The sequence below is a fragment of the Aphidius gifuensis genome, linkage group LG2 (assembly GCF_014905175.1).
Source record: "Aphidius gifuensis isolate YNYX2018 linkage group LG2, ASM1490517v1, whole genome shotgun sequence".
NCBI classification, from domain to species: Eukaryota; Metazoa; Arthropoda; class Insecta; order Hymenoptera; family Braconidae; genus Aphidius; species Aphidius gifuensis.
The window spans coordinates 12,416,407-12,478,844 of NC_057789.1; the positions used below are offsets into that span (position 1 = coordinate 12,416,407).

General features: G+C 29.7%; 1 protein-coding gene and 1 pseudogene across 1 annotated transcript; both read left to right on the top strand.

Moving 5' to 3' along the window:
* Nucleotides 1-25,695: 25,695 nt before the first annotated feature.
* LOC122850387 lies at nt 25,696-27,589 on the top strand (annotated as a pseudogene).
* Nucleotides 27,590-47,661: 20,072 nt separating this feature from the next.
* LOC122850388 lies at nt 47,662-60,457 on the top strand. The gene is made up of 5 exons (XM_044149544.1): nt 47,662-47,711; nt 49,920-50,143; nt 50,253-50,558; nt 55,486-56,800; nt 60,445-60,457. The coding sequence occupies exons 1-5, from the start codon at nt 47,662-47,664 to the stop codon at nt 60,455-60,457; spliced, it is 1,908 nt and encodes a 635-aa protein (XP_044005479.1).
* Nucleotides 60,458-62,438: the final 1,981 nt, after the last annotated feature.

The window sequence follows — 62,438 nt, forward strand, 5'->3', positions numbered from 1 at the left end:
TACTGTAAAATCAGTGCTACGTTTGTGTCTGAAATTTGACATAAGTTAATCTTCAACCACATACAATCAACTTGTATAACCACATTGTACCACATCTATATAAAATATATATATATATATTTATATATTTTTGTGCATCTTTACTGGCGATAAAATAACCAAGCCAAGGTACACGCCTAAAATTGTTATTTACTTACCAAAATAACCTCAATTGTTTATTTGTATATATTGGGTAAAACCTGGTGGAGCATACTCTCATAGCTGCCTAAGAACTAAATTTATTATCATATATATAATTCATCAACTAAAGAAATAAGTAATTCATAGACATTATTGATAAATGCATGTCAACAACTTTTCAATGTCCATTGATTAATTACACGCACTAGTCTAAATGTGTCAGTAAGCATTTACAGTACATTCTCTTTATAAGAAATTTTTTATAAGCCAGTCTCGGCGAAACTCATGACACTTGCGCCCCCACCATGCTACTCACTTCCGAGAATAAAAATTTAGTTTCGTTCTCCATTTATAAGCAAGTCTCGGCGAAGCCTAAAAAATCAAGATATATGTAAATAAATGAACAATTTACTCATTAATTTATTAACGAATATGATTATTATTAATAATTTTTTTTTGTTTTTATTGATTTATACATATCATTCATTTAAATACATATTTTATAATTTTAGTCAGTCACATATATGTTCATAACTAAATAAGTATGTATCAAAAATTGTAATACTTTTTTGTTAAATATTGAGTTTTTTTTTAAATTTTATTTTAAACTTTTTAATGAATATAATGAAAGTTAAATTAATATATAAATATTATTATTAATATTTGTATTATCATTTGTACTTTTTTTTTTAGGGAATTTTAATTTCCTATTGTTTTCGCTTTTCAGCTGGACCCCCCCCCTATATTCTAAGTCCCTTAATTAATTTAAATACGATAAATTTGGTAAATATAAAGAAAAATCACTGAATATAAAAGAAAATACAGAAAAATACGATAAATATGAGAAATTTTAAAAGGAAAATCACTGAATATAAAGAAAAACACGATAAATATGGGAAAATATCACGTAAATATGAAGGAAAATATACGAAAATTTCATAGGAAGATTACTAAATATAAAGTAAAATACGATATAAATGAAAAATTTAAAGGAAAAATCACTGAATATAAAGAAAAACACGATAAATATGGGAACATATAAATTATTTATGAGAAATTTTAAAGAAAAAATCATTGAATATAAAGAAAAATACGATAAAAATGGGAAAATATCTAGTAAATACCAGTAAATATAAAGAAAAATACATAAAAATACGATAAATATTGGCAAATATCACATAAATATCAGTAAATATGAAAGAAAATATACGAAAATTTCATGGGAAGATCACTAAATATAAAGAAAAATACGATAAATATAAGAATTTTTAAAAGGAAAAATCACTGAACATAAAGAAAAACACGATAAATATGGGAACATATAAATTACTTCCCTCCCCTTTCCTCCCACTCTCCTACCCCTTCACCCTCCCTTCCCTGAAAATATTTATTTAAAAAAAAAAAAGAATAAAAGATGACCAAAATAAAAAATATATATTTCAGATTGAATTAAATATGTGGAATGAAGAGGCAGAAAGTTTTGAGGGAAAAAAGGGTGACGTGATACGCTGAAAGAATTGAAAATTAATGAATATAAAAAGATTAAAAACTTAACAACGACTTTGACAACGACAAAAACACTAAATTCTAATTCAACAGAGGAAAAAAGTAGTAAAAAGAAATAAAATATAATATGGAAATTTATAAATAGATTCTAAACATTCACAGAGTAAAATCATGGTACAACAAAATAAATAAAAACAAAGAATTTAAAAAGGTAGAAGAAAGCGATTCCGGAAATGAAGATGGCCCATTAGAAGGAACAAGCAAAATGAACGAAAATTAAATAAACTTTACGCATTGTAACAATAAAAATAAATATTTCTATTCACGAATCATTTTTATTCATCACCTCAATTTTCAATAGACTAAAAATTGAAATTAAAATTCCCCCCGAGGGGAAGGCACAGTTGCTTCAGCAACTGTAATATTGATTTTTTGTACTTGTAACATTTTTGGTTATAATACTAATTACACATATTACTTTTTTCTCAAATACATATTAATATTTTTTTAGAATTTTGTTTTAAACGTTTTAATATTATTTTATTAAATAAGTATAATGTTTTAATAATATTTTATTAAGATAAGTGTAATGAAAGTTCAATTAATATATAAATATTATTATTTTTACTTTTTTTTTTTTTTTTTTTTTTTGTATGTATCTCTAACATTTTTAATTGAAATACTAATTATAACACTTTTTTTCCAAGTACATATTAATATTTTCCTCATTTTTAAAATTAATATTATTAAAATATTCTTATTAATATTAATACTTGTATCACATATTAGTACTTTTTTGAATATTTTTATTAATATTAATACTTGTATTATTTGTACTTTTTTAAATATTTTTATTAATATTAATATTTAATATTAATACTTGCACCTTTTTTAATATTTTTACTTTTTTTCATTCATAAAGTACCTTTAATGTATCTGAAAATATACCACTAATAAATGAATCTCATTCATTTATTTCAGATGTTGTTGATTTCTTATTTGGTGTAGAAGGTTGTTGATTATCACTTTCATCCATTTGCATCATGATTTCATCTAATGTATATACAGAACCTTTAAAGTTTGAATCTGTTGATTCAAACCACTTAAAAATATCATGATTGTCAACTGATTGGTAATCATTTAGTTGATGGAAAAGATTCAAAAAATTATCAGTAGGAGCCAATGCACATTGAGTAGATACTCCTTTGTGTTGAAGCATCTATTAATTCAACTGGCCAAATTTTTCGCCAGTATTTGTATATTGTTGAACAAGGTATTCTGTCCCAAGATTCAACAACCCACTTAATTGCTTGACTAATATGGACAGTTTTTAAATGTTCAATAACACTTTGTAGCGAGATGGTAATACATGATGGTGCATCACCTATTATGATGCGTGTGTGTGTGAGAGTTGATGCGTTACAGAGACGGAGAGATTGGAGTAAGGGAAGGAGGAGAAATGAGAGAGAGTGGAGTTTCTACGGAGAGTGTGTGCTCCGTTCACTTGGGTCTTTGTTGGCAAGCAAGACGTTTGCAAATCTTAAGTTGGCCAAGCCAACTCAATAAAATTCAAGTATTCAATTATATTTCAATAAATATCAAACTGCTTATTTCACCAATTGATTGTTATAAAATAACAATGAATTAACAATAAAATAACAATCAATATCAAATTGTTAATAATTGGAAATAATATATTTACAAAATCACGCCGCCATTACACAAAAATAAAACTTGTTGCATCAGCATTGAAGAATAGAACTAATTCAACATCAATAATTTCCATTACTGGCCATCACTCAACATCAATATTGGACATTTACTTGGTCTGATCAACCAAGTCTTCCAAGGCCAGCAAATCATCATTAATATCATCAAACCAGCACCAAGAGCTTCAATCATCATTCAGGTCGTAGTTGTATGGGTATGTGTGTGCTTTTTTTTTTTTTTTTGCCGATGAATCCAATACTGCGGCTGAGCCTATGGCTCCTAGCCTCCGTAACATACTTTTTAAAATTTTTATAAACTATCCATTAGTAGAAGATGTTCCTCTGTGAGGTTTCTTGTGTTATGTACCTTATAGTTATAGGGTGCTTCATGAGTTTATGCATCAAGATAAATAAAAAAAGTTATTGTTAAAAAATTTTACAGAAAATCTCCTATAGTGTAAAATTCTCAGAGACCCTCCGAGAAACAACATTAAGGATAAAGTTAATTACTAATATCAAATGTATAAAACAACAACAGTAAAAAAACCTCAAAGAACTTCTGAGTAACGGCTTTATATAAGAAATTAAAAATAAATATAACGTATTTATCATGTATATAATAAAAAATCTGAGTAATTATTCCAATGAGTATGTACTTGCATAATTATATGTAAAGTTTTATCTCGTAATAAATTTGAATTTGTAAATAAATTCAAGTAATAATAAAATTTATTATCGAAACACAATTGAAACACTTGTCGCGAAAAAAAAAATTGCATATGCTTAATTTACAATATTAATTAGTATTATAATTAGTAATAATAATGTGCAAACTGTATCAATTGAAATATTTCAAACGAAATCTTAAAATTATTCAGCACAATATCAAATAACAAATTTGAAAAAAAAGCAAATTCTATTTTTATTATTAATACATATGTTAGAATAATAATAATAATAATTATTATTATTATTATTATTAAACTGTATAGAGCGTACGGAAAAAACTCTTAGAATGTAAGTTTTCTTTACCGATCGAGTAGATTTATTTTACCGATCGAATTATAGGGCTCTAGTATCGGCACTGGGGACCTATAGATTGAGCGCGCGGCACCCCGAGATAAGGCAGAATCGTCACGTCGCCTTAAACTAAATTTATGATAATGTTCGTTGACTGACCTCATTTTAGCTATTTTGTTTGTTAGAACTTGCAGTTTTTAGGTTGGCTATTATTGTAGTTCTCTCCAAATGGTCGGCTATTGTTATTTTCGTATTCAGGACATTATCACCAATCGATTGGGCCTATTTCTAATCGTTATTCGATGAGGTAAGAAAAAAGAAGTGAAAAAATTTAATTGTTTATTTCATTTCTTTTACTTTATCATTGATTCTGGCCGTTTTTACGAAGATCTTATCCTAAATTTTCTACCAATATAGTAAAATTTTCTTAGCTTTTCAAAAAAAAAATATTTAAAAAAAAATCAATGTATGACCAAGCCCACGAAAATAGCATTTTATATTTTGAATTTTAATTTTGAAGTTTTTTTAAAACTCAACTTTTCAGACCAAAACTTAGCAAAAGTTTCGGCGCTTTTGGCTTCGGCTAGATAGTTTTTATTATTTTTTTTCTTTTAAATTTTATAGGTTGTAAAAATATTTTTGTTTCTCATTTTTTTTTTTTTTTTTTTTTTCTTTTCTTATTAATCTTCAAGTCTTTGCAATTCGATATTTGTACGATAGAAAAAAAAATTTTTAAAATATTACATAAACATTATCAAAATTATTACGGAATATGAAGCCGTTGCTTTCGACAAAAATAGTTTATCATGCTATGGTTCCTCAAATTTTAAAAAACAATATTTTTTGTTTTAATTGTTTATTATTTTTTTAAGCGTTGGAGAGTGCGGCAAAGTTGTAAGTGATATTTGACCGCAAATCTTTACGATTTTTTCATATATCACAAACCAGCCGGTGGTCGACAAGTTCAAACCAATTTTTTTTTTTCTTGATAAATTGCTTTGTTATTTGAATTGGAAATTTAATCTTTACAATAATGTCTGATAAGGTCAAACTAACAAAAAAAAAAGACGTTTGGATGAAAGTAATCCAACTGAGAGTGAGACACCAAGTGATGTACCTCAGAGTGAAAAAAGCAAGAAACATTCTAAATATTCTCAATTCTTTGATTTTGTTGTGCGTGATAATGGAAAAAAAACTCAATGTCTTGTATGTGAAAAGTCAAAAATTAATAAATTCGTTTCGCACAAAGATGGAAGTACATCATGCGTTACAAAACATTTGAAATCAGCACATCCCATGATTTGGCAGAAAGAATTCAATGAGACAAAAAAAAAAAAGAATGAATTACCACCTGGTCAGAAAATATTTTTCCAGACAAAGATAATATTTTTTTTTTTTTTTTGTGTATGGAAAAAAGTGGATCGAGACAATGATTAGAAATGAGTAATCAAGTGTAGTATTGGACTGGCTTTTTTATTTAAAAAATTGAAGGATTGAAATAAAAAAAAATGTCAATGAAGTATAAAATCATTATTGAAAATAACAAAAATATATTTGAAAAATTATCGGAAAAAACAAAAATATGTTTTAAAAATTATTAAAAAACAATTCAAAATCATATTAATATTTAATTTAATTGATTGTTATTTTTTTTAATTTTTATTATTTTTGTTTATTACTACAATGCAATACAATGCTTCTCGATAGGGAAAAATAACAGACCAGGCTCAATGTTCCTCTCATTAGTTGGTTGGCAAAAAAAATTGCCATTCAATTTCTATGACGATGACATTATACGAAAGCTTTTCCGGTCTTGGAATAGAGAAAAGTACGTCGTAGAAAAAAAACTTAAGCCATGTTTGTTGCTGAATTCATAAACCGACAAGAAAAAAAATGAAACAATTATACAAAATAATAAATCGAAATTTTCTTTTAGAATGGATGGTTGTACTAGTTCAAATGGAAAGTCGTACTATAGTATAACATGTCATTTTATTGATGACAATTGAAAATCAAATTCTTTTGCTTTAGATTTTCTTCCTTCTAAAGGAAAGCATAAATGTATTGACATGGCACAAATATTTTTAAAATGCTTAAAAGAGTATAAACCCCGAGACAAAGTAGGGGAAACAACACTTGATAATGCATCAGCAAATATTAAGTTGATGAGTGAATTGGTGACGTTGGTGGAAGATTTTGGTGTATGTCCCATGTGTTAAATGGTGATAATGACAAAACAAAGCTTGACGGACTTTGATCCGAACTGGGACGGTACCAGCAATTTTGAAGTTTAGACGAAGCCAGTACGGAACTTGTCTTAGTTCGGTATCATTCCGAGACGTGTCCAGCCCTAGCAGAAAACGATTTCCTCTATGATAAACATGCCTACATATTTCTACAAGACATAGAGAACGTGGACAAGAAAATGGATCCCACAGAGTATCATAAATTTACCTTGGATGTCATGTTCACTATACGTAGAAGTGACAAAGTGGTATATGGGTAGATATGACGATCGAGCAAACGCTGAATCGATTTTTGGTACTGACATTGTACATGGCCGTGGTGTTACTTTTGAAGTAATTACTAAATATTGAAATAGTATGCCATCAGCATATAAAGTGATGAAAGGGTTAGAAGAATTCACTGGCATTAACAGCCGCAGAAGTGAACAACATAAAGATTTAAAGAATTCTCGTATTATTTAAGACCAAGAAGACGTTGAGAAATTTTTTTTATTGGTTAAAAACACACCAGCAACGAGACTTGTTAATGTCTCCATCAACCAGAGTAATAGAAACACCAGACATAGATTGCTATGAGGATGTAGCTGAAGGTAAGGCAGCGATGAAAATAACGGTTGACCAAAATGCTAAAACAGTAGAATTATCTTGAATGGATAGTGTTAAGAATTTACATGAAGCTGTATAATTGTTACATACACAAGAAGAAATGGTGAATGTCGATTATTTAGCTTTGAAAAAGTATCTTCGTTTCTTTAATCAAACAACGAAGCCTTTTTCAAATGATGTATCTTGTGACTCAATAATTGTTTTAGATCAAGGGTTTTTATTACACAAAGTAGTTGGGTCACATAGACTAACGTATAGAAAAATTTTTATTAATTATTTAAATTATTTAAAAAAAACTTATGCACATCATTTTGAAAAAAAAAAATTTATAAGTTGTTTTTGACGGTTATAATAACGAGTCTCTGTGTTAAAAATCTTACGAAAGATATAGACGACAAAAAAATGTAGCTGTTGGCGTTAATTTTGAGTATGATACTCTAGCTACATTTACACAGAAATGTTTTTTATCTAATATTTGCAACAAACAAAAGTTTGTTAGAATGTTAGTGCAGTATTGGAAGGATTACGTTCATGTATTTCAAGCTTAAAAACATGCTGATACGCCGATAGTATAGCCAGCGTTACATATTAGAAAAATAACATTATTACCCATAACAGTCATGGAAGTAATGATGAAGATAAAATAATTCTTTACTAAACTTGCACTTTTCTCTTTTCTTTTGGGGTTTAGTTTAGTTGTCTTACTAATCATGTACTTATAATAAAAAATAATTTTTTCTTAATAAAAATTTAATTTATATTATTTTCAATACTTTTTAAGACACTAACAAAATATAATAATTTTTATTGATAAAAAAAGACGCCAAATGTGGCCTACCCATGCCTCAAGACTTGGCTAAATCTTTGGACTTAAGAACATTGTAGTCAGCATCGTTTCCCTCCGTGGCCGAGTGGTCATAAGCGTTCACTCTACTACATCTAATTTAAACTTCGCCGGTTTGAACCCTGTCAGATGCGTAATCTTAGAAATAAGGAAAACCTTTTCGCTACAAGTCTCTCTCTCTTTTCTCTGTAGTAACAGACAAAATTGTGCGTCAAGTCAATATCAACTATAAAACAATTTTTTTAAAATTTTTTGGATCAAGTACTCCCATGAAAGTATTGTAATTTGTCAATAAATATGACTTTGTATCTATCCCACAAATCTTGGAACAACTACCAAAAATTTTTTGGAATTTCACAATGCAAAAAGATATAGTAATTTTCCCATAAAAATATTGTAATTTAACCAAATATATTGTAAAGTACAAGTTTATATTTTTACAAGCAGGGTTGGTAAAATTACAAACCATATAAAGAATATACCATTACAATATGACATTGTAATTTTACCGAAGACTAGAGGAAAAAAAATTCCCAAGATTTTTGGGTAAAACCACAGTTGAAATTTTTAACAGTGTACATGCTTAAATATCAAGAGTCACAGGTTCTTGCACAAATTTTCACTCAGCCAAATGCTAAAAAAATGTACGTACAATCCGCTGCAAAGAAACAAATTGGTAATCCCTATATCAAAGAAAAACTATTTGCTGATGGCAAATGGGCTAAAGAATAGATATGACTAAATATTAATTTTGAATAAATTAATTTGACCAAAGAAATTAACCTTCGGTCACATCCATTCCTTAGCCTATTTGCCACCAGTAACAAATTTTTTTCAATAAATTATAACTATCAACGAATAGAATAAGAAATGAATGTGCCTAAATGTTAAATTCTTTGGTCAAATTATTTTATTAATAATTAATATTTAGTCATATCCATTCCTTAGCCTATTTGCCATTAGTAAACCATTTTTTTTTTTAATAAATAGAAGCTATCAACAAATGACTAAGAAATAAATGTGACTAAATGTTAATTTCTTTCGCCAAATTAATTCATTCAAAATTTATATTTATATTCAGTCACATCCATTCCTTAGCCATTTTTTGATAGCTTTTATCTGTTTGGAAGCCACCCCTATTTTTTAATATTAGATGCAAGCCTAATTAAACAGGCTGGTTTAATTATTTTAGATATTGGAGCCAATTTTGAACTTAATTGTTGAATAGCTAGTTCTTTCAGCACGAATAACCCTTGCTCTTCTTGAAATATTCAAAAGTCGAGAAATGCAGACATTTTGTTTTGTTTATTTTAATTTTAACTTAAACTTGTAATATATCTTGTTCACTGTAGGCTCCGGAACTAACTGAAGATATTTTTCAAGGCTTGACTTCCAACAAATTTCAATTTTAAATTAAACATTTTTTTTTCATTTCATTGAATAATTTAAAAGTTACAACATCTTTTTCATTTTGAGATGTTGCAACATTGCATATTCGCTAGTTGCCAATATCGAAATTGTTGCGTTCATCTAAATTAAAGCCAATTCCAGGAGGCCCTGATCTAGATCTATCAGCAGCCCTAACCAAATAACGACAAAATAAATGGATGCTCAATTTATAACTGACTCAAAAACCTAAAAATCAGTTGCTTCTATAATAGAAAAAAAAAAGTTGGGTTAATAAATAAAAACAATTATCATAAATAAATTTTCCATTTCGCCACGAATTTTCGAATTTTCCAGTATCACTCACTTTCTACTTCCAACATTTGTGTTGAATTTTTTTTTATTTTCTTGAATATCGTGCATTTAATTTCTATCATACTTGCACGACCAATCTTTTTAGTTTGAGGCGGTAGAACAATTTCAGATATCTTTGTATCATCTGTTAATGACAAGTTTGCAAAACTACTGTCAATAATATTGGTGATTGATTCTTTTGCATGAACAACAATGTTTTTTGTCCATTCTCTTTCAATATTTTTTAATCTATTTAATTCATAATCAATATTTTCATTATTCAATTGTCTTATTTTATCATTTAAATTTTCTATTATATTTTTGAGAGATTTTTTTATTTTAGCTTCAGTTACTATGTTCTCTTTTTCATGATCATTTTCTTTTTGAATATTATCATTGATATTTTTTAGTAGTAAATAACGAGTCTTTAATTTTTCACCAACACAGTAATAAGCCATAAAAAATATTGTTTTTAATGTCCAGTGTAAATCTGACAGCTTTTCTTTTCGACTCATTTTGCTGATTGATGGACCATGATGTAATTCAACCTTTGGTTCACTTGGTATATTATTTTGTTTTGCTTCTATTTCAAAATTACACCAACGTGTACATAAGCTTTTCGTAAACACTGGTAACTTGAACAGACTACGAACAGCTAAGATATGCCTGCAGATTAATAATTGTGCAGTCCATTTGGAACAAGTACAAATTAATTTTGTCACAAAAATAGTTGCATCTTTTGTTACCACTTTACATTTCTTAATGGAACTATCAACAACTTGCAATTTTACTGAGCTATAATTTTCAATATCGTACTTAACTTTTTCGAATGCAAATGGTGTAAGAGATTTTTTAAACATACCGAGAACACTGTCACTGGGTAATGGCTTTGCATCAATTTTCATAATTAAATTGGCTCTTTTAAATCGTTGGTGATCCTTGCGATACTTTAAGCATTTTTAACCATTAAGGATTCTATAACTTAGAAATATTTAACTCACCTCTATTGTTGCATAAATTACCTAGGTTGACCACTCTATTCATGCCATATGTTGTCCACTCAAGTCTTATAGGGTGCCAATTAATATTAAAATAATCTAAAACTTTTTTATTACCTTCAGCAACTTTACAGAATTTTTTATACAGCTCGTCGTATTTACTTTCTGTGGTACAATCACTCATTTTATTTAAAATTTCTAAACATTCATCAACCACCATCCATGAAATTTTCATTTTTCTAGTGCTGATGTTTGTCTTGAAAGTTTTCTTTGTATGAAATTTGCACAACAGTGTAGTAGTATGTGGAAAAACTTCATTGATAACTGAACGCTCAACAAGATCTTTATCAGTCATAAAACTTTTAATATTTTGACAAACTTCTTCACCATGACTTTCTTTGAAAACACTAAATAACCATTTTAGAGTTACAATTGTTCCATTAGCAAGGATTCCGATGCCAACGAATCGAGTTTCACTATAGTTATCTGCAATAGCAAACAATTGTAAAACAAACTACGTTCGAACGAATTATAAGTGCGATCAGTGGAAATACCTTCTGGAGAATTTTTTATATAAAGTTTTTCATAAATTTATTAAAAAAGTTGTATTTAACTTGACTGGACTGCTGATTATAGGCAATCGAATATATACCTGTCTTACTTGAAGCACAAAGTTTTTATTAGTTTAATAAGTTTACGTATATATCGACAAATGTAAAAAATACTTACTTTGCTCTTGAGTAAGAAATTCAAGTGCCACTTTTAAAGTATCATCATCTGCATTTCGTAATTTTTTAATAATATTATTCAGATCTTTTCGATATACATGTATATGTTTTTTCGTTGTTTTTTGTAATTTTTGTCTTATTCCACGTTTCCTACATCCCATACGGTATTACTCTTGAACCATGTTTTGTTCAGTATTGTTCAACTTTCTATTTTTACATAAATTCTCACTATATTCCTAAAAACAAAAATCACAGATATTGGTTGTAGCAATCCGATAAATTAGTTATGAATCATTTTTTACAAAAATTAGTATATATGGGGCATTCTGAGTCAAATCAGCTGGTTATCTGCCTGACCCTCTCGGATTGAGTTGAAAATTTTTTTATACATTGTTTTTGGCTTTTTATGCAGCCTGAATTTTTTCGGAAATTTTATGACGTATTTTAGCCGGTAAAGTAGAGTGTTTTAATGTTAATTCTCTTCTTTCATAAAAAAAGCCCCAATTTAGATATAGAAATTTTTCCATAAAATATAGATTATTCACGTGTGTTGATTAAAATTAGAATGAGACGTTTATGTTTTTTTCAATTTTTTTCAAAAATTTTGAAAAAAAAATTAAATTTTAAATACAAAAAAATAAAACAAAATTAAAACATATCTTGGTAAAATTTCATTTTCGGCATATTTTAAAACTTAAAAGTGGAAAATTTCACGAACATTTCGTTAAAAATTGAAATTTTCCACTTTTAAGTTTTAAAATATGCCGAAAATGAAATTTTACTAAGATATGTTTTAATTTTGTTTTATTTTTTTGTATTTGTAATTTTTTTTTTTAAAAAAAATTTTATGAAAAAAAAAAAAATTGAAAAAAAAAAAAAAAGCATATAAACGTCTCGGCCCACTCTAATTTTTAATCGAACACACGTGGATTGAGTATTGAAAGTTTTTAATTTTCAACGGGTAACGCGGGCAACACGCCCCAACAAACGTTACCAGGTCTTTTTTTCTGATTGAAATTATCAGGCCTCAACTATCGTGTCAAAATTTTTACGACCACTTTCATCAATACCCCGATGGTCAACATGATAGTGCATTGGACTTCCACGTAAGAGGCCCTGGATCGATCCCGCGTCGCGTCCCTAGTTTTTCGTTCAATTCTTATTGTTCAATGGAATTGTGTGAATAAAAAAATAACAATGTTGTAATTAATAAATTAACAATTATAATAGAATAATAATAATAATTTATTTGTATTTTTCTTGAATTGCTTTTGGCAGCATGTGTCAAGCCCGAGACACAAGCCTTGGCACAAGGCTTGTCATCATGCTGTGACATAGGCACATTTCAAGCATTCAACAACCTTGCACAAGCTTGACAGCATGTAAGCCTTTTTCAAAAATGAATTGACGAATAGGAGACGTCGGAGTTAACTTGATGAAATTTCGAAAAATAAGAAGCCCTGTGCTCTAGAGGTCAAGGCGTTTGCCCAGAAAGCAAAAGACCGTTCGATTCCCGGTGGGAGAACTTCTTCGTTTTTCTAAGTTTCTGGTTTTCATAAAGCATAAAACTTATAATAATAAAAAGTATTATTTTCATAAATAAAAAAATAATATGTTGCATGACTTTAAAGATAGAGATCCAGCGTAAGTTGAGAGACTACGAGTGTAAACAGAGTTTATGGATGATAGGGTGAAAATTATATGTTCCACGTTTCAATTTTAACGAAATGTTCGTGAAATTTTCCACTTTTAAGTTTTAAAATATGCCGAAAATGAAATTTTACCAGATATGTTTTAATTTTGTTTTATTTGTTATTTTTGTATTTGTATTTAATTTTTTTCAAAAATTTTAAAAAAAAATTGAAAAAAAGTATATAAACGTCTCGGCCCATTCTAATTTTTAATCGAACACACGTGGATTGAAGTATTATTTTAATGGAAAAATTTCATGTATTTAAATTCAGCTTTTTTATGAAAAGAAGAGAATTAACATTAAAACACTCTACTTTACCGGCTAAAATACGTCATAAAATTTCCGAAAAAATTCAGGCTGCATAAAAAGCCAAAAACAATGTATAAAAAAATTTTCAACTCAATCCGAGAGGGTCAGACAGATGACCAGCTGAATTGACTCAGAATGCCCCATATATATGTATATATATGTGGCATTCTTAACCAAGTCACGGGGTTTGCGGCCTGACCCTCAGCGATTTTGCTCATTTTTTAATATGTTGTAGATTTTTGCCTTAGAAAAAAACTTTTTTGTGAGGGTGCCACCATAGAATTTCAAGATATCTAAAAATAGTACCAATTTTTTTTAGCTGAATTTTTGATCATAGATTCGAAAACGAAAAACAAGTATTTTCAGGGCTTTTTAATAGAGTGGACACTCAATGGGAAGTAATTTTTTTTTCGATTTTCAAAATTTCAATTTAAAAAAAAAAGTTTTTCTTCTTATTTTTTTTTTTTTTTTTTTAAATTTAAAAAAAAAGAAAACGAAATTTACTCTTATGAAATTTTCAATTTCTCTTTTGTTTTTGAGAAAAACTATATAGTTTGTTTTTTTACTTTCTATGTGTTAAGTGGTTTTTCGGTTTCTCTTAGTCTAGGCTGGTACCAAGCCTGTGTCAATCGTTAATTCCAAGCGTTACACAAGGTTCAGAATTCCAAGCTTGTGTCAAGCCTGTATTCACAGTCATTGCACAATACTTGTTAGTCCAAGCTTGACACAAGACTGTCCTCTTTATATTCCCGGCTTCACACGAGCCTTGTAACACAGCCTTGTGTCAAGCTGCTGCCCATTGTTTCACTAAGCCCAACACGAGACTTGACTTATGCATATATTTAACTCCAAAAAAAAGTATAGTAATTAGATATATAGATTTTATATAATTTTACGGAGGCTAGGAGCCATAGGCTCAGCCGCAGTATTGGATTTATCAACAAAAAAAAAAACGTCTATAACTTTCGAACCACTGAACTTAGAAAGTTCGTTCGTAGCTCAAAAGAAGCGCCTCGAAAAACTCTTCGAAAACCATCATAAAATTTTTTCCTGTGACTAAAAGTTTTAGAAAAAAAAATGGAAAAATCGATTTTTGGAAAATGTTTGTTCTTTGTTCTGAATTAAATGCCATCTAAACTATGAATCTGAGAGCATAAGTTACGAGGGTTGATATGATCTTTAGATATTTCTCTATCATGTTTTATTTCTTAAAAATGGATAAGCATTCAAATAAAAAAAAGACAGACGTTTATACAAAAAATTTTTCAATGGTGCAAAAAATGGCGCCAGCAATAACTTATAAAAAAAATCAAAATAGAGACTTCGTTTTAGGCTCAAAAAATGCGTCTACAAAAACTCTAGAGCCCGCATTATGGACTTTTTCCGCCATGAGCGATAGTTTTCGAACCAAAAAAAAAAAACCTTGAAATTAAAAAAAAAAAAAAAGACATTTTTTTTTTTTTTCTCAAAAAGTATGCAACATAGAGCAGAAATTTTTCGAGAAGCACTAGATCTTTCGAAAGAGCTACTTTTGAGCCTAATACAAAGTCTCTATGATGATAATAACTCCAAATATAGTGGTCCGAAAAAAACACGAAAAACGGCGCCAACAATAACTCGTTAAAAAATCAAAAAAGAGACTTCCTGTTAGGCTTAAAAAATGCGTTTTTGAAAACTCTATCGCCCGCATCATGGACTTTTTCTGCTCCGAACAATAGTTTTTGAACCAAAAACAAAAAAACTTAAAATTTAAAAAAAAAAAAAAGACATTTTTTTTTTTTCTTAAAAAGTATGCATCATAGAACAAAAATTTTTCAAAAAGCACTAGATCTTTTGATGACGCTTCTTTTAAGCCTAATACGAAGTCTCCATGTTGATAATAACTCCAAATATGGCGGTCCGAAAAAATGACAAAATGGCGCCATCAATAACTCGTAAAAGAATACGTTTTAGGCTTAAAAAATGCGTTTTTGCAAACTCTATCGCCCGCAGCATGGACTTTTTCTACTCTGAACAATAGTTTTTGTAGCAGAAAATAAAAACCTTGAAATTTGAAAAAAAAAAAAAGATATATAAAAGATATATAATAAAAGATATATATACGACCAATGGCTGAAAAAAATATGTGACTGACCTGTTAATTTCTTTGGCTACATTAATTGCTCAGAAACTAACAGGTAAAACACACCGATTCCTTAGCCATTCGTCAGCAGTAATAACTTTCAATTGAGCCTAATACAATGTTTCTATCTTCAGTATCTTGAAAGTTATAGCATTTTTAATCAATTTTTTAACAATTTTTAAAAATTAGGTAATAAATAACTCATCGTAGAATTGGATTAAAAACTTCGTAATCGGCTCTTATTTTGCGTCTCTAAAAACTCTATCGCCCGCATTGTGGGTTTTTTCTGCTATCTCCAATATTTTTTGAGAAAAAAAAAAAATAAACCTAAAAATTTATTTTTTAATAATTTTATTATCAATAAACCATAAAATTATTTAACAACCATAATTCTATTATATCTGAAAAATTAAAATAACTATGGCCCTAGCCGGAGTATTGAAAGTTTTTAATTTTCAACGGGTAACGCGGGCAACACGCCCCAACAAACGTTACCAGGTCTTTTTTTCTGATTGAAATTATCAGGCCTCAACTATCGTGTCAAAATTTTTACGACCACTTTCATCAATACCCCGATGGTCAACATGATAGTGCATTGGACTTCCACGTAAGAGGCCCTGGATCGATCCCGCGTCGCGTCCCTAGTTTTTCGTTCAATTCTTATTGTTCAATGGAATTGTGTGAATAAAAAAATAACAATGTTGTAATTAATAAATTAACAATTATAATAGAATAATAATAATAATTTATTTGTATTTTTTCTTGAATTGCTTTTGGCAGCATGTGTCAAGCCCGAGACACAAGCCTTGGCACAAGGCTTGTCATCATGCTTGTGACATAGGCACATTTCCAAGCATTCAACAACCTTGGCACAAGCTTGACACAAGCATGTAAGCCTTTTTTTTCAAAAAATGAATTGACGAATAGGAGACGTCGGAGTTAACTTGATGAAATTTCGAAAAAATAAGAAGCCCTGTGCTCTAGAGGTCAAGGCGTTTGCCCAGAAAGCAAAAGACCCGGGTTCGATTCCCGGTGGGAGAACTTCTTCGTTTTTTCTAAGTTTCTGGTTTTTTTCAATAATAAAGTAATAAAAACTTATAATAATAAAAAAGTATTATTTTCCGAAAAAATAAATAAAAAAAATAATATGTTGCATGACTTTAAAGATAGAGATCCAGCGTAAGTTGAGAGACTACGAGAGTGTAACAGAGTTTATGGATAAAAGATGTGGTGAAAATTATACGTTTTCCAAGACTGGAAATAGACTTACAGATGCTGTACAAAAAAAAAGAAAGAATAAAGTTGACGAAAAACTGCAATATTCTCGTCTTTTATTCAATTGTAGTAAAGGTGGTTCTTTTAAGTCTAAAGTCAGTCCTGGTAAACGTCAAAGAAAAAAAATGTAAGTGATAATTATCTCAACAAAAAAAAAAAAAAAAACAAAGTGTTCAAGTATTCGAAATTGTCACTAATTGTGAGTATATTAATTAAGATGTGATACCAGAAAGACGAGAAGGGAATATATTTTAGACGCATGTAATTAAGTCTGAACTATTAAAAAAAAAATTTCCAACTTCACCCCAGCTGATGTAGAATATCTGTCTTTGTAGCATGTACAAATACGAATTATTGAATATACATTGTAACGAGATTTGGCAGATCTCGCGCTCCCGAAAATAATTAGAGGTCTGGTCTGAGGGGTTTTATCGACTAAGACGCTAATTAATACCACCGGTTTGTGAGTGGCCTCGGTAGTGACATCCATTTTCGCCTGAATGTCAGTGTTGACTTGGTAGACATCCACCATGAGTGGATAATCCGGATTCCTACCCTGGCTACGACAGATTCGTATCCCCTACTTCGACACTCCCACCGGAGAGTCGCATCGAGGTGTGCGCACAGATGGTCGTATGGAGTGGGTCAAACGGGAGTAGGGATAGAGAGTCCATAAAACTGGTGATCGCTGGCATCTCACTGCCAGTCGTCGGCCGGCTCTCAGAGCTGGCTGATGGCACCGGGACTGGTGACAGTCCGTGGTTGGCTTCCGATGAAGCTAGCTGACTCCTTGGTGGAGTTGGCTGGTGACTTGGTGATGTCGACATGCTCCTATGGAGGAGCTAGTTGATATCATTGGTGAAGCTGGCATGACTCCTTGGTGGAGTTAGCCGACTTAGACGATGACGTCGACTGGGTCCTAGGATGGAACTAGTTGATGTCACTGATGAGTCCAACCAAGCTCCCGATGCGTGGTGCATGCTCTCGGGGGTGATTTACGATGTCGCTACGCTGTATAGGTAGGACGTTGTATATCACTCGCTCTCTCGCTCTAGTGTGGTTACTTACTGTCAGGGTAACCTATAATCGAGTAGCCAAATGCATAGAGTGGTCCGGCGTAAGACCAGCGTGGCTGTGGATGGACTTTATGTTCGGCTACTTGGTGCACTAGAGTGAGTAGACAATAGGAGGATATTTGGTAAAGCCTGTGAGGTACGAATATCCTCGTTCTCGTATTGACTTAGGTTGTGCGAGTGAGTTAAACCAAAGTTAATGATCACGGTAATAACCACCGCCGCGGGGTGAGGTTATTACGCTCCCGGCCAATACTAAAAACAATATACATTTTAGTAATGGTGCCAGAGTGACGTTTTGGAACTAATATGGTGGACCGCGCCCCTCTACCATTTTCTTACTGAACTAGTCGCTACCGAAGTGGCCGTCGGCGGCCATTGCTCCCGAAATTACCCCACGGTCCGTTGGTTGCCGTTATACACCAGCTGGCTCCCTCCTGGCGGTAAGAGAGGAGGATGGTGAGAAATCCTCGTTGATCCCATAGTAACTGAGGCTTCTCCTTTATCGGTGGAAAAATCAGTTACAACATATATATTATATATAATACTAGCTGATTAACCCGGCTTTGCTCGGGATTATTTTTACAATTTCAGAGATGTTATCATTTGTTCAAAAATATTAAAGACTTGCTAGCTCCAAATAAAATTCCTATTCCAAACTTGAAGTTGAAAGTCATTCAATTTTCGATTTTTTGGTAGCAAATAAAAGTCAGAATTTTTTTCGATGGATTTTTTTAAAATTTTCATGCTAATTTTTTTTTTAGATAATGGATGTCAAAGTTGATAGCTTCAAAGGTCTGTAAAGTTAGCACATACATTATGGCACATGCAAACCTGACTATGTCAGGAATTACGTGCGGATTATGTGCGTCTTTTGTGCGGTATTCGCAATTTTTTTGAATATTAGCTAGCAAAACTTTTTAAATAATGATCCGATCTTAATGTTATTAGGCTCACAATAACGTGCAAATTATGTGTGATTTATGTGTGGAAAAATTAATTTAAAAAAAAATTTATTTTTTATAACATTTTTAACAATTGACAAATTAAAGCTAGCAAAACTTTTTCAATAATTATCAGATCTTAATGTTTTTAGGTTTAAAATAACGTGCAAATAATGTGTGATTTATGTGTAAAGAAATAAATTTGAAAAAAAAATTTTTTTTATTTTTTATAACATTTTTAACAATTGACAAATTAAAGCTAGCAACACTTTTTTAATAATCAGTAGATCTGAATGTTATTATGATCAAAATAACGTGCAAATTATATGTAATTTATAACTTCAACACATAAGAATAGAGGCAGAATACATAATTACAATTGTCGTTGAAAAAATTTTTACTACTACTATTTTTTAACTATCAGTTTGTTTTTCTTTACAATACGGATTACATACTATGAGGCCGAAACTTTGTTTGACGATGGGATTTACTTTCAACCTCAATTATTTGAATGAAATTTTCTTTATTTATTTTTTGAATAGATTAATAAGGTATGATGATAATTATTGAATAATGTCGCGTTGCCATTTTAATTATTATTAAAGACAGAATTAATAGAAAATCTAAAACAAGGTTATCCAACAAATAAATTATTACGTACTGACGGACTGAATTTTATTATTTTTAACGTTAACATTTTCATTTTATTACACATTTTCTATTGATAACACATTTCATTTCAACCGAATATTTACCAAAATTTTAAAGCTTGTAACTATATTTTGACCTACACTTCTATTCATCTATCGGCCTGATGATTCCTAAGCTAGTTGATTCAAAAACATTATCGTTCATGTTTTTTCAATTTTTTGATTATGTTTAAATGCAAATAGATGAATCATTTGGGACTATAGCGCGTTCTCTCTCTTTTTCCAACTCTGTGATTGCATAAGTGTAAAAAAATACTTCCCGTTGAGTGCCCACTATATTGCAAAGCTTAAAATACTTGTTTTGCGTCCTCGAATCTATGATCAAAATTTCAGCAAAAAAAAAGGTACTATTTCAAATATTCTGAAATTCGATGGTGGTGCCCTTAAAAACTGAAGAAAAAAAAAATATATATGGGTTTCTTTTAAGGCCAAAATATACAACATATCAAAAACTGAGCGAAATCGCAGAGGGCCGCAAACCCCGTGGTTTGGTTAAGAACGCCACATATATAGATAGATGTATGTCTGAGTGTCCGTGACGCTAGGCGAAGAGAGTTTGGGTGTATAATGTGTGTATGGTGTGTCGTAGATAGACGGAGAAAATAATTACACTTCTTGTCCGGCCACCAAGCTAAGCGGTGCGTCCGAAAATATTTATTAAATTATATTGGTGACGTGGCTTTGCCACCTCCAAAAATCATAACATATATATATATATATATATTTGTATGGTATCTAAATTATCTGCATCGTATTAATAACCTGTCTTATAAAATAAATTGTTTTTTTTTTTAAATATTGAAATTAAAATTGTGTATAATTGTTTAAATGATTTAAGAGTAAAAGACTGAAATATTAAAATATCTTGGAGAGATAAAATTAGTCGACTTACATCTTGAATATTGAAATTTTATTTGGGAAAAACCAGGTGGGGTCAAGTCAAAAAAAAAACAATGTCGAAAAAAATTGGATACATTCACTGTTTGGAGAAAAAAACAAGTAGAAGTGAGTAGTAAAAAAAGCACAATTGATGAATCTGATACACCAACCAAGCCAGAGCTAATACCTGATTGTCTTGTTGATAATGAAGAAATCAAATCAAGAAATTAAAACAATATTTCACGTTAAACGCATTTGCAATATTAGGGATCAAGTTAGAACAGAAAAAAGAAGATGATAAATACACTTGTCCTATATGTCAAGAAAATTTAGATGGGACAGCAATACAATGTGACAGTTGTCTATACTGGTTCGATTATCCATGTGTTGGGTTGGATGGGGATGATGAGACAACTGAAGATAAAGACGTGTAGTTCTGCGACGATTGCATTCCAAATGCTAAATAATCAACATCGATTAATCAATCATAAAAATCTAATATTTTTCGATTTGTTTTTGGATAAATATAGAAAAAGAAAAACTTAATATTGTATCAAGATAAAAAAGTATCTATTTTGCTTCATTTTTGCTTTATTTTTGTTTTATTAATGCTTGAAACAAACGTTAATATTGCGTTAAAAATAAATTCCATAAATATTTCTTTTGCAAAGTGGCTACGTCAATTATGTTTTTTCTTGTTCTACAAAATGACATGATATGATAAAATTTATTGAATGGTATTTTTAATATAGAAAATGTTAAATTAAGAACTAATTAATATTTATATGAGCTTATAATTGTTTTTAATTTTCATTTTTTATTTACGAGCCCATTAGCGCGCTACTTCCGCCTGTATCAATGGTTTCTAAAATGTTTATTGTTTATTATTGTTATAAACAAATGCATCAGTAGAAATTCACAAAAAAATATGTTTTACTTATTCATAATGTCCTTTACTTAATGGATTTTTTTGAAATACTGTGCAACAAATATTTATTGTAAAAAAAATTGTTTGAACTTTTGAAAAATTTCAAATTTATAATTTTCGACTGGTCTTTTTATTTTCAATATTTTTTTTTACAATAAATATTTAATGCACAGTATCTCTGAAAAATCCGATGATTAAAGGGCATTATGAAGAAGTAAAATATACTTTTTCGTGGATTTCTACTGATGCATCTGTTTATAACAATAATAAACATTTCATGTCCCGCGCTACTATATCAAGCCCTCGTAAATGTGACCGATTTAATCCTTTGAAGATCACGAGATTTTATTTATTCGATTTATTTCGTTAGCAACAAAAAAACAAACTATGTTTCACTCACTCATTTTATTTTGTTTTTTTTTGTTGCTAAAGAAATAAATAGAAAAATAATAGAAAAAGACAATGATCAATCAAATGTCTGGAAGATCGATAACAGCTGTCCTTTTTATATAAGGAATTCTCCTATTTTTCTTTGTTTCTTCAGTTATTAAACAAATTTATCTTAATTCATCATCATCAATCAAGCATATATATTTAATACTTTTTAACTTGTTTTTAGATAAATACACGAAAAAAAAAAAAATTAATATTGTATCATGATAAAAAAGTATCTTTTGTAATACAATAAAAATAAAATAATAAATAAATTTAATTAATATTTTTGTACCAATTGGTATATCAACAAATTTCACCTAGTACCTCATAATAAAGATTGGTGGTTTCACTAAGTAATTTATTTTCTGCTTTATAAATCTAATCGTAAATTAATTTTAGATTGGTGGTCAAAAGTCAGAAAAAAATAGTTCCAAGACAATAGTTCAAAAAAAAAAGTTCAAAAATATCATGTTCCAAAACAATATAGCTACAAAAGATATCGAGTTCCAAAGCAAAATAGTTCCGAAAGATATTAAAATCCAAAACGCAATAGTTCCAATATTTTGAGTCCATAAAAAATAAAAATTATACCCAACACTTCGTAAATATTTCAACATATCTTCTTCGCTAGCTTTGTTTTCATAAGTTAATATCATCTGGCAGAGCCTTTATTCTATTTTAAGTCAGTCACGTGCTTTTTTAGTCTTAATTTTTTAACCCAGACTGAGAACTTGCAACGTCACTTCTGTCAACTTACTATGGCTTAAAGATAAATTTAATCTCAAAAAATATTTTTATAACAAAATCTCCATTAATTGTTATGAATTGTGAATATGAAAAATAAGTTTTTAAAGACTGGTGGTGTAGATGTATGCTTAGAAATTAAATCGAAAGAAAACTTCCCACAAGGAATATCTGCGAATTGCTTAATCTTACATGATCAAATAATTAAATATAGACCAATAAGTGGGAGAGTACATCAGTTAACATGAGTTAATTGGGGTTAATGATTTTAATTAAATAAAAACCAATGAAGAATGATTTAAATTCGGTATATATATCCATTTATTTACATTTCCTGATTATCATAGAAATTCTGTAAATCAAATGTACTATCATCTAATATAAGCGCACTGAAGTAAGCAACTTTTTAAAATTTTTGAAAAAATAATAACAATAGAAAAACGGAATTATTAACAGACAGAGCGAGCGCTCAGTTGCCAGAGCGCTTGGTTTTTTCCGTCTATTTTGATGCTCCCCAAAGTCGCTAATCCATTATTTCTCTTTTTTTCATTAGCCGATGTTTCCTGAATTAATCCAAATTTCATTGGCAGCGATTTTGTATGTTTCTCACCGTTCGTAAACAAAGCTTTTTTTTTTTTTTTTTCTTGACATTAATATTTTCTAGTCAATTAAAAACTTTCTTTTGTTTGTCACTTTTTTTTCTGAATTTTTTTGTAAGCCGATAATTTTTATAATTGAATTTTGTTGAGGGAAAAAATATTTCTCACTGCAAATTTTTATATTGATTTACGTTTTTTATGACATATAATTATTGATAGTGTGTTATTAATATGTAAAAAATATTGTTTAAACTGTGTTGGCATCCATTCTAAGTATAAGTAAATTTATGTGTCTCAAATAATAGAGTTATCTTTTCCGATAGTGAAATAAAAAAAAAAGAATTTTAATAATTTTTTCCATTTAAGATCTCATTTTTTGTATTTTTTTTTTCCAATTTGAGTGCAATTCTCCTCTTAAAATTGAACAATCTAATCACGAGAAATTGATATAAAAATTAATCTAGAAAAATCAAATTCGGTGTTTAACAATCATTTTCTTTTATTCGATTGATTTTCAATTTTGATTCTGACAGTTTTCAATTATCTTTCTTATTTATTCATAAGTTCCACTTAATTTATATCATTTGTTTTTTATTTCATGTATTTAGTATTTTAATGATCGTTATCTCGTTTTTTAATTGTAACTTTATTTTTTTTGTGCAGCTGTGGTGACCAGTATGGTTCAGGTCACTACATTAATGATAGCTCAAGTTATATTAAAATTATATCATGATAGGACAATATATGACATCATAGATCGTCTGATAGCTAATAAATAAACCAATCAATAGAAAAAAAGGAACTTTAAGAAATTGATTAAGTGAAATTCTGAACGATTTCAGCTTGCCTACTGAAGAAAAATCTTAGTATTCTTTTATTTATATATAAAAAAAAAACATCAGAAATAAGAAATCTATTACAGAAGGAAATTAATGAATTGAACGTAAAACAGAAATTATCTTCAACGAATAACAATGAAAGCAAACAGACAAGTGTTACGTCAGAATCACCATTACCACCTTTATCATCACAATCATCATTAAAATTACTTTTTACTTTCGTACTCGAGAAACACTAGTTTCTGACAGTGAATTTAGTTCGGAAAGTACTTGTTCGGAACATAGTTGAAATAATGCAGAAAACTATTTCAACACGAAATAATGCGACAAACTTACCTCCTCCAAAAAAAAATTATACATACAATGATATTTGGTGTGTCGCATATACACCAATTATCGTTGTATGTGTAAACACTAAACCGTCGAGCTGTCATCGAGCATGCGCCGTATGATTTTTGTGTATTTGTATAATAGACCGTTCAGAAAAAAAGAATTTCAGGATAATGGGTCAACCGAAAGAGGTCGACTTAACGACTTTAATAAAGAAACCTAAAAATTTAAGCCTCCCATCTCAACTCTAAGTGGTTCATTACGAATTGTCTTTTTTCCTATCTAATTAACATAGAAGAATCAAGAGGCATGGTAGTGCCTCGAGTCAAGTATGAGAAAGAAAAGTATGTGTGTGATGAGAATATGTGTGAGATGAGATTAACTACTACTACCGTGCCTTATTATACATCAAATATTTTGTCCCCTTCCGTCGCGAATCTATTAGAAATTTAATTAAAATATGATAGACTTGAATGAGGCTGCTAAGGTTTGGTAATGATCCCATAAATCGATGTCGGGTTTTTTTTTTAAAAAAAAATCAGATTTTTCCGTTGCAGTAATATATATCTAAAGCATAATTGATATTTACGGTCTTTTCGTTTTTCTCAAATCGACTACATTTTGTTCGTTCAGTTGGTATGGTATAAAACTTTACAAGGGTGATGCCATATTGGCTGCACTGCAGAATTTTATCTTATTATTTTTCATAACCTCCAGAATACGTCGTTGAACTGTCACGTTAAACGTCAAAAAAAAAAAATATATACCTACATATATATATAATAAAAACACTATATATTTACTCAATAAATTGATATAATAATAATAATAATAATTTATAATAAATACATCAAGTAGTAATGATAATTTATTGGGTGGTCTTGATCTTGGTATAAAAAGTCTTGGTGGTAATGTTGAGCAAAACGAAAAAGACTTGTTGCTGAATTTCGTAATCGTTCAGTAAATCCGCAAGATTGGGAAGTATTTTACAAGTATGTTGTGTTATGTTATGTTATTTATTGCTATTATTATTTGTATTATTTTAATTTAATTATTTATATTATTTATATTATATATTTGTGTATTTAGAAAAGGAGAAATAACAAATGAACATGAATTTTTAAATGATAATACGAGTTGGGCATCTTGGGCAATGAATACAATGGTTAAAACACAATAACATCACTAGAAACAAATTACATTCATTTTAAAACCCTTCAAGAAATTGCTGATTTAATATGTTAAATTTATCTGTTAATGATGAAGATTTAATTCTTTCAGTTGCACAAATAACTAAAAAATGTTGTGATAAATATACCTATATAATAATAAAAATATAACTGAAGAAAATATTAGAATGGCATTATTGTGGTTGTCAAAGATTAAAAATGTCATCAAGGTATAACAACAACAACTTGCTGGTTTAGAGAATACTCTGGACTTAATCAAGAATTACATAAAGAGCTTGATTGTATTCAAGATGATTTACCAGTTAATATGACTACAGATAAAAATCTTTTTGCAATTTCTGGATCATAAATTAATTTTGTAAATATCATTGAACATTTGGATTAATTTATTAAATTTTACATTATTATTGGTGAAATATATTTTTTAATTAAATTTTGTTTAATGCAGATATTTCAATTACAAGTATTGTCACCGTCAAGCAATATTACATTACCATCTGGACAAGTAACACAAGCACTAAAAGTATAACAAATTTATCATATTTAATCTATCTACATGAGTCCACAAACAACAAATGATTGAGAAAAAGATTTAATTATACAAAATAGAATACGTCAATTAAAATGGGTAACATTTCATAAGCTGAGAAAAAAAAAAGGTTGCAGAAGATTATTTACATTACCAAAAAAAAAACTCTCTCTGAAATAATATGAACAAGTATTAGTGATCTTTTAGTAACACATCCATATTTTATTTCAACTATCCAACAAATTTAGCTAATTTTTTGGTATCATTTTTGGACAATAAACGTCCATCAGTTCGTGAAAAAGTATTTAATTGTGTAAAAAATATATTTAAAGATAATAAACGTGGTAAATTATCACTTGTTATTATTCGTAAATTAAACCAATATATTAAATTACGTGGTCACTTGGTTCATACTGAACTTGTTAAAGTATTATTGTCATTGAGAATGAAAGATATTGATCTTGATAAAAAACGTGATGATGAAATGACACAAAAAAAATTAATGAGCCATCAACAACGTATACTTTCATTGAGTAAACGTGAAAAAAGTAAAAAATTAGAAGCTGTTGAAAAAGAGCTTGAAAAAATGAAGAACAAAAAATATTAACTGAAATAGCAAGTATTGTATTTACAATATATTTTAGAATGTTAAAACAAGCACCAAATAGTCAAGTTTTACCTATAATGTTTAGAGGGTCTAGCTAAATTTGCACATTGTATTAATCTTAAATTTTATCAAGATTTAGCTAATATCATAAATACACTGATGGAAGAAAAAATTTAGGTTTACGTGAACAATTACATTGTATACAAACTGTATTTACAATATCGTCTGGACAAGGACCAGCATTAAATATTGTTTCATACAGATTTTATGTACATTTGTATAAAAATTCATTATTATCAATTAATGCTGGGAAAAATCAACAAGATTGTCATATTATCATTGAAATATTAATTCAAGTGTTGATTAATCGTAGAAAAAAAATGACACAAAATCGTTTAATAGCATTTATCAAGAGAATTGCACCAATGTCATTGCAATTACAACATCACGGATCATTGAGGCTACTTGGTATTATTAAAATAATAATGCTAACAAAATCAATTGAAGGACTTTTTGATACTGATGCTAATTCTGATGATGGTTTTTATCAACCAGAACTTGATGAACCAGAATGTTGTGATGCATATTGTACATCATTATGGGAACTTGTTGCATTACAAAGACATTATCATTCTGTTGTACAAAAAATACCACGTAATATTGCAGCTGGTATACCAATAACTGATGTTGCTAGTTTACCACCAGAACATTCCAAATTAAAACCCAAAGATTTGTATGGACAATTTGATCTAACTGGGTATTTAATCCATCAATTGAATCTACATGAGTCCACAGACAACAGATGATCAATTATTAATTGTTGTAATAATATATTCAAATTATTACAATTATCAGTTCGTGGACCAGCATCAGCTGATGAATTTTTACCAGTTTTAATATTCATTGTGCTAAAAGTCAATTATTGAAATGACAAATGGTAATCAAGATAATAACATTAAAGATGATAAACAACAACAAATTGAATCACAACAACAATTACCAAATACGAAAGAAATGTATTTGTGTTGATGAGAATATGTGTGATGATGAGAGTTAACTACTACCGTGCCTTATTATACATCAAATATTTTGTCCCCTTTCGTCTCTAATCTTTTAGAAATTTAATTAAAATATGATAGAGTTGAATGAGGGTGCTGAGGTTTAGTTATGATCCCATAGATCGATGTCGAGCTTTTTAAAAAAAAAAAAATCAGATTTTTTTGTTGCGGTAATATATATTTAAAGCATAATTGATATTTACGGTCTTTGCGTTTTTATCGAATCGACCAGATTTCTTTCGTTCAGTTGGTATAAAACTTTACAATTATTTTTCTTCTTTCTCCTAGACGTCTCTTTTTCTTAGTGTTTATATTTTGGCTGCACTGCCAATATTAATTTAAAGTGGACATTTAGCTTTCTGAAATTTTCTTTTTCAAAATGACTTTTGCTATTTATATTTATACTTCTTTAATAATTCATCTTCATATGTGCATCTATTTTTTTATGTTTTTTTTTCTTTAAAATAATGCTAAAATGGCTACGTGCAATAGAACTCATATTTTCCTCATTTTTTTTTTAATCTCATAAAATATACTAATTAAAATTTCAAAAATTTATATATTTAAGCGAGTACTTTTAAGATAATCGAAATAGAAAGTCTCGGAAAAAGCGTAGTGCTAATTGCAACAAAAAGTCTATATCGGAGCCCAAAATTTTTGCCTGATACTGTACAGTATCCCAGCCTATCACAGCCAAGTTGTGTTCGGGAAAACGCTCGAATTAATGTGTACTTGTGTTTGTGTGAATGTATGATGCTTGTTGTGACAGCTGTTTATTTGGTTGTAAAGTGAAGTTATCAATATTGGAATATGCATTTATTTATTCATTCAATTTTTTAAAATAATCAATTTGTGTAAAAATAATTGGAAATTTTAATTCAATAAAATTATAGTTTATTTATCATCTAGATGTTTGTATGTATATGTGTGATATATAAAATAAGTGGAGAGTTGCGCGCGACGCATCATTGTCGTTCGGATACGCTCGGCCTCACGTTCATGTTAAATATTAATAAATATTGCAAACTTTAACTAACAATATCTCTGATTCTAGAAAGTTCAAGCGTTTAATTTTTTTTCCAAAATTTTCTAAATTACATCAATTTTGACATGTTAATTTTTCATCAAATTTGTAAGAACCGTTTTTTTGTTAGAACTAAAAATATAAGAAAATTAAAAAAAAATCCTATACCTGCAATGTTGAACCACGTAAAAAGTTCACCTGTTTAGACTCAATTATCTCTAATACTAGATTGTTCATCATCATAAAGTTAAGATCATTAGATGCAGGGGAATTTCAAGATTTATATATCCAAAAATTAGAAAAATTGTAAGAAAACTAATCGACGGATGTACTCCCTTGAATAAATAAATAATTCTTATAAATATTGATTGAACAAAATATGAATTGTATGAAAATAAACTTCAAATTATTTATTCATTCATTCATTACGTTTTTTATAAAAACAGGAGCTTTTACACAAAATAATCGGTTTTTGTTTATTGTCAAAAAAAGAAATTCATATTAAATTACAACATTTGTACCTGGTAGTAATACTGAATTTTAATAATTGATTTTCAACAGATATGTACAGTATGAAGTTGATGGAATATACATATGGAATTACCGAATGGTACAATGTCTGATGATGAAATGCAACAGTTGGGTATCCCTGGTAGAAAGATTTCTTCGGATTTTCTACGAATCTCTACGAATTTTTACGACATTGACCCATTCGAGAGTTTCGGAGTTATCTCTCAATTTTCCTTCGAGTTTTTTGGCCTTCGGAGAAACTTCTCCAATTGCTCGGGAACTTCTCTAAAAGTCAACCATGTGTTAACATAGTTCCAAAATTTTCTTTGAATGTTTCTCCGAGTTTTTTTGAGCTTCAGAGAAGATGGACTATTAGTAAAAATAATTTATAGATTTTCTTTGATCATTTTTCGGAATTTATTTAGTTCTTCAAAGAAGCTTCTTTGATTGTTTGCGAACTTTAGAAGAACTATTCAGAAATTTGTAAAAAGTTCGTTGAAATTCGTAGAAGTATTTCTTTAATTAAAGATTTATTAAAGCTTTTTCTCCGCATGGGTCAATTTCGTAGAAATTCGTTAAAATTCGCAAACAGCTCTTAGAAAATTCGTAGAAATATTTCTACCAGGGATACCAGCATTACAAGAGAAATGTTTATTATTTCTTTGGGTAATTGGACGTGCTACGGAATTTGGTCGTGAATGTTTACAGCTATGGGGTTATAATAGAGTTGATGACATAATATCCCTGGTGAAAAAAAATCTGGCAAATTCTGACAGATCCTTACAGATTCTCGCAGATTTACACCGGTTTTCAGAACAACTGCCAGATTCTGCCAGATTATTTTTACCAGGGATAGGTTAAAACAAATCACTTACAAAGAGTAATAAGAACTGGGGCGCTATTCTTGGTCCCGTATTGCGGGAGTTATTGCGAGTCTCGCAAAAACGATTCGCCGATAAGAAATATTATTCGCGATAGAAAAACATGAAGGTGCTTTTTGTTGCTTTCATGTAAATTTTACCTTATTTTTGCATTTGCATACCACAATGGCAGCTTCACATGAAAGCAACAACAAGCGCCTTCATGTTTTTCTATCTTAAGATAAAAAATATTTTTTGTATGGGGTAGTCTAAAATAGACAAGCTTTGAATATCTTGTTTATTTTGATGCTCAGGACGTATCATATGTTGTTATTTTCTATTGTAAACGATCAAAAGACACTACAAAAAGATATGATATCAAACAAAAAACAAAAATAAATTTTTGTACAAAAAGGAGAGTCAAGTATTCGAAATCGTTATTATTTTTTTTTTTAAACATACAAAAAAAGAGAATATCAAAAAAGTCAAGTACAAAAGTACTAATTTCTTTAAAAATCATTGACCCATATGAATGGTTTTAACTTTTGACAAAATTTCATACTTGACCCCGCCCGGTTCTTCCCAAATAAAATTTCGAGTCTTTCACACAAATGTAGACTCATCAATAAGAAGTGAAAAGTAAAATTCATCTGTATCAAATTGATTAATACGAATATAAAACATAATACGTATGTAATACTGAACTGTCATACTTAGCCAACCACTCGTGAAAATATTTCGCCGCGATTACTTTGTATTTCTCCATGATTAGTCTGAATTTCTTTAAATTAACCCATACTGAGAAATGTGTGGAAAAATTTTTTCAAATTTTTCTGAAATCTTTGGTGAGTAGAGATGTGAGTCGATACGGTACCGTGTTTAATACGATATTAAATACCGTATTAATACCGTATTAATACCGAGCGCCAAATACGATACAGATACCGAAATACCGATGTTCCCATGTAAAAATACGGTATCTGTCATTGTATTAATAATTGGCCTCAACAGCCAGGATATGAGAAAGACCACTATAATAATTATTCAATGAACAAGGATAACTATTAGGGGTATATAATTAACACTGAGAATAACATTAAATAATAAAATCAAAAAGCCTCAAGTTGTTGCCAACGAGGGTAAATTTTACCACACGGTGGTTAATCACCGGGGTTCACACACGGACACCAAACTAAGTAAATTTTATTTACCTTATTTCTTGATGACAGCAAGCGATGTTAAATCTTCAAATGATGCAAATTAATTACCACCACTAATGACACTATATATCTTCCCCTAATGCATTAACTCATAACATACACAATTGAAATTGATAAATTCTTTGTTGAAAGTCAGATGAACGGCAGCTACTACGAATTGTCTGTTCGGCAGTGTACAACCAAGTGACAATGTGGACGCTTGGCTTCTGCCGGCTGGCGTTCTCTTACTCTTTCTCGAATTCGTGAGCGCGCATGCGTTGCCGGAGTAACCCGAAGCTCGCTCGTGCATTGTAGCTGGGCTGGCCCGCGACGCACGAGTATACAACATGGTGTTTTACTCAGCATAGGATTTCCCCCAATTTTTTCCAAAACAAAGGCCGATAACTTACGTCATCATAAGAGTTAGTCTCTACAATGTTTTTTTTTTCCTGTATAACCGAGGGTCCTCCTCGAGTATATATATTTTTCGTAACTAAGGACATTCCTCGAGTATATTTTTTTCTTTTTATTTTTGTATAACCGAGGATCTTCCTCGAGTATATTTTTTTCTATTCAGAGACCGAATGCATTACAGGATAACTAGAGTTAGTCCCTCGGGAGTTTTCCTATAATTTATTCTCGCTCCTAAACTAATTCTCACAACAACAGGTCCCTGTTTGGGCGCCATTTGTAACATGACATTTTGAGTCAGCTACCTTCTCGGACCGTTGCTATGGGAATTAATATTTTTAAATAATATTTATAAATAAATATAAATAAATATTAAATATATTATTGGTTTATTCGATTTTTAGGCCAAACAGTAATACCAAAAATTAATAAACGAGAAACATAATAATAATGATAACTAAAAAAAACGAAGTTTCGTAACTCAAAATCATAAAATAAATCCTTAAGCGAAATAATAACAATAATAACTAGAAAAATGAGTACAATCGGAGTAAAACCATAAAACCTGCTGTAAATCCAACTGCAACACTGCAACGTAACGGAAACGGAACGGAAACTCAAGCATAATCTTAAACGTAGTCGAAATCTTAAACCAAATCGTAGTCGTAATCGGAAATTAAAAGCACAAAATTAACACCAGAAACTCAATCGAACAAACCTTCCACAAACTCAGTCTTCGAGGAAAACCTCAGGGTCGCTCAGAGTGTGGGTTATGGAGAGAGGGACGGGTAAAGTTGTGTGTGAGAATTAATTGAACAATAAATTTAATAAACAATATTTAAGCAAAGCAGTAAATCAACATTTATATTCAAAATCTCAATAAGAAAATACAAAACATAATTAAAAACGTATCAAAAATCCAAAATAAGCATATTTTTATAACAAAACTAGAATCGAGATTACCTCAACTTAATCGAAATCTGCTTACACAAACCGCTAGTAAATCGACTCTAAATCCGTAAATAGCTTCAAAAGATGTTCATATACAAAAGCAAAACTAAAATCGTGACCGGGAAATTAATTTACGCGTTATTCTACCAAAAATCCAAATTAACTAAATAAACTTAATCGTACAAACCTCCAATAATTAATTTAAATCAAAGATACACGCGAAATTAACAATCAAAAGCTAAACGAGACCAGGACTAACCTCAGTCAAACATAACCAAAACGAACACGAGGCTACTCTCAGGGATAACCCATAGAGGCTCAGAATACTTGGTTATTCAGAGAGAACGACTGTTCAGCTCGGAGTCCCAAAGCAGAGAGAGAGTTTGTGTTACTCTAAAACAATACGTAGTCGTAATTTTTATACTACTCCCCCCTTCTTTTACTATAGTGAGTTGAATTTGTATACTCTCCGCATCAAGCTGGAGTTTCGAATAATAACAATAATAAATCAGAATACATTTTACCGGGTTTACCCCGATTTCTATCAAACAAAAATAAAAGGAATAAATGAATAATATTTTAAATAGCCTCCGATTTATCCTGGAGTTTGAAATACAAAATTAAATAATAATTAATTAATATCACCGGCGAAAAGTCTGAAAAAAATAAAATACGATGGGTTTTTAAGGTAGGCGATAAATATCGCTACAATATATTGGAGAGATAGAAGAACGTAAGAGCAATTTTTGATGAAAGTCAAAAGGGCGTAAAATCAATTTTCCAATACAGATATTTCTTGGTTTAAGTTTTTTTGCTTTTTTCAAAAAAAAAAAAGGTGAGATTAAGACGCACAGAAAACGGCTTTAACATATGACGTTTAGTATTATTTTGAAAAAGTTACAGTTCTTTGCAGCCCTGATAATCTTTAAACTTTTTTTGTTTAGTTTATTGATCTCAGCCCTCTGACAACGATAAATACAAACAGAAGTAAATTAAGATTAAATTTCAATTGGTTATGATCAGTAATTAGAGTCATCTAATTACCGTAAAATTACAAAGGAAGAAAGAACGACTTATTTTTTTTCCTATCAAATAGATATCGTATCTGATAATTTATCATGTAATTATCATTAGAAATTTACTGCGTTTTTTAATGAATAGTAAATGTTTTCTTTGAACAATAGGGAATCCGTGAATCTTTCCCTATAAATCGTGCCACCGCTTCTCTTTATAAGTTGTGTTATTTGTATCGGTTTTAACTACAATATCTCAGTGGTTGCTCGGCATAGAAAAAATTATACAACATTATGATATCTTTTTACAAAATAAATTTGTATAATAAATGAATAAAAAAAAATTTGTCAATTAAACGTTCCTCTAGTGCCAGACTATAAAATTTATGATATTATACCAGTAAAATTTTTTTTCTGAAAAAAGCAAAAAAATTAAACCAAGATTTGATTCAGAAAAAAGATAGCCAGATGATATTACTTCTTACAAATATAAAATATTTGTATAAATTGTGGCAATAAAAGAAAATGATAAGTGTATATTTTGATGCAACTGGAAAAGCTTCTGGTCGTTTACCTGATGAGCCGTACAGACAAATGATGAATTATGCGATGATATTGGCTGGTACTAGTGACGAAGGCCAAGGTCAATTACCGATTTTGGAGTTCTTGACCAATCGACAGGACGTAACAGCAAATATTTATGCTTTATCTACATATTTTCAATCGTTATATAAGAGACATAGCAGATAAAACTATAATTAATGTTATCAAGGTTGATTTTAGTTTGGCGTTAATTTATTCGTGTGTTTTAGAGCTTTTAAAAAGAAATTTACTGGACTACTTACAATTGGCATGGAATATAAGAACAAAATGCAGAAAAAAAAGTAAAAATTGAAATATTGATCGCCCATATTTGTTCGAGCCATGTTTTTAATACTGTTAAACGTAAGTTATAAAACATCTATGCAAACAAGAGGGCATCTCATTTGGTGAAAATTTTAATCGGTAAATTAATATATTGTGAAAATGCAGATGAAGCAAATTAAATTTTTACATATGCAATTAATATTTTTTGTACTAAATATATATCAAAAAGAATAATAAATTACGTCAAAATAGTGAAAACACCACTGATTTGCATGAAAATTGATTAATCAAACGAGCCCGCCGAAGGTGGGTGAAGTTCGATCCTAATTGTGTGAAGCGTCTTGTTCAAAGATGATAATAATTAGTATTACTTGTAGTAATGCTTGCCATGTTACTTTTCATAACATTTTAGCTTATCTTTTTAAGATTTTTCCCCCGAGTAAGGGAGTACGCCATCTTGCCCCTATCAGTCTGTTGTCTAGATAACCGTTCGTGGTGTTGATATAGTCATATTTTAGAGATATTATTTAAAGCTAAATGTCCAAGGTCAGTAGATGATCCAGGGTTAATAATTTTATTCGGTTAATGATTTCATGGGGGGGGGATTGGATCATCTTCGAACGAGACGCTTCAGATAAGTAGAATTGAACTTCGCCCGCCGACAGCGGGCTCGTTTGATCGATCAATCATATTACATGTCTCGTTCTCGATGATGAATAATTAGTATAAGTTGTAGACCTTTAGAGTTAGAGGCCAGCTTATCTCTGAATAATCTTGAATAAATTGAAGGAATAAACATAATTATGATTTGTTGAGGATATCTAATTCCCTGTATTATCAACATATAATATTTCTATTTAACGACACCTAGTGCCTCTCAAGTATCTCTTGTACTATTATTATTATCTCTAAATACTTACAATAAACGTTCAATTAATTACTGATAAATTGTTTATTAATTTATACATAAATATCACCTAAATCCTGCGTATTAAAGCACCCTACTCAACATGATTAATGTGTTGTTTGTCTATTCATTTAATTCTTTTTTCTAACACTGATGTAACAAAAAAGTCATTAAATTGTTGAATAGGTCTGTTATAAAAATTCGCAAAAGATTTTGATTTATCAGACCACCCAGCTATACGTCTAATTGCGTCAACATTTACACATTTTGACCGAGCAGCTGATACAGCAGCATGTTTAGGGCTATATGCTGAAAAAACATTTGTGTCTATTCCAGTTTTAGATAACACTGACTTTATTCAATGACCAATTGTTTGTGCAGTTACATCTGCATGAGGTTTTACCGTTGATATTAATAATTTTTTATTATTGTCAGTTCTCAACGTTCTTGTATATTCAAGGTATTGAGTCACTGCAGTTGCTACTGTTCCGTCAGAAAGAGAGGTAAGTGAGAAGAGAGAGAGAGAAAAAAGTAAAATTCATTTTAGAAAAATAAAATGTAAAATAAAATAAAAACTAAAATAGGAGAGAAATATACAACAACCATTGGGCTAACATGCCTAATTCTCTGACGGCACGAGTCAATGCCGACCAGTGCCTCAAACTGCCAATTTTGCTATTAGAAAATGTTGCAGTTTGAGGACAATGAGGATTAGGCCGCTGACCTCGAAGACCACCCAGTTGTTCGGAAATAAAATGAAAGAAATGGAAAAACATTTTGGAAAGTTTGGCGGGTCCAAGCGATGCTTGGTTATACAAGCGTCGTTTGGCCTTCTAGAATTTTCCAGAATTTTCATATTGAGGTCCAGAAGCTGAGTTAGCGTCCTGGACCTTTTTGGCAGTTTAGTTGCATTCGCAATCTTGTAACCTACGCATCTCTCTTTTGTCACTTGCGCTTACTAAAAATCAACTTAGATAAATTAACAATTCAATACAATAAATTCAAAACTAATTTAAAAAATAAATTAAACAATAATATAAAATTTAAATAGTAATTTAAATGACAATTATTAAAATTAAACGATAACAAATATAAAATATTATTGTGTTGATTATTTAAAAAATCCATCCTGAAATCATTAATAGATATAAATCCCTTAACGGGCAATATAATATATTTAATATATAATATATATTATATTATCCAACAGCTACGCATAATTATTTTTTATTTTTAAAAAAGGGAAGGTTCAACTCTGTTTGACAACGACCAGGTTTTGAAGTCTTTATCATGTCAGGTATTTTTATTGTTAAACCTTTATTTGATTCGATGGTATTTTCTGTTTTTATAAGTCATATGGTTTGAAGTCTGTAAGCAGTAGCCAGTACTAACGACGTTGCTATTTTCTCTGCTATCATTTTATAACAAAATTTCTCAAATGGATATATTTTTTCTAAATAATTTAATACTTGGGATGTGTCCCACGTGCTGGAGTATGTTGGTTTACTCGGTCTATCTATGAACACCCTTTTTAAAAGACGTGATATTAAAGTGTCTTTTGCTGCATCATTATTGGATATAAAAGCTATTGCTGATCGTGTAAGAAATTAGTGTACCATAACTTGCACCTTCGTTAAACGGTTTATTTAGAAAATCTATTATATCTGTTGTCCTTGGAGAAAATACGTCAATCTCATTGTTAGATGTGAAGATTGACCATTGTTTTAATTATGAACATCATTGTTTTAACGTTGACTCGGCTATTGAGTTTATCATTGTGTTGATTGCTGATTCTTTCATACCCTTGTTTCAGAAAGCTTCCCTGATAAGATGCCTGCCATCAGTGAAAGTCTGGATGCAAGTGGATGTTGCTGGTACCTGCAAGGAGACAATGAATTATCTTCGTGAGGATTAAAAATTATTGGTGGTGATTTCAACATAGACATGTATGCAGGATACCAAGGTTGTGTTTGCCAACAAGGTGCTACCACAACCCGTTCTGCTTTATTTTTCTAATTGTTTGTAATAATAGTGACAACGGTAAGAAACAATAAAAATTTTTAGATTGCCAAGATATGGGAACCGCATCTACAGCTAATCACATCCGGTTGTGGGTATCATGAGCAAAAACGTTTACATTTTTTGTTTCCGTTTGAAGCAAAAAGATCAATGAAAAATTTTCGAAATTTTTTGGATATTTGCTTAAATAGTTTGTTATTCAGTTCCCATTCGGTGTTTATGTTAGTAATTCGTGATGCTTCATCAGCATCAACATTGCTTGATGAAGCAATATGCGATACAAGGGGCCAAAGATACTTGATTCACACCATCTCCAAACTTCTCGTGATAATTTATTCAAGTATGGGAATTGTACATCAGCCGCCTTGTTAATGTATGATATAGCTAATGTATTATCAATTCTGAGAAGAATTTCACAATTATAACCTCTGAGTATCAACACCATTACAACTGGCCCCCCAACCAGTCAGTGAGGCATTTGAAAATATTTCTATTTTAAAATTATTATTCTTGATTGGATTAGACCTGGACACGTTTTTTTGCAACCAATTAAGATCTTCCACCATCATTTAGTTGATAGTTAGTGATCCTTCATAATCATTATCATTGAAAATTAGCGCCAAATATTCAAAACGTTCCAAACGCTTGCAATACGTTGTATTGTAGGACATGCAGCTGTTAACATCCCCAGTAATTTTGCAAAGTCTCGAATCCTATACCTGTGACCCTCTATAAAATTATTTGTCATGTTTACTCTATGAGTCTTTTTCTTTTCTTTCAATTCTAAAGTAAAGTCTTGCGAGTTTATGATGAAACTTAGATATTCACATTTTTGGCTTTGTGTAAAGGAACTTTTGTTGTAATTTATCAAGAGGCCCAGGTGTTCCAGAAAATGAATTGTCGTTTTTGCATCTCTTGAACGAAATTCATGGTCTTTATTGATGATCAAAATATCATCAATATAAATTACCTACAAAATACTTTGACTGATGGTTTATCATCATTTTTAAGGACAGAACAAGCTTTGTCTACAGACTTTGCTTCTTTAACCTGATCAACAAAGTCTTTGCCATAAAAAAACTCATCAGCTTTTGTTTCATCTAGAGTTAGTTTTATTTCTTTGTTCATTAGTGGTGTAACGAACGACTTTCTAGCCATTGAATGTTAATAATAAACATCAGTCAGCAATTTACAAGCATCACATAAAAGCATCAACGAACGTTCTTGGTCAATACCATCTTTTGGCTCATCCATTATCATGGAAATACCACCACCAAGAGCTGAAAAAGCAGAGCCAATTGAACTTTGTGATTCCTCAAAGTGCTTGTCACGTTTTTGAGCTATTTCTGTCATTCTTTTTTCAATTTGAGGGTCAATTTTTGGTGCTTCCATGTAAAGAATTCCTTTTTTTAGGATATTTTTTAGCTACCTCTTTTCTTTTTTTCCCCTGGAAAATCTTCCTTCATCCATGACAACCATCTTAGTTGTACCAACTCATTGAATTTTATTTCCAATTCCTGTGTTTCATTAGGATTTTCTCCCAATATTTCCAGTTTTTCTGTACTTACTTCTTTATTAGATTGATCAACAGTAGTATCAATAGTGGTAGCTTGCTGGACTTCCTTGTTGAAAAGTTCAGCTTCTTTATTCTCCTTGTCACTTGAATTACCATCTAGACTCAGAGAAAATAAAAAAGATAATGAATACAACGTAACACTTATTGTGTACAGTACAATTATTGTTTAATTGTATGTAATTTAACTTGTATGTATTGGTGCCATGTAGGCCTGTTAGCCTCTTGTTGAGGACAAACAGCAACTTAATATTCTTAGTTTTTTTTTATTTAAATTGTAAAGGAACGTACTCTGTTTCTGGTCATTAATATTCAATTCCTCTGATTCTTTAGATTCAGAGTTATTTATTCCTGGTCATTGTTTATTTAACGCTGATTCTTTAGATTCAGAGTTATTTATTCCTGGTAATTGTTTATTTAACGATGCTTGTTGAATGATAAAAATGCATTTTTTCATTAGTCTCACCTCTACTTTTGTGACGATCTCTTGATCTTGATCGAGATCGCTTGCGCTTTTTTGATTCTTTGGTCAAATTAATATGATTGATTAAACGTATAGTAATGAATACATATAATTAAGTAAAAAATATGTGTGGAGCGTTCCACGCACAACAATACAATATACCTATATCAACGCCACAAACGTTTAACTAGAGAACAGATTGATAAAAGCAAGATAGCGTACTCCCTCACTCAAGGGAAAAAATTTAAAAATACAAGCTAAAATGTTGTGAAAAGTAGCATGGCAAGCAATACTTCGAGTTATACTAATTATTCATTATCGAGAACGAGACGCGTAATATAATAAATGATGATGATAGTGCATCAAAATATAAGTAGACAGTTATTAATTCATTATGTGTAATAGCTAATACTTTTACTACTTCACTTAATAATATATTTTAAAATATATATTTTTTTTTATATGAGCTATTAATTGTCTAAATTGGTCTGTTAATTATTACCATATAAAAAATTAACAAAATTTCGAAGAATAAAGACGGAAATTGTCAACTTACTTGAGAATTCACAAATTAAAGGATATGAACCAAATTTTTCATGCAAATGACAATGGTATGATTTCCTTCCAATTTTATCCTCCCAAAATTATCCTTCCAATTATTTTCAGCAATTTTTTAAATCATTTGGAAATGAAAATTTATTCATTGAACTTTGTATTTATTTTTTTATTTCAAGATATTGTCAAGTCGCTCGTAGTTTTCCTCTTCGAACATTACGACCAACATTGTATTACTGAGCACAAACTCGACCACTTCTTGTTTACATTATTAAACTGTATTAATTAAATAATCAATAAAAATAATAATTATTATTATTAATTTCTTTTAAATGACTTGGATTACTTTCTTGACATTTTCATAAATTATTTTTTACCAGATCATAAATAGCTATATCTTCAAAATTAATTAAAAATATAATTCATCAACATGAATTACACATTTATATGTATTTATTGTTTTTGATCAAGTGTTTGCATAACTTTTGAAGTAAAAGAATCATTTTTTTTTCTGTTTTAGTCATTACCACTGGGTTGGGCTGTTGAAATGCATGTTAAAAGTGACAATATGATTGAGAAAAGAATGGAAGTTTTCTAAGATGAATCAGATAGCATGAACAAAATTGTTACAACACCATTTATTAGCGTTAACTTTGCGAATGTTTGTGGGTGCTCAAATTCAAATATCTTTTGCTGTAACTGTCCTATCAGTTCTAGACTCTATACTATCGTATTAGTGTTGTCATAAATCAAGTTAATCTTGAATTTATATTTAAAATCCTGGAATTATTTTTAGAACCTGAAAGTTCAGTTATTCATTGATTTCAACATCTTAAAAATACTGTAACTAGAAGGACTTTAAATAATTTCATGGTTTTTATCCAAGATAAGTTTATTTCAATACTACAAATATTACGAATAGATAAGCTCAATTACGACAAAGTTATGATGGTGTATCATATGCTTTTGATGTTATGGCAAATTTATCATTTGAAGTTAGTTATTTTAGAAAAATCTGAAAAATTATTTACATTCGTTATGCAAAGATTATTATCGAATAGTACAACTTAAAATAATTCATATGAGTATAACCATGGCAAAACTATGTGAATCAACTGGAGAACCTGTTGAAACCCGTGGTTTTCTTATCAATTGTGTCTTAAAGTTGACGGAAAACCAAATAAACAAACTTCTGTACTTCTAAATATATAAGGAACAACTTGTTGTCTTCTTGGATAGCATGGTAATGCAGTTGATTATTTATTTGAAGCTATTGAAATTTGTGAGTCAAATAATTGGTAATTTATTTATCTTAGTAATAATTTTAGTATATATTTTTTTTTTTTGAGAAAAACGACTGTCAGACATACAGGACTTCAATTCAATTCAATTCATGTAAATCTTGGTGATGTTCATCTCAAATAATCAATGCACATTGCAACCAAACAAAATTGTACAAAAGCTAAACGAACTCTCTAGGACGAATATTCTATAAGTTATATTATCTCTTTTTTTTTGCTGATGATTTCAATACTGCTGTTGGATATATTGCCCGTTAAGGTATTTATATCTAGTAATGATTTTAGGATAAGTAATTTAAATAATCAACACAATAATAGTTTTTGTTTGTTATCGTTTAATTTTGATAATTGCCTTCATTTTATTTTATTCCTCGAAAGACTGGGTGGTCTTCGAGGTCAGCGGCCTAATCCTCATTGTCCTTAAACTGCAACATTTTTCTAATAGCAAACGTTGTCAGTCTGAGGTATTAGTCGGCAAATAGTTTTTTTTGGGTCTGACTGACAATTATAATAATTAATACATATTAATATCGTTAGAAACAATGTAATGATTAATCAGTGATATTAATTTTTTTTTTGACCTAAAAAAATTATTATCAGTCAGTAGAATTATGCATTTTTTTTTTTAATATTTAATATAGAAATATTTTTATCTCACATATAATTATGCAAAAAACAATAAACTAAAAGATTATCACTGGAATCATTCATCAAGATGCTCAGCACCAAGTTTATTTTGAATGATTAGCTTAACAATAGGTTAAGCAGCTTGTTGAACTATTGATGGCACAACTGGTGATTGACTGTGTTCACGCGAGCTCCTCTAATGTGTGTCGTCACAGAGATGACCAGTAACCACTGCGCATCTCTGTTATTCACTGTCCAATCAGCGCACACTAGAGAAACTCTCATGTCGTCACAACAACGCTCGGCTTACACCGTACGTTGCCGTAACTATTCGAGTCTCTCGTTCATCATCGAGGATCTCCGGCCAACTTCGAGTTCAACATCAAGCAAGTCTCCAAGCAGCGTTCTGGAGTCACTTGCGTTTTGGTTATTCTACATTACACACCACATTATTTTTCATCCATTTATACCTGGTGATACACACCAAGTATAATTACTTTTGAGTTATTTTCACGTTGGGCAAAAGGTATACAACCTTTTGCAGAGTATATTTATTGAGTAATATCACCCTTTTGTATATATTTTTCCCTATTAAATAAACGCTATTATTTAACCACAAGTTCATCGTTTCCTGTCACATTTATTTCATCCCTTTATACAGTCCACATCCTGGCGCAAACAGACTGCTTGTACCATTACTTGCACAACTGGTTCGTCATTCGCCAAAACAGGTTGAGCAGCTGCTTGAACAGCTGGTTTAGTAAGTGCTGGAACAGCTGGTTAAGCAAGCGCTTAAACAGCTGGTTGAGCAGGTGCTGGAATAGCTGGTTGAGTAGCTGGTTGTGCAAGTATAGCTAAATTCTTGTCTATGGGATGACATCTGACAGCTATGAATGGATGGAATCCAGCTCGTACAGCTTCTAATGACATCATTGCATCACGTTGTCTTATTATGATGCCATTCATGTCAGCAACAGCAAATAAACTTAAATCAGGTGGCATTTTGCCAAAAATAGTTACTGGTGTAAGAGGCTATATTCACCGCAAAACGATAGTAGCCATTTGTCACTTGTAGCTGACCACATAGAGGCCGGTTAAGCTGGACTGTTCAACGTTGTGTTCGAATGTACCAGCCAAGTTTTGGAAGAAAAATCAAGATATGGTTTTTTTAACATTTTTAGTGTTCCGTAGGACACTTATGTTTTCACTTTTCGTGTGACTTTTTGTTATTTCGCGATAAAAATAAAAGTTATGAATCGAATTAGCTTCTATGAAACCCATTAGGTTTCATTTTTTTTCCCAAAAGCAATCATCATATTTATTTTCAATTTTTGGCCCTTATCAGTTGTGATAGTGCCATTTATCTACAGGGCCCAATTTCAAATATTGACGGATCGGATCCGGCAATGTTTCAATCGACGACGCTTCATCTGTAGACTCTACGATATTTTTTTGAAGTTCTTTGGTCGTTTATTTTTTCTTTTATTGAACAAAATGTAGTGTCAGAATTTGTTTTTGCAAGATATTTTTTGAACCGCCGAACCGAATTAGTTGATGTTAAATGAAATTTATGTTTTTTTTTTTTCCCAAAAGCAATCATCATATTAATTTTCAATTTTTGGCCCTTATCAGTTGTGATAGTGCCATTTATCTACAGGACCCAATTTCAAATATTGACGGATCGGATCCGGCAATGTTTTAATCGACGACATTTATTCTTCATTAAAAAATAATGATAATGACCTTGACATGATCAATACGATTCTGATAATCAATATAATTACCACCACCAGTATCATCGTGAGATGACGGACGATTTTTTTAGCAAATTGTCAGATTCTTTTGGATAAAGATAATAATAATCATCACATTGTAAAATTTGTTATGTTCCGATGAAATCATCAACAATTCTAGTGACTGGTAAATTATGTCTTTTACAAACTCAATTTTTGACATTGAGTGACAAAGTGACGTTGTAGCTATAGAAAAAACGTGGCATTTTTCAAAGAATTCAACTAAATCATTATCATTGTCATGACCTAGAACTTACTGATACCATATGACATCATATTTTTTCTATTCTGAACATAGTTTTATATTAATGATAATAGAATCAAAGTTGAATAATTTATGAGTACCAAGAAGTCTACAATAATATGGTCCACTATTGAATTGATAAGTCCTTTGATTTTGTAATTTTTGATGTTGTTGGTAAAACATAAATCATACAGTTAATTATGAATTTTGTTACCAGTCCCAGTGCCATCAGCCAGCTCCGAGAGCCGGCCGACGACTGGCCGTGAGATGCCAGCCATCACCAGTTTTATGGACTCTCTATCCCCACTACCGTTTGACCCACTCCATACGACCATCTGTGCGCACACCTCGATGCGACTCTACGGTGGGAGTGTCGAAGTAGGGGATACGAATCTGTCGTAGCCAGGGTAGGAATCCGGATTATCCACTCGTGGTGGATGTCTACCAAGTCAACACTGACATTTAGGCGAAAATGGATGTCACTACCGTGGCCACTCACAAACCGGTGGCATTAATTAGCATCTTAGTCGATAAAACCCCTCAGACCAGACCTCTAATTATTTTCGGGAGCGCGAGATCTGCCAAATCTCGTTACAATATATATATTTTCGATTATCAATTGTGTGCATCAAATTTCTGCGAAATTTGTATAATTTGTACATTTTATAATTCCCCAAAACTTGAGGGTTAATCGTTTTTTAAATATATTTTAATTCCATTTTTTACTCATTTTTTTTAAATTTGAATTCTCGACATGCTCTAATATGATACTGACTTCATTTCATATTTTTCTATTATCTTATTCTTATCATTATGATTACGTATATAATTATATATTTTATATTATTTCTTTGAGTGTAGCCAAGAAACTGATAAACTACAATACCAAATCTCTTCATTTCAATATACTTTAATAATAATTGATTGAAAAGTTTATTTCTAATATATATTGTAACTGATTTTTCCACCGATAAAGTAGAAGCCTCAGTTACTATGGGATTAACGAGGATTTCTCACCATCCTCCTCTCTTACCGCCAGGAAAGAGCCAGCTGGTGTATAACGGCAACCAACGGAACGTCGGGTAGTTTCGGGAGCAATGGCCGCCGACGGTCATTTCGGTAGCGACTAGTTCAGAAAGAAATGGTAGAGGGGCGCGGTCCACCATATTGGTTCCAAAACGTCACTCGGGCACCATTACTAAAATGTATATGGATTTTAGTATTGGCCGGGAGCGTAATAACCTCACCCTGCGGAGGTGGATATTACCGTGATCATAAACTTTGGTTTAACTTACTCGCACAGCCTAAGTCAATACGGGAACGAGGATATTCGTACCTCACAGGCTTTACCGAATATTCTCCTATTGCCTACTCACTCTAGTGCACCAAGCAGCCGAACATAAAGTCCATCCGCAGCCACGCTGGTCTTACGCCGGACAACTCTATGCATTTGGCTACTCGATTATAGGTTACCCTGGCAGTAAGTAACCACACTAGAGCGAGAGGGCGAGTGATATACAACGTCCTACCTATACAGCGTAGCGACATCGTAAATCACCCCCGGGAGCATGCACCATGCATCGGGGGCTTGGTTGGGCGCATCAGTGACATCAACTAGTTCCAACCTAGGACCCAGTCGACGTCATCGTCTAAGTCGGCTAACTCCACCAAGGAGTCATGCCAGCTTCACCAATGATATCAACTAGCTTCCCATAGGAGCATGTCGACATCACCAAGTCACCAGCCAACTCCACCAAGGAGTCAGCTAGCTCCATCGGAAGCCAACCACGGACTGTCACCAGTCCCGGTGCCATCAGCCAGCTCCAAGATCACCAGTTTTATGGACTCTCTATCCCCACTACCATTTGACCCACTCCATACGACCATCTGTGCGCACACCTCGATGCGACTCTCCGGTGGGAGTGTCGAAGTAGGGGATACGAATCTGTCGTAACCAGGGTAGGAATCCGGATTATCCACTCGTGGTGGATGTCTACCAAGTCAACACTGACATTTAGGCGAAAATGGATGTCACTACCGTGGCCACTCACAAACCGGTGGCATTAATTAGCGTCTTAGTCGATAAAACCCCTCAGACCAGACCTATAAGTATTTTCGGGAGCGCGAGATCTGCCAAATCTCGTTACAATATATATTTCTTTTAATTTTTCAAATACAGCCTAGTTTTTTCATTCTGACGTGATGACAAGTACAAAATTTATCACCTGAACAATCATCTATTAAAGTTTAAAAAAAAAGAAAATAATAAAAAAAAAATTATATTGGTAAAAAAAAAAAAAAAAAAATAGGTAAACTGAAAAGTAAAAACTGCAATATTACAGTTTAGGATATAAATTTTTACTTTTTTTTTAATTCTGATAATATGAATATAAATGAATATAGTTTGAAATAAAGTTTTTTTACTTTAACATGACATCTTTTAAAAGAATATGAATGAATAGAAAAAAAACATTATTTAAACATCGAAATCTAAAATGAATTTCGTTTGACCATTTTCTATCAATTAAATTTCTAAGTTTTCTCAGTCTGTATAACTTATTACTCATCAACATTTGCCATAATTACCAATAAAGAAACTATTGGAGAATGTATCTGTGAAAAGGATGTAGCTAAATAAGTTAATTCGCCAATTTTTAGAAATTATTATTTAACAATTTCCATTCCAGAGTACATTTTTCCCATAGCTTTTTGGCTATTTAAATAATTAATGAGCTATAGGAAAAATGTTCTATGGAATGGAAGTTGCCAAATGTAAATTTTAAGAAAACTAATTTCTTCATGGAAATTATTATTTGGCAACTTCCATTTCATAGAAAAATTTTCCCATAGCTTTTCAATTTTTAAAATAGACAAAGAGCTACAGGAAAAATACTCTATGGAATGTAAGTTGCCAAATGTTAATTTTAAGAAAAATCAATTTCTCCATAGAAATTATTATTTGACGACTTCCATTCCATAGAACTTTTTTCCTAAGCTTTTCAATTTTTTAAATACACAAAAAGCTAATGGTGTAATAAGTTATCCTAATACTATCTTCAACAAAAACATAGTGAAAAATTGAGTTATTCTTTCAGTATTTTCACTTCAGCGAGTCTGGATCAAGATTGGATCAATATATCCTTAGTAAGGATAAGTTAAGGTTATCCTGATCTAGAATGGATCAAGCAAATCGTATTGAAAGATATAAATTATGTGATAATTTTTACCGGATCAAGACTGGATCCAGATAAGATCAAGATGTCCCTATTAAGGATAAGTTAAGGTTATCCTGATGCTATCCGGATCAGGCGAATTGTATTCTGAAAAATGAATTATGTTTTAATTTTAACCTGATCACTGAAAATCACTTCAAAACACTTCGAATTTTTTTGCAAACGCAAACTGTTGCATAACTGTAGCATAACTGATTAAATGATTTGTGATAAAAGATTTGTATGTCTTAAATTTGAGACACAGTAGAAATCTTAATTTTATTTGAAAAAATGCCAATAAATTCTGTTAATAACAATGACATTAAAAAAAAAGTCACAAAGTGGGTGTGTTATGTTCCAAAATGTAAAAGGGGAAAAGTGCGCAAATTTTTCCCTGATCCAATAAAGGACACAACTCGATTAAAAATGTAGTTGCAGCTAGTTGGTAATGAGAAACTGCTTCTACGATTGCCTGTTAATTTCAAAAAAGTGTATCCGTATGTGAAGCTCATTTTGAAAACAAATTTTTATCATCTGCTTATGCTCCACCCCATACAATACCACCATTAAACTTAGGAGCAGGTGATAAATCTTTAGTTTTTAAATTAAAAATAAATCTTTTTGGATCCAGGACATTATTTATGAATAATATAGCCATGACTATTTGTTACATAATGGAAAATTTGTGTTGAATTATTTATTACACCGTAGTACACTATTCGTATATAGTGGTACACTATTGAACAATGATTTTTTATCATATAAATAATAATGAAATTAATATAATTCAACAAAAAGGCCGTCTTATATCTATGCTATTATGGGACATAGCTAGGTTGCTTGAAAAAATTTATATTTTTACGTAGGCGAAGCCTATAGTATTAAATTCATACACGTTTTTTTTAAAATGATCATATCTTGTAAAGTAATAAAGGTAGAAGGATCGTATTAGGACCAAATTATTCGTCTATGAAAATACTAAAACCAGGGACTTACTAAAAGTAATTTTAATTGTTAGTTAATTTATTATTAACAAAAAACGATCACCGTGTAATTTTCAAAGTCAAATAATAAGAAAACTAAGAACAAATCATGGATGCGATTTTTTGCCAGGATATTAAGAATGACGGAATTTATAATAATCGAGTTGAAAATTGTTTTTAATGTCGTTGGAAGATTGTTAATAAACAAAAAAACAAAATTGCTGTTTTTTTATGTTTTGCATAACTCTTTAAAATTTTAACTTACAAGCTTTGTTTATAGCTCAAATTAATTGTCTTTTCGATACCGAGAGCCACCCTCTCTTGATAAAATTTGCTCTGATCATTCGTTAATTAGATATCAGCAATTGTTTATAACAATCACTATCAGCCTTTATGTTACAGTCGAAAAATAGTAACGAAGGAGTGATTTTAGCGATTTTTATCAAGACAGGGTGGCTCTCAGGAATTTAATATCAAATTTTTTGAGCTTAATAAAACTTTTTTATGTTAATTTGTTCAAAAGTTATCCGAAATATAAACAATTACCGATTTTTATTTTGAACATTTTTTCTTCAAAAAAGAGTTTAAAGCGCATGCGCTGATCTCGCATTTCTGCCATCACACACCTCTGATCGGTAAAATAGGTCTCATAAACATTAAAAAAAAAAAAAATTTGTATACAAAAATTTAATAAAAAATTATAAAAATTATTAATGAATCCATAAATTAATTCATCTTGATGAAAAAAAAACTAAAATTCTTTTATTTATATTTTTTATGTTTCAATGATACTTTTTTGAGTGGAAGATTCATTAAAAGATTATTTTTTATTTTCTAAGAAACATAACCTTGAATTATGACACTAATTTTGACAGGTTTTTTTTTTTTTCCGACAGTTTCAACGATTTTAATCCTTTTTTTGTCTAAGCTTATATGTTAATTTATATAATGTTATGTACGTCATATTTTTTTTTTATTATTTATTTCCATTAGAATGTTATTTTTAAATATTTTCTATTTATTTTTTTATTTTTTTTTAGATGAATTTATTATTAAATTATTAAAAATTTGTTTCGTTAGACATCCGAATTACCTAATGATGTTGATATGATGATGATTTTATTGATAAAAAAAAATACAAATTCAATTCAACAAAAAATTGATAAAATGGAAACAGTAACAACAATTATAATAAAAAATGATTCAAACATTGATTCAATTAAAAACCATTGGCACATGTCATCAATTCAACTGGTATTATTATACTGTCAATAGAATCATCTGAAAATCTTCAATTGGAATTAACAAAGCTAAAATCATCACCATGGTGGAGCATTGACTCCCACTATTTTATAATAAACACATCAAACACAAGTTGTGATAATGCCATTGATTTATTGAGATGTTTATTTTCAGCACTAAATTCAAGTTTAATAATAATAATACATCACCACATTGATACATCACCAATGTATCTTGATAATAATGAAAAATACCAACATCAAAAGTATTTTATTAATTGAGTGATGGTATTGATGATATATCATTGAATTTTCGTCATTTAAGAAATGTTAAAAATCATAAATGTTTTGATTATACAAATTCATATGCAAAATCAAGTGTTGTTACAATACCACATAAAAGTAAACAAATAACACCAGAAGAAAAATTTAAACGTTATTACAGTAAAAATGTTGTAATTTCAACAATAATATCATGTATATTGACACTATTTGCATTTGGAATTTATGAAAAACAAGGATTTAGAATTGCATTTTTTAAAGTACTTCGTTTGATTTTTAAAACTGGATTACTTGATATGCCAACTAATACAACAATGAGAATTTATTTGTCTCCAATAATGATATTATAATATTGATATGATAATATAATATTAAGCTCGACATTTAATAGTAAACTGGCATCATATTTTATATAGCAAACATTATCACAGTAATATTGATAATATTGATGATTTAAAAAGGTCAAATCATCAAGTATTTGTTGCCAATGAATTTAAGCATTATTTAAATAATTTTTCACGAAATTATAGTATTTATTTAGCATCTGATTTTTGTTCATGTGTATTGTTAAATAATTTAAATGCAACATGTGTTGGTCGTCGTGATTATGAAGCAGCAACAAGATATTATTTACACATGTCGAAAGAAACAGTTGCTGATTTTAATGAAACACAATTAATGCGTAAAAATTGGCTGTTAAAAAAAAAAAAATAATAATTTTATTTACTCTATATTAATGGAGTGTGGATTATTACCACGTTTGAGATATCAACAACTTGTTACTTGGCAAAAAGTATGAGCTTAAAATGAAAAAAAAAATTCACCAAAATATCGACCAGTTAGAAAAAAAATATTCTATTTGCATTAAAGCTATTTGCTGTTGGTATTATTTTATGAATAATTTCTTTTATTGTTGTAATATTTTACTATAAAAAAAACAATAAAATTAAATTAAAAGTAAATAATTATTTGTTTATTTTTTTCAATGTAATAAACAAAGATGGTTTATATTTACTTTTTATCAAAAAATGTACCTGATAATATCATTATTTCTTATCTGTTTGTTTTTTATTAATTTATTGATTGACCAAATTTAATGTATAAATTTTTTTAGCACTATTAAGATTATTCCAGCAATATTTTGAGTTTCTTTCAATCAGTATGAATTTATTCCTTTTTGAACAAGTACACTGTTTTTTTAAAATGTTTTTGTCGAAATATTTAAGTACACTATTATTATTAATATCTCCTGCCAATGGAAATTTGATAAATTCATTAAATTTAAACTGTGAAAAATCTTTAAATAATGAATTGGTAAAATTTAAATAATTTAAAATTTAAAAAAAAAAAATAAAAAAACATCCAACACAAGTTGTGATAGTGCCATTGATTATCTCAACACAATATGGACAATGAATCATTGTCATCAAAATTTATGTGTCATGAAGAAAATCAACAAATTAATTTGTATACATATAATCTTTTTACAAATTGGGCATCGTCAGCTTCAAATAAATAAAACTTGGACACTTTAAAATCGACCATTCAACAAAAACAACACGTGTAACAATTTAATATTTGATAAAACACGTTATCTAAATGGATATCTATTAAAAGCAATTATCAATGCTGGCACTGAAATATCGCATCAAAAATATTTTCTCATTTAAATATAACACTGTTAAATAATTTTGATGAACCATGATGACTTGTAATTAAATAATAATAAATATTTTGATTTTACTTATTTTTTAATCAGGTCTTGTTTTAAGAACTCAATGAAAAGACTATTTAACATCGTGGCAAAAAATATGTCACTTTTACAGTCAAAGAATTATTATTTTTCAACTTTAATTGTATGTTTAACAAGTGTTTTATTTATTTCTAAAAATCAAGGTTTACGTTCAGCAAGTTTAGAAGTATTTTGTTTGTGTATAGGAACTGGATTGTTACATATGCCAAATAATACAATTATTATAATTTATTTATTTCCGGTACTGTTATTATTTTTATTACTTGGTTTGAGTTTTAATAGTAAATTATCATCATTTTGAACAAATTCAAATCCTTTTGAAAATATTGAAAAATTAATTCTTAATTTTAAAAATAAAAATATTATTTATACGTCAAATATTGATTTTATATTATAAATTTGTTTTAAATGATTCATCATCAAATTGTATAACATATGAATCGAGAATAGAGCCATGAAATATAAATTATACATTGGTAAAATAAGAGTTTCAGTATTTTATGAAGTTACTTTAATGCAAAAAAATTTGCCAGTTGGAAAAAAATTAACAATATCATGTCAAGATTAATAGTCAGGTTCATTACGTCGATGGAAATATAAACTTAAATTTTTTTGGAATGAACTTGTTGAACAGGGCAATAGAGAAATTGCTGTTGATTATTATCGACCTGTTACTATCAAAGATTTATATTTTTTTTTTTTCATTTGACTTTCTTGCTGTTGGTCTTTCAATGTCTTTTATTTTATTTTTGCTTGAATTTTTTCATTATAACAAATTTAATGTATATATAGGCAATTTTTTAGCACAACGCTCAATATCAGATGGCACAGTCATTTTATCATTATCTTTTTTTAGCTCTTACAAAAAATAAAATCAAGTGAAGCTTGTCAGTTGAATATTTCGTTTAACTTGTTTAGTCAAGTCAAGACTCAGTTACAAACTATCATAAATATATATTTATAAAACAAAAAAAAAAATAGAAATGATGATAACAAATATTTAAGCTTTCTCATCTGGAATATGAGAAAAATCTTGTTTTGAAAGCCAGCTGATAACTTTAATGAAGTCGTTCTTCTTGGTGTTGTTGATCATGTCTTGGTTGTGTTGGGGCTTTTTGATAATGTGGGTTCCAGTTTTTTCTGTACCTGTCATTAAAACAGTGTTGAAAAAAAAGAAAATAAATTATTAATATTAAAAGAAACTTGGCAATTCTGTTTCAGAATAAACAAAAAATACATACTGACTATTACGGCTGTCAAGATTTTTTCCTCCACGTGTTTTCTCTTGTTGCCATGGAGTTGATACTTGTTTTCTTTCATTCTCTTCCAGCTCTGCTTTGATAACATCTTCATATTTTTCTTTCTTAATCAAATCTAATTTTTTTTCAACAATTTTATTGATGATTAAATAGTTTTTGTGTATAATTCTTTTTTTTTTATCTTCATCCAACTTTTTTTATTTTTTTTGTAATTGTTGTTCTTCATATTCAACTCTTCTCTCTACTTCTTTTTTCACAATTTCTTTTTCATCGTCATTAGTAATAATTTGCAATAAATTTTCTTCAATATTGTCTTTACTGGTTTTTTCAACTTTATCTTTTAATTTCGTTTTTACTAATTCTTTTTGGTCAGGGGCCATGGTTTTCCAACCCTCAATTGATTCCAATATTGATAAAATATCATCATTGTCATTGTTTGTTGCCATGTTAAACAAATATGATATTTTTAGCACTTCAATTATTAACAAAAATCTTTTTTGATCACTTTTCTTTTGGTTATTTATTATTGTTGAAACTTTATATTCACTGTACAGGTTGAAACTTGTTGAATAGTGGAAAGATGGTATAGAAAAAAAAAACAAACAACGTCACTGATGACAAAAAACCGTTATACAGATGTACAATACCGGTACGTTTGTGTACCACGCGTATTTATGTATTCCGGGGTACGTTCCAAAACCTTCATCAACTATAGAGATCCCTACATTATCCTCAAAAGATGTCAGTATTTTGCTTTTTTAGAATAAATTAATGTCAATTGTTAATCAGCTGTTTTAATTTATAATGACATTTGCGTTGTTACAAAAGCACTTAATCGTCAACAAAATTGTTATTTGTTTTGCTACACGACTAATTCATTCAGTTTTCATTATTATTCATGGGCATAGTTTGTTTTTTATTTTGAATAGTTTTTAGTGTACTTATATATTTTTTTTTTTTATTTTTCTTTTCACAAGTTGTGTACTACAAGTTAACAAGTGTAGTTTGCATTTTTTTTTTTTTTTTTTTTTTTTTTAGTTTTAGTTAATTCTTTTTATCACTTTTATAATTTTTTGAGATTCAGCATTATTGCTGCATCAAATTTATAATATATTATTAAAATAAGTAGCCATAATAAGCTGATTATATTGTATTAGTGCTGTTGCTTTAAAATAATTTAAAAATAAAAATACCAGCAACAATTGCTGCATCGATTAAAAAAAAAACTTCCAATATAATATAAGAATATTTCAGCACTGTTATTGCTGCATCAAATTTATAATATATTATTAAAATAAGTAGCCATAATAAGCTGATTATATTGTATTAGTGCTGTTGCTTTAAAATAATTTAAAAATAAAAATACCAGCAACAATTGCTGCATCGATTAAAAAAAAAACTTCAATATAAGAATATTTCAGCACTCTTATTGCTGCATCAGTATATATCATTAATTGATATTAGTATATCACGTTAAAGATACAGCCTTTTATTTTGCTACATTGCATATACTCTTTTCTTTTTTTTTCAGTTCATTGTGTGATTTTTTTTTTTCAGCATTATTGCTGCATCAAATTTATGATATATTAATAAAAAAAAATAGCCATAATAAGCTGATTATATTGTATTAGTACTGTTTCTTTGAAATAATTTAAAAATAAAAATACCAGCAACAATTGCTGCATCGATTAAAAAAAAAACTTCAATATAAGAATATTTCAGCACTCTTATTGCTGCATCAGTATATATCATTAATTGATATTAGTATATCACGTTAAAGATACAGCCTTTTATTTTGCTACATTGCATATACTCTTTTCTTTTTTTTTCAGTTCATTGTGTGATTTTTTTTTTTCAGCATTATTGCTGCATCAAATTTATGATATATTAATAAAAAAAAATAGCCATAATAAGCTGATTATATTGTATTAGTACTGTTTCTTTAAAATAATTTAAAAATAAAAATACCAGCAACAATTGCTGCATCGATTAAAAAAAAAACTTCCAATATAATATAAGAATATTTCAGCACTGTTATTGCTGCATCAAATTTATAATATATTATTAAAATAAGTAGCCATAATAAGCTGATTATATTGTATTAGTGCTGTTGCTTTAAAATAATTTAAAAATAAAAATACCAGCAACAATTGCTGCATCGATTAAAAAAAAAACTTCAATATAAGAATATTTCAGCACTCTTATTGCTGCATCAGTATATATCATTAATTGATATTAGTATATCACGTTAAAGATACAGCCTTTTATTTTGCTACATTGCATATACTCTTTTCTTTTTTCAGTTCATTGTGTGATGCAGCATTATTGCTGCATCAAATTTATGATATATTAATAAAAAAAAATAGCCATAATAAGCTGATTATATTGTATTAGTACTTTTTCTTTAAAATAATTTAAAAATAAAAATACCAGCAACAATTGCTGCATCGATTAAAAAAAAAACTTCAATATAAGAATATTTCAGCACTCTTATTGCTGCATCAGTATATATCATTAATTGATATTAGTATATCACGTTAAAGATACAGCCTTTTATTTTGCTACATTGCATATACTCTTTTCTTTTTTTTTTTCAGTTCTTGAAAAGTTTGGTGTTACTAGAATTGCTCATTTATCTAAACGAGAACAGCAATGGTACTCTCTCACTATGGATTTAGCACACGCAGTTCAAGTGGCTAATTCCAAAATAGCGACTTTAAAGAAATTAAAAACACTTCAAAAGCTACCATGGAATCAAATAAATAATCTTCCAGAATCTATTCAAACGTTTGTTTTAGGACAAGTAAAAAATGCTACAAAAAATGCATATGCGCGTCAGTGGTCTTTAGAAGATAAGTTGACTTTTTATGCCATCAAGAAACATAGCAACGTTGCATACCAGTTCTTGTCTCAAATATTCTGTGTCCCTTGTGAAGAAACAATACGTAAATTTGGTGCTGATATTGTCTTTAAACCAGGACACAATGAAGCAATCTATAAGTCAATAGCTGAGCGGGCTCGTAGAAAAGGTTGGTCTCTACTTAGTTATTTGAATTTTGATGAAACTTTCATAAGAGCAGACCTGGAGTATGATCCAGCATCTGGTACAATTTATGGTGTTACTGATAATGGTTCTGTAAGAGAGCAAACTATTGCTAATCATGCACTGGTGTTTATGTTAAAGAGTATAACAGGTCAATGGAAGCAACCAGTGTATTATTCTTTTTGTAGATCTTCATCTTCTACGTCTGAGATAAAGACTGCGTATGTGGATGTTGTTCGGAAAGCTAAAGCTGCAGGCATAAAAGTGATAGGATCTGTCTGTGATCAGGGGGCTACAAACGTATCTGCCATGAAACAATTGAGCAAGGAAACACGTTGTTTCAGGCACGATGTTGAAACAGATGAAATTATTATAACCGTGGATGGTCATAATATATTTCATGTATATGATATTCCTCATCTCATTAAAAATTTAAGAAATAACTTACTGGTAAAAAATTTGATATTCCAATTACCAGGACAGATAGAGCGTGAAGCTTGCTGGGATCATATAGTAATGGGGTATGATATTGATCGGATTAAGAATTCTAAAAAATACCGAGAGTTGAGTAAACTCACTGAATTGCATGTAAGAGCAAAACTAATTCCGAAAATGAAGGTAAAGTATGCTACTCAAGTATTCAGCAACACTGTAGGAAAAAGAATTCGTGCGATGGCAATAGATAAAGCAAGTATAAAAAACAAAAATAACGACATTATAAAAGAAATGCCACCAGAAGGAGAACATACTGGAGAACTTCTTATCTTTATAAATGAAGTCTTTGACAGTCTGCAATGCCAAAAAATTAGTACGTCAAGCTCAGACGACATGTGGAACAAATACAAAAACGTTTTCAAATGGCATATGAAGTATCAGATTTTCGGAACAAGCAAACATGAGCTCCCCCCCTCACTTTTATATTTTCCAAGCACTATACAAGGATTTAAAAATGTAAAAAAATATTTAAAAGATAAAAATATTAAATTTTTTTAATGCAAAATTATTGAACCGAGATGCGTTAGAAAATTTGTTTGGACAGATTAAGCAAATGGGATGTCGCGATATTCTACCTTCTGCTAAAAGCTTCATTGATGAATATAAAATTGTTTCCATCAGGACTTTTTCAAACACTTCTCCTAAAACAAATTGCGAAAAAAATGAAGGAAGTGATATACTCATAGAACTCGGAGACTTTATTAAGCACTGTCAATCTGAAAATATGTTTGAGCAATCTGAAATAGCTGACTTTCCTATTCTCAAAAGTAACCAAAAAAAATTAAATATCGAAATAAATATAGCAAAAGTTTATAGAAAAATTCTCGAAAAAACTAAAACTTTAACAATGAATTGTCCACAGTGTACATCTAATATGGAAGATAACATACTGTTAGGTTCAATAGAAAAAATGCAGCAACAATTTTCATTTTTTTTTTCAAATTATTTTGAAGTAAAAAATTTTGGACAACGCCTAAAAATACAATATGAAAAAACCGATGTTATTATTTCTCAATGGCGTCTATGTGCTCATATCATAGATATAAAATCTATCTGTGTATCAATTTTTATAGACGAAGCAATTGATACGTACTTGACTCATATTCAATTACTTTTGAATGGGAAAGCTCTGAAGGGCTCGTCCAAAAATTTGCATACACTTGAAATTGAAGCAGCCACGTCAGCTGAAAAATGCAGCAAGGCCTGCAGGGCTCGTATTTCTATGAAGGATACAAATGGTCAAATTTGAAACGCTTAGTACCGATACTATTATTTTTCGTATTTTCTCTCTGACCCTGTGGCGTTGATACTAGCAAACACAAGCAAGCATATATCCAAGAATATATACAAAAGAAAATAGATATAAAATAACATATCAATCAACTTTTGTAACTCAACAATATTTTTCATTTGTACATCTAGTAAAAGTAACAAGAAATAAATAAGTTCTTTAACAAAAATTTTTACAACATTATCATTTTCAGATATAAACGTTATTTATTTAATTCATATTTAATTGAGGTTAAGGATTGTTAATTTGATTTTATAAAACCATATACTTTCCATTTTTTTTTTGTTGGATAAATAAATTCAATAATAATTGGATTAAAAATAGGTTATATTTCGTATTTACATGAAAATATTAAAGATCTATTTTGTAAACCTGCCTTAAAGTGACTGCCCCTTACCCCGCTTCCTGCACCATGTATAATATGTTAGAATGGCCGGACCGGGCTTCCGTATTTATGGAAGGAAAAATTCACATATAACGGCTATAGGGCGGCGTTTTAATCATTTCTTGAAATTGTTTCAGCTGTACCAACTTGCTTACAAACACATCAAAAATAAATAAAAATAAAACCTCTTTTATTTGTTTACAATTTGATATTTTGACAGGATCAATCATTATATATATACATGTACCATACATGTGTAAATATAAACAAAAAAATTCATTAACAACGCTAACCCTTTGTTGTTGTATTTTTTTAATTTTGGCTGTATCAAAAAAAAACTAGTGGGAAGTTAGCATTTTTTCAACATAGTCCTCGGTGGTCATTTTCTAGTAAATTTCTAATGAGATTTAGTGACACAAGTGCTGTGGCATAGAACTCGGTCGAAAAACTATGCTAGTGGCCACATGCCTTAAGGATTAAACTCGTAGTTAGTTAAAGAGGTTATGCATCTAGCACTCTTTTATTCGGAAAAAAAATCATATGTAATGGAAAATTTGGCACAATTTGCTAAAAAATTACCAAATTTTCACCTCCAGTTTAGCTCTGAATAACTTGTTTCAAAAAAAAATGCAATTCTGGAGCATCAGCAATCCTGCTAATATTATGACAGCAAATGTGCTCGTCAATTGATGTGATGGCGCGTTGGGTAACCAGCCAACTTTTTGATGGTGACGATCCAAAATATATGAACCAATTAAAATCATGGAACCTGAAAATAGAAAAAAACAAAAAAAATGTAAATAAAAAACTGAGAAGATAGAAAAACAAATGTTATTAATTTATATGATAAGTATATTACCTGAAATTATTGACAGGATGAAAATGACTCCGGAAATAACATGTGAGTTCGTTTTGAAATAGATATCGACAACAATTGTAAGTGCTCTCAACACGATTAATACAAGCGCTGTAATATAGATGATGATCACTGCTTTAAACCATGAAGGCCACAACAATTGTTTGACAAAAATACCATCATTACCGAAAAATGAGTGGCATCTAGAATAGACCTTACTGTATTCCTTATCAGGGTATTTTGATTGATGGAAACAGACGTTAGTAATACTAATTTATAGGACTAACAGCACCATCACTGGATATTATAAGTTCATTGCTAGAAAATAAAAAATCCGAATGAAGAAGGGATATTTATTCAATATATTTCAATAAATAAAAAATGGCATCGAAAGACAATGACAAAAAAAAAAAAATTTACCTTATAAAGGAATATCCAAGCAACAAAAAAGCGGCACCCACAAAACATCCAGAGTCACCAAAGAGACGATGATCTAAGAAGAAAAAAAAGTAAACTTAAACTCGTCAACTCGTCTACGGTCCAACACAGTAAGCATAAAAACTCTTGAACGTTAATCCTCTTATATCTGAAAGTCGTAGAAGAATTTTTGGTGTCTCACTGCTTGGCGAAAATTTGGACGGAGAAAACCTGCCAAGAAACACATTCTTGAATTTTCGTAATGACAGTTTTCACCGGTGAAGGATGTTGCTACGATCCGCAAGTTAAGATACGTAGCAACAATCAAAAACCAGAGTTGCCAGATGCTTGGTAGAGCAAAGCGCCACTGACGTGGTACTAAGGGGTCAAATGGGGGCTATTTTTGAGTGGTCAAAGCGCCAACCAAAGGGCCAGATTTAAATTTATTTTTATTATAAAAAAACATGTAAATCACATTATAAGAGGAAAATTTTTTATTATTTTTTGTTATTTTTATGTCATCTATTAATTAGCATATCATTTTATTAATATATTTTTGGATAATTATATCATGTATTAATGAATATACTATTCGATATTATTTTTTTTTTAATATTATCCATGGAGTGCCACGGACAATATTAAAAAAAAACTCAATGATAATACCAACTTCCATCTATGGCCCATGTTCCGTCGGAAAGAGAGGTAAGTGAGAAGAGAGAGAGACAGAAAATTTTTGTTTTTTCATATGTATATATTATTAAATATATTATTTTTATTTTTAAAATACGTAATTTTTGGCTTATACCACTTTCCAAAACAAGTTTCACATCAATTCATTTCATTATAAGATGGGGGGGATCTTTTGTTTCTAGACTGTAGGCAAAAATCTTATTCCACAATTTCACAAAAAAAAAAGGGCTACCCATTTTGTACAATAATATAATTATTAATTGCCAATCGATAGTTTTCACACAAACTAATGATTTATTCAACCGTTCTATACAACAAAAAGCGGCTACCCCTTGTACAATAATATTAATATTGTTTTTTTTTCGAATTATTTTAGAAGTGATTACTAATTAGACATGAATTACCTTATCGCTCTACTATAATTGCCATTCTCTGGTTTATTTTCTTATCATAAATTTTAATCTCAATTTTACAAGAAAAGTTAGTTGCTACCCTCATCGTAGAAAGACTTCGATTATTAATCGGCAACCTATAATTTTCGCGTTAATAAAAGGTTAAATTTGAGATTTCAAACTAAAAAAAAAGTGGCTACCCGCTGTCATTCAATAATCAAATGTAGAAAAAATGGCTACTTTTTACCAGCTGAAATACTCGTTCACTTCTTTACAAAGAAACTGAGTAGATACTTATACTTTTTTTTTTTTTAACTTATATAAATATTTTTTTTTTATTTAGCTTTACGTATAAATTTATCATTATTATTATTAACAATAATAAATTCAATTTTATTGTAAAATGATACATTATTCTATTCTCAATTATAATAATATTTTATTATAGTTATGATTATTTCCTTGAATTCTTGTAATGAATGATAGGATAAAACAAATACGCCGACCGTTATTCGAGTTTTCCCCTTGATTTGGATTTCACGATTTATAAAATATTTTTAACGTTTTTTTTCTAGCAGTTAGCTTTGAATTTCTCTTCACAATTTTGTCGGTTAAAAAAGTGGTTACCCCGTATGCATAAGACTTTAGTTACTAGTTGCTAATATATAGTTTTCACAATAACAAAAATATATTTTTTACAACTTATAAGTGGCTAACCCCTTGAACAATGAATCCACTATTAATGGTAAATATATGTTCTTAACGCAAGCCAAAAACTTTTTGATAATTTTACGAAAAAAAGAAGGTGGCTACCCCCTTGTACAGTACTTTATTTCTTCTTGATAATTTTTTCTTTTTTTTTATCGACGCAATTAGCGATTTTACGAAAAAAAAAACAAAAAAAAGAAGGCTACCCCGTTTGTACAATGATAGAATAATTAATTGCCAATCGCTAGTAGTAGTGTCTCTACCAGAGTTGTAGATACGCGGTTGGTAAGGGGTAGATCGGAGGGGACAGGGGACTGCAACCTAATCGGTCAAACAGGGATGGTAAAATAGTATAACTTATTTCTATTTATAATAATACCGACTGATAATAATTTATTTATTATCAGTCGGTATAGAAGAATTTTATGTTGTATCTGTATATTATAAATTAAAAAAAAAAAAATTCACAAGCTGGATTTGAACCAGTTACCTATGAACAAATATATATATATATATATAGGATAGAATTATATTTGATACTAACTTATATTAGAATAAAATATATTTTACATTATAATGAAACCAATCATGACCAATTTTTTTTATTATTTATAAACATGAAAAAAAAAAAAAGAAAAAAATTTGCTGACTTTCCATACGTGTTATTTTTTAAATCGACCTATGTATATATTTATTTATCTATTTATTTATTTATTTATTAACCCAACAGTACAGTGTACTAGTTCAGGGTTATAGATTAAAATTTTACAAGAAAATTTAACATTTAAAGTAGAATAAATTATATTTGAAGTTACAAATTATATATTGATTAATATGAAAAAAGAGAGAAAAAAAATTTATTAATAAACAAAATTGCCTTAGTAGGTAAATAACTTCAATTAATTCTAGATACTCTTACACATTCCAGTACAAACTTATATGATATTGGTCTACAATTTAATATTTTACTCAGTAATAAAGTTCTTTTGCAAACCTCATTAGTAATTGTAATCATATTTTTTAATGGTGATATTGTAGTGACCTTATTGAGAGGTGAGTCCAATATGAATAGAGATATGTAACGTAATTTAGTTGCCTTAGTGTTAATTTTCATATTATCAATTATTGCTGGACAATCAACAATACCACTAATTAATTTCAAAAAAAATGTAATTAAAGCAGCATCACGTCCAAGATCCAGTGGGGTAATATTGGACCTCTCAATAAAGTCACTATCATCCATACCTTTAGGAGGGTAGATTCCTTCTCT

Coding starts and splice junctions, on each gene's coding strand:
- LOC122850388 (XM_044149544.1), top strand. CDS start 47,662: ATGCCAATAAATTCTGTTAATAACAATGACATTAAAAAAAAAGTCACA. Junction 47,712..49,919: donor ATTAAAAAAAAAGTCACAAA/GTGGGTGTGTTA, acceptor TCGTCATTTAAG/AAATGTTAAAAATCATAAAT. Junction 50,559..55,485: donor TAATGAAACACAATTAATGC/GTAAAAATTGGC, acceptor TTTTTTTTTCAG/TTCTTGAAAAGTTTGGTGTT.